General features: G+C 38.0%; 3 protein-coding genes and 2 pseudogenes across 4 annotated transcripts in view; 4 read left to right on the forward strand and 1 right to left on the reverse strand.

Moving 5' to 3' along the window:
- Nucleotides 1–5,604: 5,604 nt before the first annotated feature.
- On the forward strand, nucleotides 5,605–14,103 carry LOC112554573 (thrombospondin-4-like). Its single transcript, XM_025222409.1, has 18 exons — nucleotides 5,605–5,769; nucleotides 6,166–6,388; nucleotides 6,684–6,824; nucleotides 6,979–7,056; nucleotides 7,377–7,532; nucleotides 7,773–7,877; nucleotides 8,274–8,381; nucleotides 8,474–8,639; nucleotides 8,834–8,952; nucleotides 9,246–9,298; nucleotides 9,625–9,710; nucleotides 10,233–10,328; nucleotides 10,771–10,949; nucleotides 11,361–11,409; nucleotides 11,592–11,863; nucleotides 12,047–12,144; nucleotides 12,956–13,095; nucleotides 13,358–14,103. The coding sequence occupies exons 1-18, from the start codon at nucleotides 5,744–5,746 to the stop codon at nucleotides 13,417–13,419; spliced, it is 2,157 nt and encodes a 718-aa protein (XP_025078194.1). The 5' UTR covers nucleotides 5,605–5,743; the 3' UTR covers nucleotides 13,420–14,103.
- Nucleotides 14,104–17,164: 3,061 nt separating this feature from the next.
- LOC112553656 lies at nucleotides 17,165–29,349 on the forward strand (annotated as a pseudogene).
- A 1,248-nt stretch (nucleotides 29,350–30,597) lies between these two features.
- LOC112554364 (putative N-acetylated-alpha-linked acidic dipeptidase) lies at nucleotides 30,598–41,857 on the forward strand. Its single transcript, XM_025222120.1, is given in 24 exon segments — nucleotides 30,598–30,602; nucleotides 30,898–31,009; nucleotides 31,941–32,143; nucleotides 32,578–32,640; nucleotides 32,950–33,106; nucleotides 33,196–33,329; nucleotides 33,476–33,524; nucleotides 33,697–33,822; nucleotides 34,169–34,353; nucleotides 34,573–34,580; nucleotides 34,677–34,761; nucleotides 35,084–35,173; nucleotides 35,320–35,345; nucleotides 35,348–35,404; nucleotides 35,819–35,938; nucleotides 36,136–36,218; nucleotides 36,345–36,476; nucleotides 36,799–36,884; nucleotides 37,208–37,301; nucleotides 37,900–38,030; nucleotides 38,467–38,582; nucleotides 38,875–38,962; nucleotides 39,549–39,641; nucleotides 39,873–41,857. Coding segments are annotated over 24 exon segments (2,427 nt in total). The 3' UTR covers nucleotides 40,057–41,857.
- A 4,806-nt stretch (nucleotides 41,858–46,663) lies between these two features.
- Nucleotides 46,664–69,321, reverse strand: LOC112553657 (annotated as a pseudogene).
- Nucleotides 62,313–72,089, forward strand: part of LOC112553655 (glutamate carboxypeptidase 2-like) — a 32,479-nt gene continuing 22,702 nt past the window's right edge. Inside the window, exon 1 of one of the 2 annotated variants that reach the window (XM_025221014.1) lies at nucleotides 62,313–64,002. The gene's annotated coding sequence lies outside the window, so the exon portion shown is untranslated. Of the gene's footprint in view, nucleotides 64,003–70,142; nucleotides 71,335–72,089 lie in introns of those variants that run through there. The other variant, XM_025221013.1, reaches the window with a different exon arrangement.

Consider the following 72,089-nt stretch of genomic DNA (forward strand, 5'->3'; position numbering starts at 1 on the left):
GTGCTAAATACTGTTCATGCATTATTAACTCTGAGAATTGGTATCTGTACCCAGTGGAATTGCTTTCAGCATATACATTGTTGTAGCGACGTGTCTACAATGAACGGAGATTTACAAATTACATTATTGGGAACAAAGTGACTATTGGACTTCATTTTCTTCTTCGTTTTAGTATATCAGGGCTTCTTGAATTGATTGTTGTGTGCTGTTCGCGTAATAGAATCTCACATTGGCTGTTTCTCTTTGGTTTAAATCCAGGAGAGAGTTGAAGAAATAAAAGAAAATGAATATACCAGGCATAAATATAATGCCAATCAGAATAATATACATATTAAAGGTCTAGACAATATGAGCTAAAATTTATAACTAATCAATTATTAAGGTGAGACAGGAAGGATTGATTAATTATATGCTCATAATCACTAAATGGTCTACGAAATGTATAAACATATATTCTCTGTTTTAACTCGGCAATTAGTTTTGAGAGTCATTTTCATGCTCTTAAAGTTTCGTCTATAGATAAGAGATGACCAGATTATAAATTGAGCAAGCTTTCTCAACTTATATCGTATAAATCAATCCTGTTTTCACTTATAACTTATTCTTTGATTTGAGATCCGTATTAAATTAATAATTATCTTTTCTACAATCAATCAATTTCGAGCTACTGTGCAAATCTCCGCTCTACCTCTCTGATATATTTCTTCTCCTGTTTGTTCTGCTCTATTGGCTTTAATTCCATTCTACGTTTCCTTCGTAAATATGATAATTGTTTTATGTTTTTTATAACTGTAATAGCACTTAATATGGCGCTTTCAGGTAAATAATCGCGTGGGAGGAATTATCGAATTAGGGATTCGCAACAGGGTATCGTAAAGCATTGAAGTGAACTTCTTGCTTAAAGAAACAAACAAAAAGTCTGCGTCCCTACAGACTGAAGGGGTGGCTGTAGTTAGGTTACACAGAACTAATGCGTGGGGATAAACCCGAATTCACACTCTCACACGCACACACACCGACGCACACACGCCGAATATAAGCAAGCCATCAGCATCTGCTTGACAACAGCAAGAAACAGAAACTTGGACTGTTCCCCCTCCTTTAGACACCTGCCATCTTCTGGAACGGTTCGTCAGTCTCAGCAAAGGTCAGGGTGAAGTTTTCACACAAGTGCCCTTGGATGAAACAAGTTGCCACGCGCGCCGTTTCTCATCTTGGAAGTCGTATAATTCTCGTGGTGAATTCGTGGAAAAGTCGCCCCTTAGCCGCGCCGTCAGACAGAGATCAGACTGGCGGCCTGCCATGTCTCGGCTCTTCTTCAATCTGGTCTGATATGCATCTTTGTAGCGTGTATCCTAACACTGTGGACAAAAGATGTTTAAGATGGGGTTGTGATAGAAGATTAACGACTTTGAATATTATTGTCAGAATTTTGCAAGAAATTTTGTTTTCAGTAACAGCTCACTGAAAATTAGTGTCTCTATAGCTATTTCTTCTTTGTTTCTTGGTCATGAAACTGGTCCTGTCATTTCTTTCCATAGTTGTGGGAACTTGCCGAAGGCAGAGCGTGTGATTTTAATGTTTTCACAAGTGCCTCGAAGCTTTTTTTACTGCAGAAACTGAACTTTGCCATAGTTTTATTTCTTTTCGGATGTCTTCTAGTTATGATTGTTTGTCTCCTTTTACTAAAGTCACACAAGTGTTTTGCAGGACTAAAGCTTTAAAGCGATCATGTACATTAGTTCTTCGAGTTTTGAAGTTACATGTAACTCCAATCATAATGGTAATTGCCTGAATATTTCTCTTTGGATATAAACTCCTTGCCATTAGCAGATAGACTGTTTCTATGAATTTTACTATATTTTTATAATGGTGTTCACGTTTAGCCTGTAATCTACTTATGTGACTATCCACCCGATAAGCTGTCCTGTGTTCCGGTCTTGGTAATGAGCTATTTGGACTCCAGTTGTTATGCAACCATATGCAGGCATATGTTAAAGTTTGCGGGTATGACAACAAGGGTTTGGTCAGTCAGTAAGAAGGTACAGGCTCGAAGTGAATTCCAGCCTTTACTGTGATTCCACTTGAGACTATAGTGCAACAGTGCACAAAGTGTTTAGTGGATAAGATTTTGCAAAAACATGGAATAAATTATGGATTGTCCACAGAGGAGATGCGAGATGTCACCGCCGCATTTTCTCGAAGGGAGGTTTTCCTGACAGGGGAGATGATCACTCCCAGGGACCTTCGTCGCCGATTCATCATGGTTCGAGCCCAGAACCGGGACAGCGGGGCGATGTTTGAATTGTCGGTGGATTTTCGCCAACCGCAAGGTACTTACAGGTTACATGAACTGCGGAAAAGTTTTGGCTTATACAGAGAAGAATGGCAAGCTGGAAAATAAATAAACAATTTAGCTCTTGTAGAATTAAAATCATTGTGTAGATGGCTGCTGAAATATGCGATTTAATAATTTTAATGAGCTTGGCCGTAAATATTATTTGTAGAAACGCTTGTTCACAAGAGGAGAGTATCCAAGATAGGCTGGAGAAATTCAACACTTGAGAACTTTAACAATAAAAATTGAGACAGCAGAGGCAAAATAAGTCTCAAATTATTTAGAGAAGTACTTGACATAGATATAGCGCTTGGAAAATATAAAAATGAAGTTCAAGTTAATAAATTTAATCATTCTGAAAAAATATTTTAGATAGTGAATAAACGCTATATTTTAATGAGTGATGAAGACATTTTTATCGCTCCTGTAATTTATTTTCATCTTTTAAAGCCTTATGCTAGGTGATACAGTGATTTTTTTTAATTTTTGTAAAGTGAAACTCAAAACACTACTAAAGCTTATTGGCGGTCTTGATCAACGTGCAGTATAATATTCTTTTATTTTTCTCTTCCTTATCAAGTCATCCTAAGATTATTTCCCCGGACAAACGAGATTACCAGCTCGCATTTCCCACCATGGCGCTTCACCAGGACGAGCGGAAGCAGTTCCTCCTGCACTTCTACGACCTCGACTCCCTGTCCAACAGCGTTCGCCTCTTTGTGGACTGTGTCAATGTGGGTGTGGACAAGACAGAGATTCCCATCCGAGAGATCCTCTCCGGAAATGTAACAGCGGTTAGTGTCTGTGATATCAAAATATCACATCAGTACAGTTCAACTCGTCTGGGTCTACTTTCTAGTGGACGTGGATGGAACAGGTCGCGGTGAAGATTTTAAGTGACGGGGGTTGAGATGTATCTCATTGTAATATTTCATCTTTTTTCATCTTGCACAGAACATAAAAAAATTTAATTGACCGAAGAAAGAATATAAAAATGACTAATATTTTATATTACAAAGTTATATCCATTTTATTGAACATTATAGGAATTGTAGCCTGAGTGGTCCTCTTCCTGGGATTTATTTATTTATTCTAACCATTTCCTCATGCTACTATATTTGAAAACAAGTTTATTGTAATCCGGATGTTATTCTTCAGCGGCAGACACCTTCCTTCAAGTTCTACACTCAAACCACCTTGGCAGACATGCTGATGGCTCAGGGCTGCAGTCGAGAATCCTACGAGGAACAAACCACAACACCTGCCCCGAAACTTGAACTTCCGGCTTGGACATCAGAGCGCTTCCGCCCGGATAGAACCGAACCTGAGAGGATTCCTACGATCGGGGAACCCAGGCGCGTGGATCCGGAGGATGTGCCTAACGTCATCGACTCAGGTAGATAGCGCCATGACCTGCTCTGGCCAGGTGGTCAATGGCGCATGCGTAACAGGCAGCTAAAATGCTTTTAAAATATACTTTACATTACTAGCGTTAGCATACACTTAGTACGACATGGTCCTTGGTTATTTCTATATGAACACCTAATCTGAATGATAAATGATGCTGACAGAAAGATTTGACCTCGTTTCTTTATATTCTGACCTTACGACCTGCAACACAAGACTACCAAACACTTAGGGTCAGAAAACGTGAATATATTGTATTTAAAGCTTTCATTAAAATTAATTCTTTGAGAACCAGTTATAAAGATTATAGTAGATTGGGACGAAGTCAGCCACACAACAAATAATTACTCATTTACAATGACGGAAGGATTTCTAAGAAAACACTTTCCAACAAAGTGTCATTTATGGATCTTATTCAAGGCAGGGATCCCTACATGAGAATGGCAGCGGCTCTCAGAGACCTTACAGCGACGATAAGACAGTTACGAGAAGACCTTCAAAGACAGGTGATTTGATTGTTTCTTTTTTATTCATTTTTCATCCCTACTCTCCAGTTTACCTATTTATTTTATTCTTTCTTGCAGGTGAATTTATATTTATATATATGTCTATATTGTTCCTTCGTTTCCTCTTCCTACTTTGTATTTCCTTATTTTCCTTATATTGTTTCTGTTCTGTTATTTTCTTTCCTCTATTCATTCTTAGTTTTAGCGTATTATCATATTTATTTTATTTCATTAGGGCGGTCTGGTGGCGCAACAGTGAGCGCCTGTCACAAATGCAGTGAGGGTTGGGTGACCTAGGTTCAGCTCTCGTCTTCCGAACTCTGTTCTTTCTCTGCATTTGGCATTTGTTTACAGGGCTGGCTGCCTTGCCGTGATAAGGCCTTGGTTGTTATAAAACACATTCCCTGCCCCATCTTTTTTTCATTTATTCTTTCTTCCGTGTGACCGTGACTTGCACTGCAAACAAATGCTAACAATGTCACGTGCTCATTTTTTCCCCAAACTGCTTTCCAACATAATTCTAAGGGCGGTTCTGCTTACTTTTCTCACTTAAAATCTTGACTTTCTTCATCACCACCCATTTCCTATAAATGTTGCAAATGTGTTTTCGGCGTTAACAAGATGAAGCTCTTGGAGACATCTTAAGATTCTTTACAAACAGGAAAGGGTGAGGCGAGAAATATTTACATTATTTACTTGTAAGCTGCGTCGCCCATCCTCACACTTCACTCTTTCTCTCTTCAGTCGGATGAAAGCCGCCAGCTGAGACAGACTCTGGCCACGTGTGCCATGTGCAGAGGTGACGGTGGGTACGACCACTTCCTGTGTTGACGAGTGGAGTTCATTTACGATAGGCGTGCTCTCCCTTGGAAAACGCACGCACACACTCGCACACACACATTCTCTTTCATAGCTGCACACACTCACATCGCCGTATGTGCATGCTACGTATACACTAGCGTACACATACGCGCACGCATGTGTAGACAGATTATGCACTCATGCGCGCTCACCCACTCATTACTACACCATTCTCTCTTTCTCTGTAACATACGTACATACGCACATACCTACCCTTTTTTTTTCTCTCTCTCTCCATTTATCTCAAACGCGTACTCGCTCTCACACACGCACGCACACATACATACTCAGAAAAATTTTTTCGGAGCTTGAGATGTGGAGGGTAGAATATAGAGTTCACACTATCCCATGTATACTTTCGTTTCCTACCGGAAACAATTACTGTGTTCATTAAAATATCAGTAGTGGGTCATCGGTATTATAATCATCTGAGAGTTTACAGAAAGTGTAACATTATTTTCACAGGATCAAACCCCAACCCGGCACCACCTCCTTTCCCCCCTCGAGGTCGCTGTTCGTCGAACCCCTGCTTCCCTGGGGTCCGTTGTGTGGATACTGAGGAAGGCTTCCGGTGTGGGGCTTGTCCCCGTGGTTACTATGGAGACGGGGTTAACTGTGAACGTTACACAACATGCCGAGATCAGCCATGTTATCCAGGTAGCAACAAAAGAAATGTTTTCATTGTAAATGTATTTGTTTTCGGTTGATGAAGGCTGGCTCTGTAGATTTTTATGGCTGTTGTTAATGTCCAGAGGTGCATCCATATCTTCGAGTTCGTTTGACTTCTCTCAATACCCACAGTCATGGCAAACCGTCTGCAGTTACAACTGTGGACCATAGGCATATGTTTCAGAGATGTGTTTCAGTTGACCTCCTGACCTCACTCCAGTTACAGGGTTAAGCAGCGCTTCTGACTCATAGCATCCCTCGTAACATTATAGCTCAAAGAGTTTGTGTGATCGACTTCATGGTAGGTCACCGCCTCGGCTTTCTTAGATCCCAGACTGTTTTATATTATTTTTTAAAATATAATCAGAGCTTGTGGTGTTTAAGGAGTGCAATGCCAGGACACAGAGAGAGGCTATCGTTGTGGGCCATGCCTCCTGGAATGACAGGGGACGGAAGTCGCCGTGGATGCACTCCCTTGGTACGGAAGTGCTCCGACAACCCATGCTTTCCCGGCGTACAATGCGTGGACTCGCCTGGGGGCGCCATATGCGGGGCATGTCCGACAGGCTACACAGGCAACGGCACCGTCTGCGTGGACATCGACGAGGTTGGTGATGTTACTGACCTCTCCCCTCTCTCTCGCGCAATTGTTTCTTTTGTTTTCCTGCTGTCACACACACAGATGTCTATCGATATAAATGTATATATATATATGCACACATTTATGTCAGAAAGTAGACTTTAGGTCTGTGTTTGGAATTTTGGTTAGTGTACCAAGAAGTTGTCCCTTGTTACAGCTTGATGGTTATTGTTACTAATAAAATGCAGAATCTGTGTATGTGGTCTGAGTGCTACCTCATAATGTTTACAAGGGTTTAATGAGTATGTTAACTTTATACTAGTGTCTGTACAGTCGCCCTTGCGACAGAATGGCCACGTGCCGGAACCTCAGTCCGGGCTTCACGTGCACCGCCTGTCCCCCTGGTTACACCAGCAACAACGTGCAGGGGGTGGGCATAGAGGAGGCCCAGCGTCAGAAACAGGTAAGAGCATGCACACACACATGGCTATAGATTTTTAAAAATGTTTATTTATCTACGTAGACAATCAAGTAGTAGTGAAAGAACATAATGATGATGTCAAAGACAACGTCGACGACGACGATGGTGATGATGATGTAGGATTTTTGCTGTGCAGGTGTGTGAAGACATTGATGAATGCAGGGATGGCAACAATGGCGGGTGCGTTCCGAATTCTCGGTGTATAAACATACCGGTGAGTAAATACTGCTGTACACACTCACAAGCACACACTCACAATCACACACACAAACGTATGAACAAGCATGCGTACACACACAGACACACCGACACGCCCACACAGATATGCTAGGTGCTTTTACATATGGCTTTTCTCCTTACCTCAGCTTTCAGCCTAAATCTCTGACCTCCTGTGAATTTCTAAAATTTTCCATTCAGCAATATTTTATGATTATTAGCAATTGTTGTAGCATTATTAGCATACTGTTAAGCCTAGAGAGAATTGTTCATTAAAAAGTATAGTTCACAGCACATCCCTTTAATTTTGCTGTTTAGGGTTCATACAGGTGCGGGGATTGTCTTCCTGGTTACCAAGGAGACCAGATTAGGGGATGTGTCCAGGACGGGACAGTTTGTCCTGACGGAGTCACTCACTGTGCCGACAACGCCAAGTGTGTCAGGATCAGTGGGTTCAGTGGCTACGGGTGTCAGGTGACCACAGGCACACTAACCATGACACAAACACACTAACCATGACACATCATTTATAGACAAATCGTATTATGAAGGAACACGCGACTGTCGAAGCTATTTCCACCAATAAGTTTTTTTTAATTAAATAGGATGAATAATTTCCTAATATGTTTTGTTTCCTTTATTGACATGTCTTAGCGGTGATTATGTCACCTGAACGGAAAAATAAAAATATGTTGTAAACAATCTGTTGTTCAGTGTAACGTCGGCTTTGCTGGGGATGGCAAGTACTGCTACAGGGACACGGACTTGGATGGAATCCCAGACACTGACCTCCCCTGCTCAGGCAGACGATGTCGAAAGGTAATTGAGCAAGAAAAGTCACTTTGGAGCAAGTGAGACATCTCTGTCACCTCTTGCTACCTGTGGATTCACTCGTGTCCTTCGGAATTCTATTTAGTTAAAGGATTAGTGGGTTTCAAGACAGTCGTCGAGATAGTTCATCAGAACCTTCTAAACGTCTTGGCTGCTGGGAGAGCTGGTAACATTAAATAATTAGGCATATGATGAAATCACGAAATGATCTCTTCCTGTGCAATATGATTTTTGAAGACCTATTTCTCAAACAGTGGAAGAGATTTGTAGAAATAGTTTACTCTGAGCTTTACCCAGTCATAAACAAAAGATAGCACCATACTAGTAGTTTAAACTATAACAGTTGAATGCGTAATGTAAGATGATTTACTACACCGTTTCCAGGACAACTGCTTGCTGGTGCCTAACAGCGGGCAGGAAGATGCCGATGGTGACCAAATTGGCGATGCCTGTGATGATGACATGGACAACGACGGAATTATCAATAACCCGGTGAGCATTTTCCCTAAACATAATTGTGCCGACCGTTAGAAAATGCGTTGTATGAATAGAAAAGAATGTATCTCCTTCAATGGCTTGTTCAGGACAACTGTCCGCTGGTAGCCAATCCAGACCAGTCAGACACGGAGGGGGAGCCCGACAAACGGGGCGACGCCTGCGACAACTGCCCCACCGTCCCCAACCCTGATCAAGTGGACACGGACGGCGATGCCATGGGAGACATCTGTGATCCGGACATCGACAACGATGGTAAGACCTGGCAGCTGGAGGTAAAGTGGTCCTGACATTCGATGCTGATATGCTGCTGAAGGTCAGAAAGAGGCCTGCTAGTGAAAACGATTAATAATTGGGAAACACAACACTTGCGAACATGCATGAGGTCGGTGCGTCCGTTGATGAGTATGCTCGTGCATGCCTGACTGTTGTGTTGTTTGTGTTTTGAGGAATTCTCAACGAGCAGGACAACTGCGTGAGAGTGGTCAACCCTGATCAGCGCGATTCTGATGGCGACTCGGTGGGTGATGCGTGCGACAACTGCCCAACAGTCCCAAACCCTAATCAGGTAAAAGAAAATTCAAAAAGAAGACTAATAAATATTGACAAGTTAGAAAAGCAAACAGTTAATCTCGAATGATAATGGATGCTAACAAAGGTCTGCGGAGGAAGCAGAAAAAGGAAGGAAGAAAGGATGAGATCTGTCAGTTTTCACCAGACTCCTCCAAGTCCAAAGGGTTTTAGTCTGCTGTTCATTTTTTAAAAACGAAGAATAATAAATAATGTCTCATTTTATCAAATTCATTGTAGAAAATAAAACTAGACTAGATCCTGAAAGCTTGTTTCTGTTGTGCATTGCAGTCCGATATCGACAGCGATCTTGTCGGCGACGCCTGTGACACCAATGAAGACAGGTTGGAATCTTGAAATTCTAAAACAACAAAAACAATATAGCGAAAGTTTACAGAGAAGAATTCATAGTAACAGAAAAATGAGTCCTCAGAAAGACAATCCAATTAGCCAATGAAATATCAAAAATGGAATTATACGGTTAGCTGCTATTTCTTTGCATGAATCCACCAAGTACAAAATTTGAAGCAAAAAAAAAACAAAAAAACAAAAACAAAAACAAAAAAACCAAAACAACCAAACAAACAAATAAATAACAGTTTAAGTCCCAGGAAAGATTACTTTTGGTTGTAAAAGTCGTATTTTAATGGAGTGGTATTCGTACTTCTAGAGACAAAGATGGAATTCAAGACAACATGGACAACTGTGTATACATAGCAAATTCCGACCAGCTGGACACTGACCGTGATGGTCAAGGTAAAACTCATTTTTGTATAGCAGGTCAACATCAGAACTCAAAATTTCTCTGTTTGTTTGTGACAAAATTAGTTTAGGGCCGTTACTGAGTGTACGGTGTCCTCGACTGACAATACAATTTACTTATTTTGATTTACTCTAAAAGCGTTTCGTAATCTCTGTGATAATGATAAAAAGAAGGATGTAGACGACGATGATTATTAGGGCGATGAAAGTAAGGAAGAAGCAATGCTGCTCATTTTCTGATTAGTGACCTGTTATGATAGCAATCTTCATTATTTCAGTGACTGGATACATTGTTGAGTAGCTCTACACATTGCAATGAATGTTTTGATTGTGACGGTACGTGTAGCAGTCAAAGTTTTATAAAACAAATCATCTCCATGGGATAGAACGACATGGTCTCAGGCTGACAGACACAGACTGACTGTACGGGGAACCTGATGCCGGTGTCTGGAGATTACACACATCCCAGTCCCTCCGTGTGAAACTGCACTTATTGGCAACTTTGTTTTTAACCAGGTGATGTGTGCGATGATGATGACGACAACGACACAATTAAAGATCCCGACGACAACTGCCCTCTGATTCCTAACACAGACCAGAAGGACTCTGATGGTATGTACTTGTGAAATACTGGTCCTGAGGACAGTTTGTCATACATTTTTACATACTCTTTTTTACTTCTACTTCTACTCTTTCTGTTTGTCTTTCTGTCTGTCATTTAAGCTCACAGTCTTTGCTACCAATGCTGCAATTATCTTTATGAGCCTAAGTTATGAAGTAATGAATGAGAAAATTGTTTCCTAGGGCACAATCAAGAACTCGATGAAAAGCATCTTGATTTCGTAGCACATGCAATCCCTAGACCCCGCGAAAAACTGTTAAGTGGTCTTTGACTGCAATATCTTCCTCTCCTTTCTGTATGCTATGGCTATCACAAATAAATGTTTACTATCTCTAGGAAGAGGGCTAGGAGGTTCAATGAAATATAAATTATCAAACAAATTATGGACTTAACAACCTGATATACGAATTTGACCACTGAGAGGACTTGCAGGCGACGGCCGAGGTGACGTGTGCCAGAAGGACTTCGACGGCGATGGCGACGAGGACGATACCGATGTCTGTCCAGATAACGGCGAGATCTTCGCAACCGACTTCAGAGCGTTCCAGACCGTCGTACTCGATCCAGAAGGTGATTCGCAGATTGACCCCAACTGGATCGTCCTGAACCAGGTCAGCAATGTTGAAGAACTGAACGTAGAAAAAGTTTGCCGTTGCATGCTGAGTTTATTTATTTTTGGCAAAATGCTGCTTTCTAGCCATTTCTCACTTTGTGTTGTTTTTATCTTTGACACGAGTAGTTTTGTCTTAACGCGAAAGAAATACGATATATGACCAACATGTTCTCTAAAGAAGGTTTCCATTTATGAGAATTTTCTTCTTTATTGTCTATTTTCGTGACATTTATTTTATCGGCTTCTCTATTCTCTAAGACTGTCTTAATTTGAAGTTAATTTTAATTTTTATCCGCAAAATGATTGCTTAATGTTGCTGATTCTCAATATTCGTAGTTACTTGTGATAGTGTTGAGCACACTGACATTATCCTGCTCATGACAGCTGTATTTTTCGTTTCTTGATACAGGGTGCAGAAATTGTGCAGACGATGAACAGTGATCCAGGCATCGCGATAAGTAAGTTCAGTAAATGTGTTCCCCGTTATAATCCTTTCCTATTGTTGCCGTATGTTTTTATTCTCTCTTAACATTTTCGATGTGATATGCAATGCATATAGTATAGCCTGGAATCTTCATCAAAGACGATTCGGACATCCTGATCGGTATACCTGAGAAAAGGTATGTATGTCTTCCTGCAGGTTACAACTACTTCGGGGGCGTGGATTTCAGTGGCACCTTCTTCGTGAACACTGAGGTAGACGATGACTACGCCGGCTTCATCTTCAGTTATCAGAACTCGTCATCCTTCTACGCCGTCATGTGGAAGAAATCCACCCAGACATACTGGCACCCCAACCCTTTCAGAGCAGTCGCTGAGCCGGGTATTCAGCTGAAACTGGTGAAATCCAACACAGGGCCTGGCGAAATTTTGAGAAACGCGCTTTGGCATACTGGAAGCACTACAAACCAGGTGAGAGATTACCCCCCCGACGACCACGATAATTACCACCACCACCACACACACTACACACCACCAAACTTTGAATGAAATCTACCATGGTAACAGTGTTTCATATACTGGAAGTAAAAGGGATAAGAACACTAGCCAAAGTAAAGCTAATTACTAGCTTTATCACCTGTGGATAATTTTCAGGTGAAGCTGCTGTGGGTAGACCCGCGCAATGTGGGCTGGAAGGAAAAGACAGCTTACAGATGGGAGCTATACCACCGTCCTCAAGTTGGATTTATCAGGTGGGAAATTTGTCAGATTTTGTTTCCGAATTCCTCTTTCAGCGCTTGCTCATGCAAGAAAAGAAACGAAGGAACATACTACCAGCCGTTAAAAACAATCTATTTGTTCAGTAACTTTTTGTCATTTTTTCTAAGCTCCTAACTAGAGAAACAGGTTTACGTTTAGGCAGTAAAAATATTTGTTTGGTTAATATTTATTCGAAATTGAACTATTTCCAGACAAGTAAAGGAAAGATAACTTTAACATTATAGGAATAATGTGTATTATTATTATCTCCCTTGAATCGTTTGTCCCATGAAATATCTAGGTCTGCCCCTGCCAAAGCAACCTCAGCAATTGAAATTCAATAAATATGGGAGATTTGTTTTGAATTAACAAATTTCTATTAAATGAATCAAAACAATAATTTAAATATTAAGGAACAGTAAAGGAATGTCCATTACGGAATACGAGTACATGACGGTACAGACACACTGGCTGCTCATGGCTCATCTGCAAGAACTGCGGTCACTCTGAGGACAGCCATGGTCCAGACAGGCTGGAGGTGTATACTTAAGTGTTAAGAAATTGTGGTGAAACTACCAAAATAGTGGACTAATTTTTAAGTTGACATTTTTGTGGCCCGGTGTTATAAATATCTCAATGACCATTGGCAGAAGAAAGGTTGGGCTTACAGGCTCTTCTCTCAGATTGTATTTTATTCAAGATTTTACCAAGACAGTCATAGCAAGCATTCAAACAAAAGACACACGGCTACCGAGGTTTACAACCTGTCCAGAAGATTGATTGATTGATTGGTTGATTGATCAGGGTTCTGCTCTATGAGGACACTGACCTGGTAGCCGATTCGGGAAACATTTACAACTCTGATTTAAAGGGAGGTCGCCTTGGTGTGTTCAGCTTCTCCAAGGAGATGGTCATCTGGTCCGATCTGGTCTACCGATGTAATGGTGGGTAATATTTATGTCACATACTCTGCTCTTGGGATGACAATATCCCAAGCGCTCTCTCATCAGCTCTAACACACTCGTCTCTACAGACACAAATAAGCCGCTAGCTGCTAGAACAGGTTGAGACTATAATGTCAACAATCCTACAATTTATTTGATCAGTTTTAATATTTTCTTTCTTTGGTTTCCTCCCACCATACTCTTTATTTGTGTAAGTAAAGAATGCTGTCTATGTTATAGTGAATAATCGAATCTGTTGCAGATTTCATTCCTCAAAGTGTTCTGGACGAAGTGCGTGATAATGACTACACCTACGACGAGTAGTTCCCATGCTGCGCACCAGTTTGTTTGTTTGGGGGGAGGGGGGGGTTAGTTATTTTTTTATATTTTTATTCTCAAGATGGCGGCCCTTCCGCCTTATAAGCACAATGTTTTAACATTTCCTCTAGTTTCACTGCGTGACTTCTCGACGCTGAACTGTGTGAAGGACAGAAGACCAGAAAAAAAGAATGTTTAGAAGTATGCCTGACAAATGTTGTTTCTTTGTTTTACTCTCTCGTAATCCTTTATTTGTTAATTTTAATTAATCACTCCTCTCGTTCACTCAGTTTAAGTTGTCCGTTGTGTCTTTTTTCTTTCGATCTTTCCTCTTTCTTTCTATTTGTTTTTATTTTGAAAGTATTTTGAAAGTAAATCAGAAGCTTGCCCTTGAAGGGGAAACTGACCATTTTCTTCATTATCTTAACAATCTTGATGTTAGCTCTCTGCCAGCTGGGACTAAGCAATGCTGGTGTTCATTTTTTGGGGGGAATGTCTCTGACAGAAAGGGACATCTTCCTCAAATAAATGTTTCGCTTAAGAAGGCGTCGTTGTTTGCACACACACACACACTTTTTTCGTGCATAGCTTTATATTTTCCTATAAGCAATCTTTTTTACCTGTTGTGCCTGGGCATGTAAATGTGTTTGTTCTCCTGGACCAAAGCAAAATAAACAGCTTTTTTCTCTACATTTTGTTCACGTGTGAATGGTTCAGGCTTTTCGTCACTCACATTTGCAGACGAGCACACTGTTCACCTAAAAGAAAAGCTCTAATTATCCTATTGTGGAGGACTTTATTCTGTGTTTGGTAGAGAATTTCTGTATCAGAAATGCAAGATTCTGCCCACCACTGATCATCAGTTTAAAAAAAGGGCGATGATCATCTTGAATAAAATGTACGGCGAATAAATTCTCGGAGGAGGAGAAGCAAACGACGTAACACCCGATTGCTTGACATTTCCACGCTTTAAAGGGAAGTAATCGTTGGAAGAATAAGTCCTAAGGGTTCCCGTGTTCTCTCCCTTATGTATTCTTTCATTTACGCACAGGGTTGAAAATTGTACTATGACACTATAGCATCCATCCTATGCGATGGCCTCGGCATAGTCTACAGGTATCGATTTGACGACGCTGGCTATGGCCCCGCCTTCATTGTGTAATATGAAAGGTTACGCCCCCGTCCGTTTATTTAAGAACAGACTTAAGCAACCAAGCAACACTTCTGTCTATATTTTTTACTTTCCTGGTGTTTTATATATTTGTTCAATTTATTTTTTTCTTCTTTTTTATTTATTATTTTTTTTTTTTGGCTGCGCAATGTGCATTCTTCTGAATTACAAATAGACATCACCATCATCATCATCCTCTCCCCCCTTCATCGACTTTTGTACAACTGTTCTGCACAAAGACATGCATCGCTGCATACAGGACCTTGACCCTGGCAGTGTCACGAAGACTGAGTCCTGTCCTCAATCTAGTGTAGGCTGCGCGATCATTGGGTCACGGGGCATGTAGGAGACGTGACTGTGCTGCAAAAGAATTGCGAAAGAGCGCAGCCACTCTCAGGTAGTTTCTAGTGCGTGTCATGGTTTTGTTACCTGCAAGTGGGAGCACCTCAACTGTCTATGCTTCACTGCACCTGCGGGCAGTGACATGTCTTTTTTTGGTGTCTGCTTTATTAATGCGGTGAGGGCGTTGAACATTGCCCACGAAAGTGGTAATGTTGGATGGTGCAACTTGACATGGGTTATAGGGCTAATGGTCGTGGCTGTAGACTGTAGACTTGTTGCAGGAGTGGTTGCTGACAACATAAAAGGACGCGACACTAATACTAGGATGGGGTGGGTCACAGGTCTGTCAGGGACTGTGACGAATATACAAACCTAAGCATTCTATAGTGTTTTATATTAATACCAGTAATTTTTAACTTAATTCTTTTTTTAAGAATTCTCGCTCTCTCCTTTGATGTGATGCCTTATATTTGTTAGAAAAGTCTGGTAATTTATTCTTCCCCTGAACATAGTGTTAACAAGATGTAAAACAAAGAATACTTTGTTCATTCTGCCACCTGCGTTACTATAAAAATGTCATCGTATTTTTCTTCCCACTCATAATGTCACTGCCTCTCTCCTCTCTCTATATATATATATCTTCCTTCTTTCCTCAAAATCACCTCTGTGTGTGTGCGCGAGCGAACGCGTCTCTTCTTATCACCTGTCTTTACTCGACAATCAGGTCTCGAGTGCAGCTACCCGCAATTCGTGTTCACATTACTTTGCAAGGTGAAGCTTGCGCAAACACTGATTGTAGAATCAGTAGGTCAAGTAGAACAGGAACTTCGAAAAATATGTGTGAACGAATAACAGTATCAGCTATCACTTTAATGCACCATAGCTAGCCAGGTGGTGTTCCTTGTAATTAAAGTGCGCGCTACCTGAGCATGGAGGTGGAGTGTTGATTCAGGGTGTAGCATGCATATTATCACTTAAGGGATAAATAAAAATATTTATTTCCTTCGCGTAAAATTTTTATGACAGTCTTCGACAGTGAGTGTGCGTGTGTGTGTGCGCTGATGTGTACGTACGTGCGTGTGTGCGTGCGTGTGAGAGGGAGGAATAGATGTTAAAGGCAGGAAGTGTTGAGAACATCAAAGAGACTAAAATGTTTGGAACTTTAAATTTAGTCTCTGTTTATTCTCTGTAGGTGTAATCTTCCACATCAGTATATAGTATCTCTGGTCTGACGCCCTTTCCAGAATCAAAGTTCTTCTTCCAGCCATAGCTTGACATATATATATATGCACTTTCCACCAATCCTTGGCTTATTACCAATCCTTTGTTGGTAGGTGGGAATGGGTGGGTAGAACGCTCAACAGTGGGGTGTCTCATGTTTTCACGAGCACGAGCTACAACCCTGAACATTTCAGACATAAATACATCAGACATGCTACGGAGCAAGTTTTTTTTTCGTAGCAAATGCTCGTGATTGTGAATTATATGATTCAATTCAGCTGTGTCTACGGTCTGGAACAATGCAATTTGCCGTTGTTAAGTATATTCGACTGGAAATAATTACTCCGTGTATTACCTCTCTGTTCTTTTCAGAGATTATTCAGGCATGTAAATACATATTAAATGATATAAATGACTGTTAGATATTCACCACAGGCGTGCAAGATGCACTTCATCCGCTACAAAAAGGGTGAACCAGTTGCTTAGCAACGTATATCACAGCTGGGATGGATTTAGGAGAATGCAGTTAAAGCGATCAAAGAAAGACTTCAAGACGAGAATTCTCCGTCCTGCATACCGTAAGGCGTGCGCCCGCCATGACCACGTGGTCGCTGATGTTTGATACCAACTATCACATCCTTCATGGGCGCACACCTTACGGTACACAGGACGGCGACTATCGGCTTGATTGGCCTGTAAATAGACTACAGGTTTGACCTGAATTTCATCATAAATTAGTCCTGGATCGATTATAGTGGGTCGACAACTTACCCTCGCGTCTTGCAAGTAAAGCCTCGGACTGCATAAATCTATTTTTACGATCATGTACTCTATATTTGCCTTTAATGCCTGGATTTTTGCTAGAAGATTATCATTATAATAAAATAAGTGTTTCAGATCATGTACTTCTATAGCAAAACACGATTATTTCACAAATACGTTCCTTTAAAGTTTTATCAGTTTGCGCGAGGGTTGGTCTTTAACATCAATGGACTGTGACACGGACCCAGTGTGCAGCGAGGAGTGAGAGCCGCTCGTTGTGTCATCAGTCGAGGAGTTATTTCCGTCCTACTCTACCCCTCGGTGGACTCCGGTATGTAGTCCAAGTCTTTATTGCAACCTCTTAGACACTGCCTCAAGCGGATATTGTAACATTAGAGTTTCAGAAGCCATAGTCCTCTCGTTTACAGTTCTGTTTCGCGAGTCAAAGACTGTCTTCTGATTTTGGTTGAAGTACCTGTGAAACATGTGCTTGGTTTGAATTCTCTAAAAGGTAAATACAACAGTGAATGATGCTTTGAATAAGTTTTAATTTTTGCTTTACTCAGCTAACAGTAGACTGTGCAAGTGCTTCGCTTGTATTGAAGAGCACTGAACAGAGTAGCTTTGTAGCTAGATCATGGGTCTGATGCATGAAGTCAAGTTTAAGAACTAAAAAAGTGCAAAATATGTCTTAGAAATTTATGAGGCCAGTTCTTGCCTATTCAGGTGTGAGTATGCGTGTATCTAAGTGGGGATGTAAGGCAGGTGAAATATATAGTTTAGAGTAGCATTTCTGATAAAATTATTATTATTATTATTATTATTATTATTATTATTATTATTATTATTATTATTATTATTATTATTATTATTATTATTATTATTATTATTGCTTTTTCTTCAGATTTCCCATTTAAATGAACAACATTAAATGTCTTCTTTTTCTTCCTTTATATCTCTCTATCCCTGATGCTTCTTTTGTATTTAATTAAACTATGAGCTGGAAGACAATAGGAGCATTTAAAGATGTGGAGATGATTTAAAGGAATGAGAACGATTCGAACTAGCGTGTTTACTTATTCAAACATCGACTCAAGACTTGTTAGCTGTTGGACTTCTAGTTCTAGTCGATTTGTTTCATCTCGCTGATCTTGTATGAAGCGAACCAGGAGAGAGTAGGAAACTAAAATCAGATCTTTTACTCAAAAAGCTATTGACATCTTGAACAACAGCTTGTTCATAAACCCACACAAAAATCTGACAATTCAAAGGAAAATTCGCTTCCCCTCTCGACCAAGGAGTCTGATAGTTTTGCATCTTTCAAGAAAAATCTTAAGACTCACTTGTTTAAACTTTTTTGAAGTTTTCATTTGACCTGCAGTTTGGTGGCTGCTGGGATCACCGCGCATTGAGCGCATCTTTGTGATGTGGATACTAGCGCGTTATAAAACTACATCATCATCATCATCATCATCATAAGATGTAACGTGTGCAAATGTTTTCTGTTTTTGTTTTGTTTTTCACCTGTATAAAAACTTACCTCAAGCTGAGTTACTAACAGACAGGTCAATTTGCAATTCTCTCAAACTAATCCATTGCGATATTCCGTTTAGGGAGCTTTGAAATGTTTATGTGGTGTTGACAAGGTTTTGATTACTGAACAGCACGTTACCTGAGTCTTGTTTGTCGTGCTCCATTTACCTCCCTGAGAAGCAATAAAAACAAAAGAGTTTTACCTGTACATTGTCCGAGCTGTTTACCTGCTTACCGGTGACTCCCTCTATCCAGTTTAGTATTTCTAATGAAAGTTTAAAGATAATTTGGATTCAAAATGGTTGGTGACGAAGTCCCGAAACAGATATTATTAACGTGGAAGAATTTAAATTTAAATTCGTTTTAAACGTAAAAAAATCAGCAAACTTTTAGTTGTCATAGAGATGGAATCACACAACGCTGAGAAAAATAACAAGTGTTTGAAGTTTAGTCTTCAAACATGGTTTCACAAGACGGATTATTAGGGCTGTACAATTTCTGTTCGCTGAAGACTTGACAGGGTTAATGACTAGAGGGTCCTTAATTTAAGTATTTATCTGTGTTTACGTATTTCCTGCTTGTTTAAACTTCATAAAGGGTAAAGGAGTTCAATGTATCAGTTAACATTTAAACAGAGAATAGAACTTATTTGCACAGATATACATCACTTCTACCTAGCCTCATTAATGTAGAACATTGTCTTCATAGGACCTCACACACAGACCTACATCACTACCCTCTCAAGGAAATTACTAAACCGCAAAGTAATTCAAGAAGTGAACCTGTCCTGTTACCGACACTCCAGCATAGCTAGGTGACAGTATCATAATAGCATAAAATACAGTTAAACATAAATACATCACTCATGACCTCACCAGCTCACCCTCGCGCTTTTCATCGGCTAAACTCTCTAACATCGCGTTTGACAGCGTGTTTGCGTAGATAGGATTAGAACCTACAGCAACTTGAGCAAGGGCCTGGATTAAGTTCAGTCAAGCGTGTTGAGTGGGTGCACTGACTTTTAAGAAACAACCTCCGCCTTACAATCTTGTTTACCACTGCACAAGTGGGACATGCCATACTTAATGTTCATGAGGTGGAGCAATGCTCGGAGGATTGGTGAGCCACTCCTGTTCGACATGCAAGAACATAGTGACGGCCTGGGATAAACATGTACGGAGACAGGGACAGATATAGACAGATACTGGTGGAGACACAGCAATATATAGCATATTAGATAAATACTATACAATAAAATCTTTAAACAAGCAATGGAAATCACTGAAACAGTAGTCCAAATTTGTTTCTTGGAAATATCTCAAACAACAATCTATCAGGAAGGTGATCACTACCTGTCGACTACCTGTATACGAGGCTTGATCTCATGGGAATGAAAACAAAAAACAACCTCGAACGCATCTTTACATTTCTTTGAAATTTGTTATATTAACTATTCTAAATATCACGTATTTCTTCAAATTTAAAGCTTTTTGTAGGAGTAATCTTCAGTAGCTCGTCAATGATTAAATAATTGTATCTATAAAAGATCTTTCCGTCACTTAAATTTACTTAAACATACTTTGTTTCAGCTGCACAAAAATTAAATAAAGGGTATATGTTGCGTAAGGAAGGAGACTGCATCACACATACATCTTTTTCCAACAATGACAGAGTTACGGTTACTACAGAGGGGTTTCCCCCAACGAGATTTTTAGTGTTGCTGCTGTTACAGCCATGTGTTTTATGCAATTTCGCCAGGCCTGCTTCAGTCAAATCCACGATGGGTACGGATTTGTTTGAGAGGAGGGGAATTAGTCCGAGGTATTACATCATCTTTGCCATTGTCGTTGGGGTGTTCTTCGCGGCTGGGGTTTTGATCGGGTGGTTTTCCCACACCCAGCCCACCACCCAGTCCACCAGTGGACAAACGGAAGCAGACGACAGGTCGGTTTCTTCTCATTTTGATTTTGTAACTCTTATGGAAATCCCTTGGTCTTTAAAGGTCTAGTGGGGTTCATTGTCCCCTAATGATTGGGTAAACGAGGCAACAACGCGGATATCAGGACAGTGAGTAGACTTACTCAGAGCTGAGGCCATGAGTTAGTTTTACGCATCTGCGGGCGCAGAGGATGCCGCAAGTTTAACCTGTATCTGAGGATATTTGTAGGCCTGTCTCACGAGAACACAAGGGTTAATTGACCCAGATTTTTAGAAATAATATCTTGCACTCGGCTTAATCTAGTTTCAAGAAATAATATTGGACCCCACAAGACCTTTCAGTCCACTGTTGTGACAAACACTAAACTAAAAGGATTCCGACAAAGGCCGTCATGGCTGTAGTCGATAAAGGATATATGTGGTGAAGTTTAACTCTATTGTAATTTGTGTACTTAACAGACAGTATATAATAATGGATGAACTGTTGGACTCACAATCGATCTATACGGGATTACTCTCCATTGCAGCTCATACTTCATAGACTTCATTCTCAATAATGTCAACAAAGACAACATCCGGAACTACCTGAGGTAACAGCTGTGTCTGTTAATCTACATATATATATATGTGTGTGCATATATACCTTCAGACCTGAGCTTGTTTGTTCGCACGTCTCTCTCTCTCTCTGTGCGCGCATGATTAAAGACAGATGTGGCCAGGTGGACGGTGTTTGAATGTGGTGACGATCCCACATGTCTCTCACATACATTTCAAACCTTTATTTAGTTCTCCTAATTGATTCTTACCGTTAATATTTTCATTTGATGTTCGTTAACAACTAAGCACGTTATCTATCTTCCTTTTATCATACTCCCGACTGTAATAAACTCTGTCAGGTGGCTGTAATTACTTTCTGCTTTTGATTTATCACGCGTAACATTTTTTTTCCAAAATTATTTCAGGGAATATTCTAAAGAACCCCGACTGGAGGGTACAGAGAAAGATGCAGAACTTGCCAGACTCATGCAGAGTCAGTGGCAGGCTAACGGCTTGGATGACGTTCACCTCGCCACCTACAACGTGCTCCTCTCCTTCCCCAACAAGACCAACCCCAACGTGGTAAGTTCAAAGGGCAGTCGTTCACTCAAACTTGTTTTGACTGACGATAACAGTCGCTGAGCGCTGCTCACTCCATGTCGTGTTGCTTCAGATCCAGATTAAGGACACTACCTCAGGAAAGGTGATGTTTGAGACACACAAGTACGAGGTGGTACTTACTCCAGCAGAGAACAACTCCGATGTGGTGCCCCCCTACAATGCATACTCACCCGCTGCTGACGTCACCGTGAGTACATCCGTCTGGCAACCAAGAAAAACTTTTGTTTTGATGTCACTTCGCGTTTTGTATTAGTTTTCAAAACGTCCACTTTAGACATTTTTATTATTTTAATGAATTCGTTCACCCTCACATTCTTCACAATAAATGTCGATTTGTTGATTGTTGTGAATGCTGTGAATGTCTGTGTTCTCAGGGTGATCTCATTTATGTCAACTACGGGAGGATCGAGGATTTCCAGTTGTTAGGAAATATGTCCGTCAACTTTACTGGGGCCATCGTCATTGCTCGCTATGGCAAAATCTTTCGCGGGGATAAAGTGAGTTTTTGTCTGTTGTAGCAGCTGTTGGTAATACAACTTGCACAGGAAATGTGATTCCATTAAAAGAAAGGAGAGCTGTGTCTAGCAGGATTTGTAACCTAGCAGACGATACAACGAAAAAAAATGAAAAGTGTTTTCAATCAAGAGCCAACAGATTATATTCGATGTCGACTCAAGCTGCCGGCGTTGTGAACAGATGTCCCATGTAGACAAATAACATCGTGGCGGCTGTTACCAATTGATTTATACACAAACATTAACCATTCTGTCACTAACAGGTGAAAAATGCTCAACGTTTCAACGCATCTGGAGTGATTTTGTACTCCGATCCCATCGACTACAATGTCGGTGAAAGCAAGCCCTACCCTGACTCGTGGTGGTTGCCACCCACTGGTATACAGCGGGGGACAGTTGGTTCTGATGGCGACCAGGAGACGCCGCTTTATCCCTCCACCTGTGAGTGTACCTACACGCATGTCCTGGAGTACGTGCATGAGAGCAGGTGTATGGTCGTGCATACGCACACAGATGTCATTGTGAGGCCCTGCTGTATGAATTTCCATTAAAAAAATGTTTATAAATGTTTGAAGCTGGTCTTCCCTGTCAAAAAACACTGTCACGTAACATACCTATAAGTCTATATGAACAAATGATCTACCACAAGAACAATAAATAAATGTATTTAAATGTAATCTGACACTAATTATGTTGAAAAAAATTCCTTGTGCGTGCCTTTTTTTTATAAGTGCAAAGGTCACATAGGGAGTTTTTAACTTACATACTAAAATGATCATCAAAATGACTTCTCCAGCTTGATGGGTCGAGAGAGAAGTTTTGAAATTACGTACTTAATTAAGTCAGCATTCTCTAGGTTTAAGACCTACCCCATAAACAAAAATAAATCTGTCTTCTTTCTTTTTGTTTGGCAGATTACGCCAATCGGGTTAAAGCTACGTCACTACCCACAATACCTTGCCAGCCAATAGGATACATCGATGCTATTGAGCTGCTCAGGTGAGCTGATGTGGATGGGTGGTTCTTAGTTATGGGTAGTACGTTTGAACTTTAAACCTACTCTTTATAGTTTTGTCCTAACCTGGTGCATGTAGATAGGAGACGGATTAGAGTTAACGCACATTAAAATGCAAGTGCCTGTTCTTGAAAAGGGTTCTAATAAAAAGCTAAATAAAATGTTAGCGCTGATTGTACATAATGTTCATTTTATTGTCTGTTTATTAGAGGTGTCAGAAATTTTAAGTGTATTTATATATATTATGACATATTACATTAGAAATATAAATGCCGTTTTTTGTAACTTTTCTAAAAAAAATTTAAATGTCATTTGTTGGTCAGAAATATTGCTGGACCACTGGCTCCAGAAGCATGGCGTGGCGGTTGAATATCACATATAACATTGGTCCAGGGTATAAAAATAACTCAACTCAGTAAGTTGCTAATAAATTCATATAATTTGCTTTAAAATTTGATAGTGTACAGTATTGTCTTCTGGCTGGATTAGGTGGTTAAAATCCATAAATAATTAGAGCTAATCAAGGGTTTGGACTGATAGTTTTTGTAAATAGGTTTACAGAACAAAGATGTAAAATCAATGATACGTGATGGCATTATTGTTTGTTTTCAATGTGTGTGGTTGTTCTTTAGCGTGCTTAGGTATAGACCTGTCTCTCAGGTACTTAGCTATGAAGGAACACCTTTCTCTCTATTCATTTCTACTGGATTCTTTTCAGCAAAGTGAGGCTAAATGTGAACAACTACAATGAAGTTAGACCTGTCTACAACGTTATTGGCTTGATAAGGGGCAGCGAAGAACCTGGTAAGATGTGACAGCTTGTCAATGCAATTACTTTTGTTTTACAAATTCTGAGTGAATGATCATCTTGTGTCCTGTAGACACAATGCTTCAAAGTGCACCTATATCGTAAAGACCAAATGTTATGTAGCCGGTGTCCTTAGTGATTGTAAGGTGTACCTTGTCTGTTTGTTGGCACTTGGCTTGAAAATAAAATTAACTCAATCACCAAGATTTTGAGAAAAATATCATTCTTCCAAATTTTATCACACTTACCAGAACAAATTATTGCAGTCAAGGAGACAAGAAAGAGTGAGTTTTTAGGTCGTTGGGGTTTTTGTTGTTTTTGCATCATTTTCTAACAACCTTTTAGTCAAAATATTGTATTCCCCGTTCATCAAAAGCTTATGGTTGCACAGTGATGAAGAGTTACAAATGCTTTTCTTGTTTCAGATCGTTATGTTCTCCTTGGTAACCACCACGATGCCTGGGTGTTCGGCGCCATGGACCCTCTGTCTGGATCTGCATCCCTCACAGAACTAACTCGTGTTTATGGCGCCTCTCCTTAAGCAGGTATCCTAATTAAAGTATTGTTTAATTAAATGTTAATTAAATGAAAGTTACTTTCAACTTTCAGTGCCAATACCGTGCACAAGGTGGTTATCTCTCCAACTGCTTGGTCACACCTTTGGTGGCAGTCAACAAAGAATAGCATTATACCTTTCAACTTTATGATATAATCGTGCTTTATACTTCTGTTTCTGTTTCGTTTTCTCGCAGGTCACCGACCTCGCCGAACTATAGTTTTCTGCAGCTGGGATGCTGAGGAGCAAGGGCTGCTAGGATCTGTAGAGTGGGTGGAGGTAGGTTTCTTTTTTCTCAAGCACAATTTATCTCGTAATTGTGTATCTTTATCAGTGCACACGAATGAGTACTGGAGTCGCAAATAGTAAACGAAAAATGTTCTTTCTTTATCAGTAAAAGCAAGGAAGTCATGAAGTCAATTTTAAGATTGTATTTGTAAGGGGATGATTACAACGCAAAGATCACACCACCTAATACTTCACAGAAGCCGTAAAATATCAAACTGAATTATGTTTATTGTTGACAGAAGATTTATGACCCACTCTTTGCATGTTTTAATTTTTAACAGGAACACATGAAAGTGTTGCTGCAGCGAGGTGTTGCCTACCTAAACGTAGACATTACTGCCATAGCCTAACTATACCCTGGGTATTGGCAGCAGCCCGCTTCTTCAGGATGTTGCTTACGAATCAGCAAAACTTGTAAGTAGTAGCTTATACACACAAAAAGCATAAAGTAATGGCATTGCTAATGTTCATAAATATTACAAGAAGTGTTCTCTGTAAAATTACTTTAACGTGGGTTTTAGGCTTAGTAAAAACTTTGTAATAACATTTTGGTACTTCAACACGTTTGTCACAGAGAAATACTTTTGTAAAATATCAACGATCACAACAATATTTAATGTTGAAGGTCCAGAAATATAATTCTTCATAAACAACAATGCACAAGCACGTATAGTTAACAGCTGCTGGTCACCAGCTATCATCCTTTCTATATAGCAATCAATGATCTACAGGTGTTTGTTGCAGGAGGTTACTCGAGACCCTATATTCACAATATACAAGACTTGATTGTGTTGCAGGTTTCCAGTCAGGAATCTCCATACTAACACTGTATAACATGGTGACTGTGTGTTGTAGGTTCCCAGCCAGGATCCTGCCTACACAACATTCTATGACATGTGGCTGAGCAGACCGCGGTCCATCAAAACTGTCACGGAGCCAGAGTATGTTGTGATGATGGCTGAGAGGGATGTAAGAAATCAAATTATTGTAATGATGGCAGAGAGTGGTTCAAGAAAATAGTAATTCTTGTTTAATGGTTTCCACTTCTTTGTGGTGTTCTGAGCCTGACTAACATTGCTGACTTATACTGAAGTACTCATACGAATTTTCTTCCCCTTCACCAGCCTCTACTATTCTCTGGGGTCTGGCAGCGACCAGGGGGCATTTTATCAACGGGCAGGTGTTTCCTGCATAGACATGTGGATGACATATGATGAGGTACGGGTCTTCCTTTATATCTAATTGCATTTTTATGGGACTTTTTATTCATGCTCTTGAGACTGTAGACACCTTATAAACAATTCACGGGTGCTTACTTTATTTTGCAGGCTCGCATCCCAATACCGTACTACCCTCTTTACCATTCGAGTTATGAAACATTTTATGCTTTTGAGAATTTTGTGGATCCCGGATTTCTCGCCTCAGCTGCCATCACGAAGTTTTGGGGGATTCTGGCAAGGTATTTTTTTTTACCTTAAAATAAACGTAATTTTCAAAACCATTAATTAAAAATTTTACAATGTAATATTTCAACATTTTATCGACATCCGCATTTAAGAATTGTGCAGTTTCAGGACACACAAAAATTCACCATCCATGTAAATGGGCCTTGTTGAGTAATCCTGTATCCCAAAGGCAGGACAGATTTCAAGAGCGGTTCAATAGCCAATGCTGCCAAAATATTTGTTACTTATTGCTCACACACAATCAAGAGACTAAACATGTTGCTAGATATTGATACTTCTTACACATAATAACATGTTTTATAATGTGCAGTGTGACCTGTACATGAGGCACTTTTCAGAAGCACATTGAAGAAGATAAGAATTAGAGACCCTAAACATTCTTTTGAGAAATCTGTCTTTTTAACAGCAAGATGGCAAATTCCAAACTGTTACCCTACAAAGTCGAGAGGTACTCCGCAGCAGTTTCCAACTTCTACTCCTCTCTCGACAAATCTTCGTGGCAAGAACATGGAGTTAACGTAGGTGAGCATCGAATAACTGAAAACTAATGATATTAAGTGTCAAAGATATTTGTCAGATTTATATTTCTCAGCTTTAGAAATTTTCTACTTGACAAAGACGAACATCAAATTCACAGAAACGTTTCAACAATACGAGTTCATAAGATTAGTAAGCTTTAAAGATGATGTCACAAACAATATTTTAATTTCCAGTGGTATTTTTTCAAAGGCTTCATTTACATTTCTTCCAGCTGCTATGGATTCTGCTGTACACAATTTCACCAAGGCTACCAAAGCTTTTCAGCAAAAGCTAGATACTGATGCATCACTTTTAAGCAGGTAAAAGAAATATTTCATACTTCCTTGAACAATTATCATCGATACTGAATTTATTCGCTCAAATCAGTTATGATGACCTATGAATAACATCTATAAAAAAGCTTTTTAAAATATAAACCGAAGTTTAAAATATTTGAAGTGAGTCTTCACAAAACCTATTATTTTAGCTTTTGGGTACATTTTTCAGATTTGTAAATTCACTTATGTTGAAGAAGTTTTTCATGCAAAACAATAAAATTGGTTCTTATGATTTTTAAGATAGTAGGGGAAACAACAAGTTGGACACAATTCTTTTTCTTAAAGTGTTTTGACTGGTTTGATCAATTATTCTTAAGGTGTTTGACCGCGACAAAATTTTTTAAAAATATCACAGGTCATATAGCAATTACGCATTTTTACCTCTAATTATATTTATAATTATTGCATATTACACTTTTTCAGCTCACTGAGGCTACGCATGGTTAATGACAGACTCATGCAGCTGGAGAGAGCTTTCTTGGACCCTGAGGGTTTGCCTGGCCAACCTGCACAAAAGTGAGTAAACCTCTGAACAAGTGACTAAAGGAATTTGTTTATTTCCCACACTCACTTAATAAGCCGTCCTCTTTAACTTTCACCACTTCCTTTATTAGCAAAACTGTAAAATTTGCCATCTTTCGGTCTTTTAACAAACTGAATTCCCAATTTAAGTTTTGTCCATCGAATTGTTCTGATATAATTATTGTGAAAAGAAAGTATAATTTCGGAATATATACCGGGAGATTTTTCGTATAATATTTCTATTTTTTGCATGCTTTCATAAACCTTTGCCACGTTTTCCAGACACGTGATGTTTGCTCCGAGCCAGTTTGATGCCTATGTAGACAACAGTTTTCCCGGCATTGTGGATACAGTACTCCAGATACAACTAGGCAATGACAAGTGGGATCAGCTGAAGCAGCAAGTGTACATCGCCACCTACACCATTCAGTCAGCTGCCTTCAGCCTCGAAGACATCGGCTGTAACTTTGTTATGCTATATGGACCTTTTAAAGGTCTAGTCGGGTGCAATACCCGTCTTTGTTCTTAAGAAACACGCCTACAGACTTTGCCGGACACAGGAGATCAAACCTGTTTGCTCATAGGTATATAAAATTTAACTTAAAATTAACAGTTTTGCTGGTACATTTTATGGAATGTCTAGTGGATTTTGATTGATTTTTATTGTATGAAACAAATTGCGCCCTAACGTTTTTGAGAAACCACACCACATTAAGTCCCTTGGGAGCTCAGCTTGCTTACAGTATTAATACAATAGCTGATACTGCTCTCGATATGTCACGAACCAAAGTTCAGAAGAAGAAAAAGTCAAAAGTTTAAAATAATACACTTAGAAATAATAATAGAACTGATAGATCACGCTTCGCTGTTACTTGAATTTTTACGCGAAATTTGAATGGCTAATTTTTGATCCGCCATTTATTGTTAATATAAATATACATTTTCTTGTTTAAAATATTGAAATATTTAACTCATTCATATCCGTATTGCTTCAAGATTATACAGACACAGTCAAATATATAATCTTCATGATTTTCAAATTTGATGTAATAGTTTTTTTTTAATTTGTGTAATAATATCGTCTGCCATTGGCAGACACTTCTTTCCGGATTTTAAACAAAACACGTGTGTATGATAAATTGAGACTGTTTCTGTTTCTCATTAGACTGATTGCTGCCTACAAACTGCTAAGTGGTTTATTATCACTTTATATTACATATTGCGTGGTGATTTGTTATTATTTTATACGCCTCCTTGTCATCATAATTGCCTATACCATCGTCATCATGTTTCATCCTTCTATCTTCTTTCTATCGTCATGCATGTGTGGTGTCCAATATCTCCTTTATCCATTCCCCACCATCTTCATCATCAATTATACTCTCTTCATCCCTGTATCGGTATATTCTTTGTCCCATCTTTATTTCTTCTCAATTTCTCCGTCTTCTTCGACTTCGCACCTTTTGTTAATGTGTTTAAATAACTACTGTAAACACTAACAATTATTGCATTTTATTATGCGAAGTTTTAAATTGCACTTTTTTAATGATATTAAAAATTCCTGTGTCAGGTGATTTATATTTTAATATGAATTAGTCCATTTGGGGGTCACTCTTGCCTTTCAGACACCTTCACACTATATAGAGATCAAAGGAGTTAATTTGGTTTTGCCATTTTGCCAAATGGTTGCTGCTGATATGGTGCTTTTCTTGCTTTTGAATATTGAAAGTGTGTAATGTAAGAGTTCTTGTTTCAATAAACGCTACTCCATGGACTGATAAAAAGTGTGTGGCTGAAAATATTGCCAGGCAGATGAATGGATTCTACCACAGTTTGTTTTCACTACCAGGAACATCCAGAAATAATTGCATCGTCAGCCAGGGTATCATCAGCCTGATCTAATATTAACAAATATTTGGGACAGATAAATAAGAAATGCATTTCCTTTTCCTCTATAATTAATCTGAAAAGATAAAATAAGAATTTATTTTTCCTAGACGGCAATTAGGTGAGCACAACAACAATATCACAATATATTTATATCCGCTGCACCAAACAGCCTCAGATATAATCAGGCTTACATATGATCTACATTCATTCGCACACAACAATGAATGACAGCCTCAATCAGTTTATTCTCAATCTAATGTAATAAACATAATAAATGCGTATCGAGCGACGAGAACAGATTTTTGGAACAAAGAGCTGCATAGTGTATCATCTGCTGCCATCATTGTCCAGTGAGTGAAATAATAACAGATAAGTCACTATATGACACTTTGTTGGATCTGGATGTCGGTTCAAAACAAGCAAACGAAACCCAAAAAAAAAAAAACCAAACCAGAAAACATTTTAAAGCTCTGTTAGTTTTAAGTAAATCCAACAGCAGGGGTGGGCAATTAATTTTCCCAAGGGGCCGCATGAGAAATTGGGATGGTTTTAGAGGGCCGGACTAATATAGTTAACTCAGTTTTACCTAATACTGTATGTATAGTATATACTGGCGGGCGGGTCAGCGGGCGGGTCCGTCAGAGAGAGGAGGCGGGCCGGATCCGGCCCGCGGGCCGCCCCTTGCGCAGGTCTGTTCCAACAGCAATCCTGCACTCGCCGGCTCAATAGAGGTTGCCTCTTGCCATGACAGGCTCACATTGTTGGTACACTAGGTGACTGCCAAGTGTCGCTAGTGGGTGCAGCTTGCAAGTCGTGCTTCAGTCTTGAAAGAGAGGCTTTCTGTGCATGTCTGGGTGGAGGGTCGTGGAGCAGGGTGGGCTAAAACAGGTGTCGAAAGGGGAACGCACTCTATGTGACTTTATGCCTATTCGTGTATGTGGAGTATGAGCAATAAATGCGTCTATTTGACTCATGAGATATACAAACTTATACAATACTTAAAGAAGTATTGCAGTTCTTATGAAAGTTTGCACAAAGGCTGACCTCGCTTCTTATGTCACGTCACATTTGTCGGCTCACCGACTGGACAGCTCCTCATCAGCCCGTGTTGAAAATTCTTGCATTGGCTGCAGTTTCGAGGAATGTCGTAAATACGAATTTAGGTCAATCACGCATGTTTTAATTAGAAAAAAAAAAAAAAAATTGCAATTCTTTAACAAGCTAATAACAGATACGTATTGATGTAGTCTGCTAGAAACTTTTTTTTTGGTCTCTAGTTTTTAAAAGTTGGTTCTTTAGTATAAATAAAGTTTTCTATTGTATTAATGCAAAGTTACTGTAGGGGGAATAAAGAATGTTATCTCTATACTGAAATAGGGTTTCTCGCTCAATACAGGTTGTTTTCAGCTTAAATCAATTTGCTCCCTGTATGGTCTTTAAAGTGAAAGAAGTGTCGCACTAACCAAGATTCAACGAACGGAAGCCGGTAGTTGTGTCAGCTCTCTCTCTCTCGCGACAGTCTTCCATCTCAAGTGTCCGTCTTTGTCAACACTGGTATGTAGTTCATTTGTTTATTTTAAGCGCTTTGATCATTACCTTTAAGTACATGTTGTGCTCTTATACTTATGGAAGGCATAGTTCTCTCGTTATCATTCTGACAGTCAACGATTTGTTTGTAGACTCTGAGTGACGAAGTACGATGAAAACTGTTTAGTTTGTCTTAATTCCCTTGAGAAGGACAGTAAGTATTTTGAATCGTGTATAGCATGGCAGTAGATAAGGAAGTATACGAGCCCGTTAAACCGACAGAGCAAAGTAGTTTTGTACACAGCTAAAGTAGTGTATGTATACAGTTCTACAGCAGGGATGGGGAACATTTCCTCATGAGCTGGGCAGTGGTCTTCTGTAAGAACAGCCAATGATGTCGAGTGGGTTCAACGGCTTCTTGCGAAAATAAGGACCTTGACCTGACCCTGTTTCTGCTGTACAGTGTGACCGACCTGCGAATGCAACGCTCGTTGAATTTCAAACAAGTTGCACGAAGTGCAGCAACGGATTTTATGAGGCATGACATGCATGAGCACAGACGATGACTTGTATCTTTGTCTTTGACATTTAAGATAACGGCCATTTGTAGATATACATTTCGTCACGTGTAAAGTTTTTTCCGCTTACTTGTCAACTAAGAATCTTGTCTCATTTATCTGTTATGATTCTTACAATATGTAAAGATTTTTCTATCTGGAATATTTCTTAATATCTATAATAATTATTACTCTCTGTAATCTCACTATCTGTAGTGGCTCTTGCTTTCTGCAAGTGACTCTCATTGTAATATATATCTGTATCTGTAATGGTTCTTCACATTGCTTAGAATTTACAGAACAGAATTTCAGCAGCAGATTGAAGGAAGAACATTTATTTATTCTACATTTCTGGTAGAAATTTTTTTTTTCAGTGGGATGTTTAAACATTACTGTTGCAGCCATATGCGACGTGGTCACACGTCCTCAATCTCACTGACAATGGAAGAGGATTGTTTGTAAAGAGGAAAATAAGTTATAGGCATCTCATCATCTTCGTCATTGTCGTTGGAATCTTCTTTGCCGCTGGGGTGTTGATTGGGTGGTTTTCCCACACCTACCCTTCCAACGATAACAGCAGTGAACAAACGGTAGCAGACGAAAGGTTTGGTTTTTGTCTGTTCTTATCAGCACTCTATTATCGTTGCCAATCTAATGCTAATTAATGCTAATATCTAGCCGGGAGCATTTTTTTCGAATGGTTAGGTGAAACAGTGCAGATATTATTTCCCTAGATGTGGGGAATATTTCCCATTCTGTTTGTCTGGATATGTGTCTAAAATTATCGGCATGCACACAGAGAGTTTTATAACACTGACGTCAGGATTGTACATAGACACATTATGTTAGGGAGGTTTTAGGATTTAGATACAAGTCGTAAAGTTTGCTTTCCATGCCTCATGTGTTCAGTATAAATTTGTACAGAGGCATAAGGGTGTTGTACTTTGTATACTTAAGACACTACTTATGATTTGTGCGCTACTGGATTCAATATAACCGATTAAATTCTAATTATTTATTTGATTAATTTCGTTGCAGTTCATACTTCGCAGATTACATTTTAAATAACGTGAACAAAGACAACCTCCGGAACTACCTGAGGTAACAGCTGCACGCCTGAGTGCGTGCGTGTGTTTGTATGTGTGTGCAATTTTGTGTGGTTGAATAAAGATTAGGCATATAGCCATTGAACAAATGTAGCTTTGACAGAGCTTAACACAGGTAAGATTATAAACTTTATTGGCGCCATAGTTGATTATATTTCCTTTTGGTTAATTCAGTATGCTTACCCTTCATGGCGCGTGGTAAGTAATCCAAGGCTGCCGACTGTAATAAACTATGTCAGGTGGCTATACTTACTTTCTGCTTTTGACTCGTAACGCGTAACATTTCCAGAAAATATCGTTTCAGAGAATATTCTAAAGAACCCCGACTGGAAGGTACAGAGAAAGATGCCGAGCTTGCCAGACTCATGCAGAGTCAGTGGCAGGCTAACGGCTTGGATGATGTTCACCTCGCCACGTACAACGTGCTCCTCTCCTTCCCCAACAAGACCAACCCCAACGTGGTAAGTTCAAAGGGCAGTATTTCACTCAAATCTGATCTTTTTCACGATAACAGTCGCTGAGTGTCGCTCACTCCATCGTGTTGCTGCAGATTCAGGTCACAAACACGACCTCAGGAAAGGTGGTGTTTGAGACACACAAGTACGAGGTGGTACTCACCCAGCAGAGAACAACTCCGATGTGGTGCCCCCCTACAATGCATACTCACCCGCTGCTGACGTCACCGTGAGTATGTAGAGAGTGTCGCTCAGTGGGAGAGGGGCTTTAGCTCTACATTTAAGCCATTGTGCAGCATTTTGACTTAGGCACACGGAAAGCTGTCATACGCCGTTGTCATCTCCAGTTACAGTATCACTTCCAATTTATTTCAGACGAGAAAAAATTGTCATTATTAACCTTGTCTTAAAAATTCAATTGACTGTAAAATGTTACTTTAAGCCTTGCGTCTTCTTTATGACTTTTTAGCATATGTATGTATTTTAGAGTATACGACAGTGCGTATAGATGACTATGTGGGACTAAGGGGTAGGTAATGGTGTAAGTGTGGAACCTTTTTACACAAAAATTCACAACAGTTATGTTTCTATCCCAGGGAGATCTGGTTTATGTGAACTACGGAAGAGAAAAAGACTTTTCATATTTGACGAAAACATTGTCCGTCAACCTGACTGGAGCCATAGTTATTGCCCGCTATGGTAAAATCTATCGGGGGGATAAAGTGAGTGTATGGCATAAACTAATCTGCATCTCTGACAGAAAACACATCTTAGGCATCTACAATATTTATTTGATTCATATTATATATATATTATAAGTAGAGTTGTAACAAGATTTGTGAAGGTATAGGTCTGGAAGAGGTAGGCAGAGGCGTCGAAATATATATTAATGCACTGCGATGATTGGCTGGTCGGATGAGAACTGCATCCCTATAATGAAGTAATATTAGTTACAGAAAAATTCTCTTGAAATCATCTCAAGGTCTTTAAAACGTTTTTCTAACATGATTTAATTGTCGATGTGCTCCTTAGATAATTTTGAGCCGTGCTTCATTATGTTGCATGCAGGTAAAATTTGCCGAACGTTACAACGCCGCTGGAGTGATCTTGTACTCAGACCCCAGTGACTTCAACATTGACCTCAGCAAGCCCTACCCTGACTCGTGGTGGTTGCCACCCACTGGAATACAGCGTGGAGTGATCGCTGGCTGGTGCCAGTGGCGACCAGGAAACGCCCCTGTACCCTTCCACCTGTGAGTAAGGTTTTAATATAATCGCAGCCATCAGCTCTCTACACACAGATAATTGCAAAACAGTTTCCAGTTCTCAGCCCTTCACGGCTCGAGGCTCGGAAGAAAAGCGAAGAACGGATAGGTGGACATTTGTAACAAAATAAAGAAAAATAATAAAATACTTCTCAAAAACTGACAGACTTTACAAAACCTAGATAAAATGACCATACCTCACACCAGCACCAACAGTTACCTACAACTGAACATTTGCCATAATGATCCGGTATAAATTAAAAAAAATTTAATGTCTATGAAGCATTAAGAATTATTTTTGTCTTTTGTAGACTACGCCAATAGGGTTAACGCTACGTCACTGCCAAAAATACCCTGTCAGCCCATCGGGTACATTGACGCCATTGAACTTCTTAGGTAGGTGTGCACTTACTAAGACTTTATGGGAATAAAAAATAAAATGTAAATAATAAATAAAAATACCAAATACAGAAGTATATTTTTAAATATATGCATGAATATTAGATGACCAAGATAGACAAATTATTATAATATAACTTAGTGAAATGATGAACTGAGTATGAATAAGTGTGTAGTTTTTATTGGAAGATTGCCGGAGATGCTTAAATACTACTCTTGCAGTACACCGAGAGATTTGCTGAGTGAATAGTACTCATGAGCGAGCAAACAGTAGAAAAGGAATAGTCTATCGAGTTCTTTTTGTCGATTGTGTTGTCAGAAATCTGTCTGGGCCGCTGGCTCCTGATGAGTGGAGAGGAGGGCTGAACATCTCATATCGCATTGGCCGAGGATATGAAGACTCACATTTGTAAGATGCTGACTTTCATAATGTCAGGCGTTCAGTTTCTGTAATCTTTGTAATCTTTGTATGGTGTTATTCGTATGAGAATCTGATTACCTACCTCACTTATTGTGAGAAAAACATACCTGATTAATTGTCTGAATTTTTTGCAGCAAGGTGCGCCTAAAGGTAAACAACTACTTGAAGTTAAGCCAGTCTACAACGTCATAGGTATAATAAAAGGAAGCGAAGAACCAGGTAAGTCATGAAACTGTCAGAAATATTATAAGTGAAGACGTTTGTGGCGTAAATTACCAACAAGACAAATATCTTGCACAATGAACACATTGTTAAAAAATTGCATTTCACTGGCAAGCAAGACAATGTTTCTCAAGCATAATTAAAATAAGTCATGAAAATTTTAAGCTGTATGCCATTTCAAAAATAAGTTTTTGTAGAATTAAGTGCTACCGACAGAAAGAAGCAGATTCATGCCTTAATTTGTAATATCTGCAGAGCCTCTTATAATATTTGTGTAAGCATCTGGTCCAGAATAATGCCGAATGTTCTTTGTACGGTTTCCCTGTTTAGGATTTGCGACAATATGAATGTTGGATCGTAGATTGTGGTCAAGAAAAATCAAGAAAAAACTGTTTGACTTATTAATTTCAGATCGCTATGTACTCCTTGGCAACCATCACGATGCCTGGGCGTTTGGCGCTTTTGACCCTTTGTCTGGAGCAGCGTCTTTAACCGAGCTTACTCGTGTGTTTGGACAGCTTCTTAAACAGGGTACGCACCCGCTTGTCTGCTGCTGTCTTTGAGACTCAGATGGGAGCTGTTAATAAATGTAGAGAATGTTTCGCTGGGCAAATAGTCTTTAAACTTGAATAGGCAATGGTACGAATATGGTCACACAGGTTTTTGTACTTTGTTGAGTTTTTAGACGTCAATATAAACAACCTTTCTTACTTTCCCCCTTCTCATAGGTCACCGACCTCGCCGAACTGTAGTATTTTGCAGCTGGGATGCTGAGGAGCAGGGACTACTAGGATCCAACGAGTGGGTGGAGGTAGGTTGTACATGATAGGGTTTCCTACCCTTTAGTTTTCAGCATTGTTTACTCTTTTTGTGAAGATCGGCAGACACAAGTTGTAATATGTTCATGTGTTTGTGTGTGTGTGTGTGTTTTAAACAGGAACACCTGAAAGTGTTGCTGCAGCGAGGTGTAGCCTACCTGAACGTAGATTACTCAGCAGTTTCAAATTTCACCATGGCGGCAGGCACCAGCCCTCTTTTGCAGGATGCTCTTTATGAAGCAGCAAAGCTCGTGAGTAACTGCAAGGAGTTGAATTAGTGGGTCTGCGTTTAGAATAGACCACATAACATCGGACATTTTATTGTGAATACACTTGCATATCGTATTCTATAACGTATTCACGAGAGAATTTACTTCCTTTAAGTACTGCATCTGTTACTTTAGGTGAAGTACTGCATCTTTAATGACTGTCCCAAGTAAATGTAAGTTTTAATCGCTGAAAAGTTTAGTAATCTGAACACAGAACTGGCACAGTAATGATAAATGAAGATGTAGGTGACTAGGTATATATTATTCATTCACAACAGTGTGTGATGTATATTGTGTGTTGCAGGTTCCTAGTATAGATCCTGCATTCACAACAATATACGACATGTGGCTGCACAGACCGACATCCGGCGAAGTTGACAAAGAGCCATAGTGAGATTTGGTTCTGTTTAAGCCTTCTGTTTATTTTTCTTAAAGTTTAACAGTAAAATGCCGAGGAACATTATGATAAAGCTGTCTTAGCATAGACGATCCAATGATAAAAGATCAATGCCAGATTAAGTCAGGTTTCATTTAGGAAACTGGCAACATAGAAAAATAAAGTTCTAAATAAAGTCAGGCAAACTTACAAAGGAAAACATACACAGGAATACTATGAAAAAGGTAAAAAATAAATAAATAAATAAATAAAAACATCTGAGTTCTAGACTCTATAAGACATTAGTAAGCAAGTGGACATAATTTTTATGTGGCAGTGTTTATTACTCCCTCGGATCATCAAGTGACATGGCAGCGTTCTATCAGCGAGCAGGAGTCTCGAGTGTTGACATGTGGATAACTTATGACGAGGTGGGAGATGATCAGTTATTGGCTCAGTGTAGTTCATCTCATTTGCCATGACATTGGTGCAATTTCTACTAGTTGCACAAATTCCGTTCTTACAAAAATATGCACAGAAAGGGTAAACATCACATGTCAGGACTGTACATAAATACAATTTTATCAAGGTTGCAGCTAATGAGCTCAGAGCTAGGACCATTCTGTCAACATCTATTTATAAATATGACGTCACAGGGATTCCCTCTCTATCTGCATGGTGACGTTTATAACACGTCATATTTTATTTATAGCTTGAAAGATGGTCTTTGCCTAAATTTTGGTAAATAGAACCTTCCACTGAGCTTTACCTAGTTATTTGGAAAAGGATTTGCAGCCCACTAGACCTTTGATTAGCTCAGGATGCTGATCAATGCCCTGGTACTGTACCTTGCTAAGCCTGAAGCTAGACACCTGTTGATATGTTAAGGGAACTACTGCATATATTGTATCACATATATAAGTGAAACATCATCCCCTTTTTCTCAAGGTTGTTTGCCAGTTAATTAACACGTCTACTATTAAAGTTGTTTTTTGCGGAGTTAATCAATTCCTATCTTTGTTGTTGCAGGCTAACTTGCCAATAATTACGTACCCTCTCTACCACTCAAGTTACGAAACTTTCTTTGCTTATGACACGTTTATTGATCCTGGTTTTGTAGCGAATGCCGCCATGACAAAGGTTTGGGGTGTTATGACAAGGTTAATGTTTATTTATTTTAAATTCCATAAATATAAGAATTGTTTTCTAAAGCCTTCTTCAATGAAAGACACAGACAGCTGAAATAACAGAGAAAAGAAATAAATCAGACTAAAGAAAAAACCCCAAAATAACAATGAAAACAAAAAATGAAAGATAAGCTAAAAATGAATGTTACATTATATTTAAACATTGAAATTAAATTAATATTGTAACCTCTCTTTATCCTTCATCAGATACCTAGATGACATAGTTTCATTGTTTTCTTGTCACATTTTGTAGTTAAGTAGCTATTTATCAACTAGACACATAAGTAGAGCCACATTGTAAACAACGTTTACGAAAAGACAGAGTTGATCTTTCCCTTTCAGTCTGAACAGACTAACTCATAAGAACCAGGGGAGTATGCAAATGTAGACAATCTTCTCTGTTCCACAGCAACCTGGCAAATTGTAAACTATTGCCTTTCAAAGTCGAGAGGTATTCTACGGCGGTTTCCACCTTTTATACTTCTCTCAATAAGACCTCGTGGAAAGAACATGGTGTCAATATTGGTGAGTCTTAGAAAGTTCACTTCAACATTTAAAAATAATTTACACAATCCACCATGAAATAATTGGAACACTCTTTTTATGCTCAATGGTCCACACAATTATTTACTTTTCACGCAGTTTCATGAAAAATATTGACTTTAAATTATGCTTTCTCTTTTACCTTCTGGAATAGTTTATCCTTTTTTATTTAAAAAAAAAAACAACAGAAACCCAAGAAAAAAGAAACTATAAGGATAATACTGTGCAAGGTCAGTTCTGAAGGACACCACATGTTTTATTTTATTTCTTGTAGAGGCCATGGATTCAGCTATTATGAATTTCACCAAGGCTACCAAAGCATTTCAAGAACAAATCGATCAAAGTATATCAGCAAAGAGCAGGTAGATGAAATATTTTTGATTTTCTGTAAATGTTACAGGTAGTCGTTAGGCGTTTCTATACACGAGATCTGAATTATAAATGAAGGTTTCATGGTTCAGATGGACAGCTGACTTCTCTGAAGTCAAAGGAACTGAGAAAATCCTTTGTGAAAATCTGAAATCCACATCACTTTTCTTTAAAATATTTCAAAGTTCTCTTGGAGCTATTTATTCTTTTCAGCAAGAATCTTATATTCACAAAAAATTTCTGGCATGTTAGTCTAGTATTTAGGCTCTTAGGTTCTTGCTCTTTTGGATTTTCGAAGAAAAATCATGTTACAAATATGTGTAGTTGCAATCAATGATTATCAATGATTTGCTCTTTAATTAACCTAGAAGACAAATCTAGTCATTGATTTAATCTGTATTACTGACTCAGTTGACTGAGTTCATCGGTGAATTGACTATATTCCATGTTTAGCGTCATAAAATTGAAGTATTACTTATGTCGAAGCGCACTGAGCTTGCTGCCAGCACGGAAGTGCCCTATAGAAGTGCTATCACCATCACCATTCATCCACCCACCGTCGTTATTCTGTTATTTCAGCCCACTGCAGCTACGTATGGTCAACGACAGACTAATGCAGTTGGAAAGAGCTTTCTTGGACCCAGAAGGTCTGCCCGGGAGTCCTGATCAAAAGTGAGTAATAATCTACTTGGATTGTAAAATGTGAGATAATTTTTACTTTATTATTATCTTTTATCACTTTAATTGTTAACAAAAATTATTGAGCCCTTCTGTTGACACATTCTAATATACTTTCTGTAACGCTTGTCTCATGTGGTCAAAATGTAGTTGAACTCTTTTTGTTCTGAACTACATTATGTCTCTGATGCACATTTTTGACGTTCGTGTCACTGTCTGTTCCAGACACGTGATGTTTGCTCCTAGCCAGTTTGATAACTATGTAGACAACAGTTTTCCCGGCATTGTGGATACAATGGTTCAGATACAACAAGGGTATGACAAATGGGATGAACTAAAGCAGCAAGTTTACATCTCTACCTACACCATTCAGTCAGTTGCCTCTACCCTAGAAGACATTGGCCTGTGACCTTTGGACTGTAACCGTTAGTTGATCTGTGAACGGATTGAGTGCCGGCTACCCAAGTCTCTCTCAAAACACTCTCAGAGCCTTGGAACCATTCGTTAAGCAAATGCTTTTTATTGATTCTTTAAGCTATTTCGTCGTGTATTATATGTTAGTTTAGGTCAATGATATAATTACATAAACCTCCCGATTTATCTAAAACTAAAAAATATTACTTGAATTAAATGTCAAAAATTAGAGGGTGTTATAAAACATCAAACCATCCCCAAGAATGCTTTTACTACTCATTGTAATGTACCTGCTAAAAAACTTATAATACAGTACCTCCTCCCATTTCACCAGAAGAGATTTTGAAGGTTTTTCATTACCAAACTGGCATATTTACCCCAGCAAATATCAATCTTCATTAACTCTGGAGAGATGACCTACATTAAGCTAGCGAGTCTCATTGTTAAGTTTCAAACATCTTAAAGAGCTAATTTTGAGCATGAGTATCAAGAGTTTAGAATCAACATTTTAGTCCTTCTTCCTAATAGGGTTTACAATTTACAGGTCTTCACTTTAAAAGTATCAATGTTATTTTATTAGAGGCAGAAAACTTGTATATAGTAAGAAATAGTTAGATGCAGCAGTTATAAAAATAACGGATATCACTAATACTGATGGTATATTTGTGACTGTTGATGAAGTATATATTATGTATCTTGCCTTAATCAAAACAGACTTTTCAACTTTCATGGGTCTGATACAGTCCATGAAACAATATCAAAAGAAATGTAATTGTCTGCTAGTCTCTCAAAATGAAACTGTCTTATAGGGGATAAGGTATAATTAGAAAAGGGAACAAAGAAGTTTTTTTAAAATCCTTCAAGATAATAAAGTGGATCCATCGGCACTGAGAAAATGGGAGGCTGGATTTAATGAACATAACTAAGCTGATATATTTCTAAAGCCCTTCTTTACTATTATTGACACCCAGCGGAGATGGTTTCAATTAAGAATCTTACGCTGAATCCTACCCACAAAATCTTTTCTTTTTAAATGAAACCTCATTGCAACGTCTTTGTTGTTTTTTTTTTTAACAAGATAATGAAACAATTCAACACATATTCTGGCACTGTTCATTAAGTATGGACTTTTGGATACAACTATGAAATATGTTAAATAACCACAGAGGATAACTTTATCTTTTTTTTAACTCATGATATATTATGGAATAATATGTTCAATCTATGAATAATAATAGGACACAAATATCCATTAAGAGGCAGTGGCTCCAATTTACCCACGTCGTTTCTTAAATAACGGTATCATTTGTTTAAAAAAGGATATTTTTGAAGCAATTAAAGCGGCTTTGAGATCATTTGCCCGTACAGCAAATGTTAAAATCTGATTTGGATATGTTTAACCAGTCTTTTGTGGCACCTGCCTCTCTATATTGTAGCAGATGAAATTTGTTATTTATATTATCTTATGTGCATATTTCTTAAATTTTGAATTATTCCATTATGATTTTATATGTTGTACATGTATTGTGGAATATAATGCTTTAAAATAATGAAAAAACACCATATTTTTCAGTTCTGAAGGAATGATTTTAAGTAGTTTTCTTTGTTAGTGAAAGTTTTGTAATTTTCAACTTTTACCTGATGTTGATACTCTATATGCTGATGAATTGTTTTCAATGTTGCCTTTTAAAAATAAAGTTTCGTAAAAGTTACACATTTTAATGTACAAATAAGCTATTTAAGATTTATCTATGCTATTTGAATATCATAAACATTGAATAAATACTATAGAAGTATATTGGTTTTAACTGTTTCCATTCCCATCTTTTGTACGAAGTGTGTATCATGTTAAGTTTTCGTCAAATGGGAGACTGAGATTGGGGAAGTTAAGGTCTTGGAAACTAATTTAAGCTTGACTTTTGGTTCAGGAGAGATTAGTACATGCGCATGCGTGTTTCTGTTTGTGTTACTTTACTGTGTTTCTAATCTGCATGCCTGCTATTTTGGTGAACTATTCACACAATATGTGCCAAAATGAAACCAACATGCAAACACGCTTGTGGAATAGAAGTAATATTAAAAACAAGGTCCGATAAAGGAAGCTTGAAAACCTTTATTTTATAGAATAGTCTAATATGACATTTTGAGATGCTTTCACTAACCAGCGTACACCACTAACCAGCGTAATGGATTATCATGTGGTTCTATCCTCAAGGGACTGCTAGTTCACTGAACCTGATCTCCAGGTGTCATATGTTTCTAATTTGATACTTTAAAATCGCTTTGACATAGTTTTAAGTAATGCCTTACACTTTGCAAACAAAGAAGATATGCTTCAGAGAACAGATCTCTTCTGTCAATGCTTTCAAAATGTACGAAACCCAAGCAAACAACAATCAGTTGATGAACACTTGATAAAATTCAAGGGGTACAATTAATGAAGCAATAAATTTTTTTTAAAAAAACCTCAATAAAATTATTTGCAACTAATTCCTGTAATAAAAAAACTGAACTCGGTGGAAGGAGTTGCTGGTCTTAGTAGGCAAGTATTCATTTCGGTAATGAATTGGCATGTAATTATTTCGGATCTACACCTTTTTTTTCAGACTTTTCCAAACGAGTACCACCTTTCGAAAATTCGAATCGACAGAGTACCACCTCCCAGCCCTCCCCCCTACGAAGATATATATATTTACAGGTGTATATACTAGTCTAGTACTTAGTCATGATGCTCGCGTACCTCAGTCCAAAAACCAGGGCCTTGGCGTACAGATGAAGTCTTGCACAACTGCCCTGCGTACCGCAACGCGGGCGCCTAGCGGGACGATAACTGGAGCATGAAAAGTCCGTGTAACTTGTAAAGAACTTGATTTCTCGTCGTCAGTACAAAGAGACGGGATAAATTCCACGGGTAAAGGATCGGCTGTTAGTCTCGGCGAGCATAAATAAAGAATGTGGATAAACCGGAAGCTTTGTAGTATCATGCCCTAGTTACCTGGAAAAAAAATCGTCTTCCAACAGTTCAGTTATACAATTGTACTTAAGTACGTGCTTTAATTAAGTGAAGTATCTAAAACAGTAATTCCCAGCCTGTGGGTCGCAACGGGGCTTGCAATACTTGAGAGTTTTCAAACTTTAGTCATAATGATTGTATCATCAAAATTTTTGCAACAATAATGATTGTTTGCAGAACGGCATAAACTGAACCTCGGAAGTTAGTTGTGCACACGCGTTACTCATCGACCCATGTGTTGATGTCGATTGGTCGGATGCTGAGTGACACTTCGTTCATTTTTCTTAGTTTCAGTTCGAAAGGGGGAAAGAAAAATTATTTTGAAAATTTGACAACGTTAGAAGACTTGGTGCCCATGGAAAAGAAAATAAGCATTCATAAATGTTGTTTTACCATCTTCATGAAAAATGGCTTAGAGAATCCACAATGTGTTCTGTGTAATGCCGTTCTTATTAGTACTCGGTCAATGAAACCTTCCAAGTCCTCTCCACATGACTTAAGGCTGAAAAACCCGCGATCGGATTTTTTGAATACCTTTAATAAAGACAACCATTTATAACTGATATACGAGGTTTATAAGAGCTTTTTTAAACATTTACGTGGTGTGGCTTTTAAGAATTATAGGTTTTGTTTTCTTCTACTAAATCAAAATGAAAGATTGTAGCTGCATGAGACAGAGAGAAAACCGGGAGAGTTCGAAAATTTCTCTAAAAATTGTTTCTACATTATATGCAAACATATATAGTGCCAAAACACACATGTTGCATTAAAATAGACATTTTACTATTTTCTTGTAATTCGCCGTTGTTTGAGTACGAATCCATGTTGAACTGAGTAACGCACAACAACTGCAAAGATGGCGCTTGGTCAACTACAACTTGCCTACTTTCAAACAACGAAGTACCTGATTGGTTGAGGTTTCTTTTTTCTTCAGATGTTAAAAGGAACTAATCCATACTAGAGCAAATGCTGAATGTACCAGGAGTTTTTTCCCTTTTGCATTTTTTCTTTTAAGCACAGCGCGATGCGTTGTAGACTAATAAGACAGCTTCACACTAATCGGTAGCCACGTAGCTAGTTTCAAATATCAAAGACTCGATACCACATGAATTTTTCAGCAATAGATCACAACAGTAGTGCAAGCTACATGTGAAGTGGCATTGGAAATGTCCAAACAAAGCAAACTTAATTTATTTACACTCTTACAGAAACGCTTATAAAACCCTGCATATTGAAGTTGGAGATGTCATCTATAGATGCGACATATATATATATCAAATGACACTATTCGTAGACAATTTAGAGGATATATCTTGGGCGGTCGCCCCCCACCCCATTCCTTAGCGCCAGCTCTGATGCAGATGAAATTAAAGAAGAGTTTCGGTCTGTTTTTGTAGTGTACTAGAAACACCTACAAAAGGGGAAAATATTTTAGAGGAGATAAATATCCTTTTCTGAAGCAGGAGGTCTACAGTAGAAAACTAATTTGATGTTTGTACGGATGGAGTACCAGCTATGCTAGGGACAAAGTCTGGCTTTCTGACAAACTAAATGAACTGATCGACTTCAAATTTAAATGAAAGGAGACATTAAGCAATGTCAGGACAATCTTGGAGCATTCACATCGAAACAGCAGAACCGGCGTCGGAAAGTCAATCTGGGAAACATTACCATGTTCAAGAAACTGTGCAGTGTGGTTGAGGAATTTAATGTGGTTGAACTGGATAAGAATCTGAAATAGGTCACTGAGGACCTTGAATTACATAAATAGAAGTTTCATTAGCATTTCCATGACCTTGTAGATGATGAAACTGCATTGCTACTAAACCACCCCTTCCCTACTTCATTGAATGCTGCCAGCATTCCTGCGAGTACATTATGGATTCGTGGATATGTGGAGTGATTCTTCTGAACGTATTTTGCTTCGGGAAAATTGTTACTGACCTTCTTATGTGATATGTATCATTCATATCCAAATGTCCCCAGCTTAAATTGCAATTGCCTCTACTTATCTCTATGGGGTAGATTTTCTTCCCTTCAGCATATCAGAACAAAGGCTAGAAATAGACTCAATGCCGAGGATGATATGACGATGGCTTTGAGAAACTCTCAGCAACAAACGTATGCTGGTTACCAAGATGTAGAGTCAACCATCACATTAATCATGATAAATGATAATCATTGATCGTGAATAATCGGTGATGAACTTTAAAAGTGGACTAAGACTCATCTAACACTTATAAAAGTTACTTTATATTCTAGAGTTTCTAAATTTCAGTATTCTAAAACTGCATCTGTATGACTGATTTTCGGCAAATATATATATACAGTATATATGTTGTATAAAAACTGTGCCTGTCACAGGAGTCGCAGGTTACCTGGCTATTGTGAGAGAGGGCTGTGACTCAAAAAAAGTTACATAGGAATCCCTGGTCTGAAACTTCACTGTATGCATACACTCCTTTAGCCGTGGAGCACAAAGTGGGGCTCATAAAAATCCTAGTTTACTGTAATGAAAGAACTTTTATATCTCTCAGTGGACAATGATGGCAGAGGATGACACGAGATTCAGTTCTTTGTTCCAAAAGGTCTATGGCCTTGTTGCTCGATACACACTTATGACCATGCTCAGAAAACACATTCAGTCAACTTACTATTACCCAGATCTTTCTACTTTTCAAAACTGCATCAAACATTATTTTTATATGACCATAGATGGGTGTGTTGAGGTTTTGCCTTATTGTGTTGAAAGTTTATGACTGTCAGAGGCTATTAAATTTAGGGTCCTTGTATAAGCCATTCGTTAGCACCAATGTAATCCCTACCAAACCTGGATATAATACCTCACAGGCCTTACAAAGAGTGATGCTGTATTTTCAAAAGTGTTTATGTAATAATCTCTTTTTAGATCTGCTGCTTCAAAAAGAAAAGTAATCAAAGTAAAACATATAAAACTCACAATGATTATTTGTCCTATTATTTTATTTTTTTCTGTTATAAAAAATGGATGAATTTTTTTGAAGACAAAAGATAAGTGATAGAAAAATTATAGGCAACTACAAAAAACCACAATATCACAACTCAAATGAGAATCGGGCAAGAGATATCTTAAGCGAATATTGTTCGTCACTTGAAGATCAACATGTTTTCTATGATACACTTGCACACAAACACAACTGCAAATAGGCAGAGGGAACACACTGTTGCTGTCAGACACAAAAAGTGAATTCGGTGGCAGAAAGACACAAACAGCTTAACATGGGCAAGAAATGTCCACAATTGCAAACTGGCAAAAAATAACATACTGTAGGGCTTCTGCTTACGCAAAAAATTGCGTACAGTACGCATTAAAAGTTCGGAGGACCCCTTCAATTTTCGTCAATGGGGTCCCCTCCAAAGTTGGACGAAGAACAGAGACCCCTTAAAAATCTGAAGAAGGGGTCCCTGGGACCCCAAAGAATTTAGCCGTAGCAGAAGCCCTGATACTGGCATAAATAATAAACACTGCTCCAGCAGGATTTTGGTTTTTCATGGAAGGCACATCACCGGTTTTTTGAAAAATGACTCTGACTAATGACAAACTGGCTGACAACACAATTACTTCTGGATCATGAAGTGGTAGTCCAAACAAACTGTGGAAGATCCGTTCATCTGCCTGGTAATACTTCAGCCTCACAAATTTTACCAATCCATGGAGTAGTGTTTATTGAAAATAAAACTCTTACATTACACTTTTAATATTAGAAAGCAATAAAGGCACCATGTCAGCAGTAATTGTTTGGCAAAATGGCCCTTCAATTGACTCCTTTAATCTCTACACAGTGTAAAGGTGTCCTAAAGGCCAACGTCTCCTAACGATGAGGCAGCTGACTGTATGGTGTAGGTTGTGATGTATACTTGCTGCTTCAGTTGATCCCACTTGTCAAGCCCCTTTTCAATCTCGACCATAGTGTCAACAATACCAGGAAAACTGTTGTCTACGTAGGCATCAAACTGGCTAGGGGCAAACATGATATGTCTAGTAAACAAAAAAACAAAAAATAATAATTTAAGTGATAACCCTAACCCAAATTATGCAAAAGAGTACTGATGCAATAAACAAAACTAAGGATGATACATTTGAAGAGGAATACATTTTTTGTCCATATCCAATATTTTTGTAATTCTGTTTTGCGAATAAGAATGTTCATAGGTAAGAACTTTTTCTTCTCATTTTGGTAAAGCAGGATTGTAACTAATACAGTTTGCTTTATCATTCACAATGATATATCCTGAAATAGATTTAAAGAACTAGATGGAATGAAAAGTGAATCTTACAATAGTTTTTTCTTGATCAGAAATTGCAAAAAATGGGTACAGCATCAAGCTCTTTTTGCATGAAAAAACTGCTAGGTTACCAAAAACAACAAATGTGGGTTGTGGAATGTTCTTCGTTTAATGCCATATTTACTCACCACTAAAGTACCAAGCACAGACCGTGGATAATAATAATTTCTTGGCAGACAAAGTCACAAACCTTATTAGGACCATTGACAAGTAGCCTTATACAGATCATCTTTTGATAATTCCATTAACTACAGCCATATCTCATACTTTAATATGAAACTACAACACCCTGGAGCTGAATAAATCATAACAATGCAGTTTTACTATTTGCTTCACTTACTTCTGAGTAGGTCGGCCAGGCAAACCTTCAGGGTCCAAAAATGTCCTCTCCAACTGTATCAGGCGATCATTTATCATCCGAAGTTTAAGTGGGCTAAAATGTATCGTACCCATTAGAAAAAAAGTTAATAAACTGCAAGCTTAAGGTCAAACAAAGCATTATGCCACAATGCATAGCCTTGAATATTGTTAAAACCATTGAAAATATTTAAAGTATGAAAGCAATATATTCCTTGCTTTTGTTTTATATTTTTTTTTTAATGAAACCACATCTTATAAATGTGATCCTTCTACAGCTTATCTGAATAATTTAAAACAATATTTAAAACAATGCAGAAAAAAATTAAACTTACACTTTTATCTCTTACCTTTCTAAGGAGCAAAAGGTAAAAAACAGTCCACTGTACTAGCTGATGATAAGCTTTAAGTAAAATGAATACAAGAAAAAGACTAGTTCTTCTGCAAGACTTCATTACCTGTCAATAAGAAACTCGTCATTATCTAGTTTGTTTTGGAATGCCCTTGTAGCAGCTGTGAAGTTCTGAACAGCTGAATCCAGGGCTTCTACATAAAATAAGAAAACGTTCATGGCACATCCCTTAGAAGTATATAAAAAGAGTGTCCCAAACATTTTTTTGAACCTCTTGTTGTCTTTGGCAGACACACAAACATTCCTGCATACACATGCACACATATTAATGTTTATATGTACATACATTCAAGTGAACACACCCACACACTTAGACACCTCTATTATTTATATTTATTCTCATACAACATGTTTGAATAATACAGCTCAAAGGTTAGGTTATTACTCACCTGTATTTACACCTTTCTGCTCCCACTGTTGCTTGTAAGTGCTGATCATAGAGAGTAGAAGCTGGAAACTGCCTTAGAATATCTCTCTACTTTCATGGGTAGCAGCTTGGAGTTTGCCAGAATGCTGTCAAAGAGATATTTTCTCTACACTCAATAACCAGCTCTTGTGGTCAGAACGGGAGATAACAGGGACCTAGATTTCCCATGGAAATAATTTCCTAGGAGAAATCTTTAAAAAAAACTGCTGATTGGTCTGTTTGTAAAAGGGCAAAAAAATTTCAAAGGTGCCACATAAGCCCAAAACAAGTCTTAAAAAGTTTTTGAGTGCCAGGTAAAATAAAAGTCAAGTGTCAAACAACTGAAATAAACTGACTCTAACCAGTCCTACGTAAAAGGCATATAAAACATGATCTTCTCACATGATACATTTCTTAAGAAGCAAATAAACATAAATTTCAAGAAGTCTGGTCCCCTTTTACATGAAAAGTATCATGCCAGTATGTCTGTAATGAATACAATATTAATAAGTGAACAATAGTTGCAGATGATGTATATTATTGGGTGCTCCTTTCTGGGCCAACTCATGTATGTAAGGTGCTATCAAGCTTGCATTTTTATTATTAAATACTTGTAAACTGTGCTCATGTTTGCGCTATTTAGGCCCATTTTGGAAGATTGTTCTTCTCTGAACTAAATGTTAAAGACAAACTGTAAGCCTCATCAATCTGAAGAGGATGTGTGCAATGTTTGTAATTTAAAACATGCTGACAACAAGGGCAGTACATAAACCAGACGTTCCTAATATGATAATTTTTTGTGCATATCTTTTGGGCACCTAATTATGAAAAGGCATATGCTTTGCTCCAAAACTATTTTCTAACAAAATGGTACATTTACTGAATTGATTTTTTTTTTAGTTCAGGGAAGCAAAATACCTAATAATTTTCTTCTATCAAGGTGAATGAGCTGACAATTTCAATTATAGTTTAAAAAAATACAAATTTTATTTCATGTTATTTTCCTGAAGGCAGAATGATGTCTCTATGGATAGTTAAGCAGAAATAAAGAAGCATATAATGGTCACACATATATCAACATAAGCACAATGATAAGTGAAGCTGAATAGAGACCTTCACTCCCACCCACCCACCTACGCACACATCGTGCACCTCCTACCTTGCACCTCCCTACAAAGTAAGCAAATTTTTGTCATCATGATCAATATAGTTGCACAATCAAAAATGCCAATAGCTGATTAAGAGGTTACATACCTGGCCAGAACACCCAGCATCCTTGTTATGGCTGCTGTTGCCTTAAATCCAGGATCAATGAAGTTTTCAAAAGCATAAAATGTATCATAGCTGGAGTGGTACAGTGGGTAGCTCAGGATTGGTAAGTTAGCCTAAAACAGCAAATCAGTGCAGCCATTGAGAAAGCCATGTCATTACAACATAAATTTATGTTTTCTATATGCAATCTAATTGCTGTTTAAAAGATTTATTAAAATACAGTGTCAAAAGAAAAGCCCACATTGTTTTTTTTTTTTCAACATGAAGCCAGACCTAAAATTCCAACACCCCATTTCACTAACACATGAAAAGACAATTCCTGCAACTGTGCACACCTTCACAAACCAATCATAGTCTATTTGCTACTTTATTATACAATTTATGTATACAGAAGAAAGCAAGCTGAAAGCATGTACTTCATCATATGTCATCCAAATATCAAGAGATGAAACACCAGCTCGTTGATAAAAAGCTGCTTGATCACTGGATGACCCTGGTGAGTAGGTCAACCTGACAAAAGCAAAAAAACACCAAAGTTTGCTCCTGAAGTCTGCACCCTGTCTACAAATTTCCGGCTTAGCATCACATAGATCAATGCTCCTACTTTATCTGGAGTGTGTTTATATTTTCAAGCCTACAGAAATGGGTGACTTGGAAGTGGATGTCAAATAAGCATATTCGTTTACTACTATGTCACGGTTTTATCCTTACTGTGGCCAGATGAAAATGTGTGTTTGCTGTCTTGTATCTCACAAACAGGTGAAGTTATTTACTAAGATTAGGAGAGTTATAGATAATCAAACATGCAAGTCCCTGAATAACAATAATAAAAAGAACTTAAACATCTAGTGGGATGCAGATTTATTCTAATGATTGGGTAAAGTTTAGTGAAAGATACTATTTGCCCAAATCTAGGTCAATACTCTTCCTCCTTTTGTTCTTGAGATACATGCCTACAACTATCACCATGCACAGAAATGTGTCAATAACAAAGACATCAGGTTTATACAAAAAGGCCAAAGAATGGACAGAGGCACTAGTCATACCCTTGAAAACAGCAAAGAGTGTCAGAACTACAGAACAATAAGCCTAAGCAAACTCATGCGAAAAGTACTGTAAATCTTGAGAACAGAAGAGCAGCATTCACATTTTGGGAAATAGCATCTTGCCCCAAGCTTTACCCAAAAGTTAGAAAAAAAGGGACCCCTCTAGTCCTTTAATAGTAAAAATAAACTGATAAATCTGTCTATATGGATAAAGAAATGTGTGGCAATACACTTGCACAAAAACTTACAATGGTTCAGTGAGATTCTCCTTTTTCAGCACTGGTCTGTGCAGCCACAAGTCATACAAAGTTTGGAAAGCAGGATCATGACTAGGGACCTGAAAAAATATTGTTTGAAGGAAAGAAATAAACCAAAATAAAAACTATCTCCAAAAAAAAACATATTCAAGTAACTGCATGATGCACACATTAATATAGTTAGCATCCCATGTTATTGGTGATGGCTTGCACATTGTTTGAGGAGATGTCACAAGAGGTATTTGGTAGGATTTTGAATTACAGTGAAACAATAGCACTTGACCACAATCCATTCTGGACATTCTGGAAGGCCAGTTCACTGTTGATCAGTTTAAATAAAGAGCAAGTTTTTCCCGTAAGAAATAATGTGAATGTATTCAATTTGTTTCAAAACCCTACAAAAGATAAATATATTCTATTTTTCTAGGTATTGGTTTGTTTCAAACATGTTTCACTGAAAAATGCAATGTAATCATTATAGTACAATAAAATCAAAACTGAAGTCTATATCTATTAGTTTTGTCAATACTGTCGACTTAGCCATGCCACACTAAATAGCTAATACATATATGCATATGCCCCTCTTATACTTGGCAGTAAGTTATTTTCTTAATTCAAAGTTTATACTGTTTTCTTCTTTTATTCACTTATAGTACTAGAAAGTTTCTTGGGTGCCATTATGATGGTATGGTGTGTGTGTGTATACAAAAATAAACAAAACCAAAAAACAGAGATCATGAACATAGAACCATGACAATATTTTACTGTTTGAAAATGACATGCAAAGTCATGCTTTTGATGATCAAGTGACAAACAGGTGGCCAAGCACCAAAACAGAATTCTCTCAAGAGTATTAGTCAAGGACCTAAATATCTGAACATGAAGAAGTTAAAGTGCTGAGGTACCACTGTATTTTGCTAACAAGGAGCTGCTGCATCCTAAACTGCATCAATGTCTATAGTTGCTTCCCATGAAACCTATTTTCTGTCGAAGGGAACATTGGCAAAGAAAGAAGTAACAAACACCTGTTATTTGTAGTACTTAGCCAAGACGAAACTCAAATGATGTAAAGATATAGGAATAAAAATTACTTAGTAATTTACTTTTACAATTACTAATAAAAATTTAACTAATTATTATTTTTCATCAGCTTGAAGCACATGATGAAAATGAATTATGCAATAAGATAGTACTTTTATTTGCTGGGAAACTTTTACTCTGACTATGTAGGGACCATTTGGACATTGGGTATAACTTAAAACAAAGAAATACAAAGATTTAAGCTGTTTTATGCTTAAATTCTTGCTTTAAAGCATATTTTAGCAATAAATTTATGATTATATTACATTTTTTTCTTTATTTTTATTGGTTATAGAGGTGCCACGTTTTGATGACAGATAATCCAGAGCATGCCCTCATTATTGAATTAAGGACTTCAGCAAACTCACTGTATGCTAAGAAAGACACTCACTAACTTTGCTGCATCGTACAGAGCATCCTGCAGGAGTGGACTGGTGCCAACATTCACGGTAAAATTTGCTGCTGCAGAATAATCAAGGTTAAGATATGCCACACCTCGCTGATTTAAGACCTTCAGGTGTTCCTGAAAAATGCAAAGAAAATACTGCACTGTATGAGCCTGTTTCTAGGCAGTAGTCAGTTATGTTTCTGGTTTCAGCATTCCAGTTAGTCACATAAGCAAGCTGCATACAATCAATTTCAGCTTTATTCTCTAAGCTGTCAACACTACAACAAGGCAAGGCCAGAAATTGTTATATTTTATAACCCTCTTACACATCTTGAAAAACATTTTAAAAAAGACAAAGAGAGTTTGGAATAGCAGCTAGAAAAAGAAAATGTTCACAGTGGAACAACACACTTAGATTTATTATGTTCATAAAACAAAGTTGGCCATTTATCATAATTTATGAAATAAAACAGCACAATCTTGTCATTGTAATCTACAGACATAAGTGTCAGTTAAAAAAATTGAAGGTCTTCACTGGGAATATAAAAATATAATTCACTTTCACTGGAAAAATATAACCAATGTTTTGCATTTTTTCAGTTATACACCATATAATACATTATCTGTTTCCTCATACAGAAAGTAAAAAAAAAGACATACTTCTACCCATTCTATAGATCCCATTAAACCTGCTTCCTCAGCATCCCAGCTGCAGAAAACAAGAGTTCGTCTAGGTCGAAGACCTGCCAGCAAAAAGTCATGTCCAGGTAAGACCTGAGAGGCACATCCAGTATAAAAACATTATATGTATTCTAAAATTCAGCTCACTAATCAACAGTCTATGACTTCTCGTTCATTATTTTTCATGAAGAAACATTAGTTAATACAGTCAAATCTCCCTACTATGCCACCTACCGGGACCGAGCAAAAGTGGCATAGTAGCGAGAGTGGCATAGTACCGAGGGTTCGTAAAAACGGCTTTATTTGCTCAAGTTACCCGTCAGTCCAAAGCTCTCAAGAATCGTCGGCTTCACTAGCTGTCTCCTCTCATTCTCCCCCTCACCTCTTCATCCTCCACCCCTCCCAACCACATCCAACCACCTGCATCCTGTCGCTAGTTCACACCCTCCCGTCCTCCCTCTGTCACGTGACTGTCACCCGGCCAGCGACCACCCCCCATCGCCAGCCTCCACCCTCCCTGTGTGCGTGCTATGTTCCATCCACCTAACTGCGATGTCCCACACTACCATACAGTATAATAATCGAGCACTGTGCGGAATTTCACAACTTGTGTCTTAACAGTCACAAAAAAAGTGGCATAGTAGCGAGAGTCTGGGGTGGCATAGTACATTTTTTTTACATTGAATTTATAGTCGGGACCGAGCAAAAGTGGCATAATACCGAGAAAGGCATAGTAGCGGGGTGGCATAGTAGGGAGATTTGACTGTACATCAGATTTCACAATACCTTGTTGAAACAGCTGTCCAAACATGTGAGTTAACTCAGTCATAGACGCTGTTCCAGACAAGGGATCTACAGCACCAAACACCCATGCATCATGGTGGTTACCAAGAAGCACATAGCGATCTGCAGAGCATATATAAAGTGTTCATGTAGGCTGACAAAAAATACAATCGCTCAACTTATTAGCAAATTGATGTAATCTTGACTCAGTAAAATGTTCAAAACAGTAAAACCTTTTTAAAATCGACTAATTAATCAAAATATGTCTTGTTCAAAATGAAAACTTTACATAAGATCCTTATAAAAAAATTATTCTCCATTATTTTAATGTTTGCAATTAGTGGGAAACCTCAAACAGCTATACTGTTTGGAGAAAAGGAAATAATGTATGAATGATATGCTGAATATACAGAGAAGGTAAAAAACATTGTACAACTAGGGCACAGTAAACAGTTAAATAAACAGTGACTAGTCCTGTTTTGCAGTATTAAAAGTAAAAAGTGTAAAAGATGTGATTTTACCAGGCTCTTCACTGCCTTTTATATAGCCTATAACATTGTAAATTGGCTTCACTTCTAGGTAGTTGTTTACATTTAGCCGAACTTTTCTGAAACAAACCAAATTTTATGTACAAATCATAATCCATAAAATATGTAAAGTTTTTCACAGCAGCATGTTTAAGGCAAACATCTATCTGCCTAATCCTTATTTCTGTGAAAGTAAAGCTTAGTAAGGAACAGATGAGAACAGCAGTCATAGAAGAACAATAATATTTTTTATTCTTGGTCATAATATACATAAATCAATTCAAAAGTTTATTTACCACAAAAACATAACCTCTTTAACAATTAATTAGCTTTGTTAATATGACATTTTTCTTAATAAGGATCTTATAGTAATGTTGCACCTTACCAACCGATAGCAAAGTTCTTTTCAATAGTCATCTGTTTTAGAGATGGACAAATTGTTTCAATAATACAGAAAGTTTGTGATATAGCTAATAAGGGAATAAAAGGACAGCACAAGATAAACTAGACTAATTAGTGCTCTTTCTGCCTTGCAGCAACACTTACAACTCTGAAGACCCATTATATCCTGGACCAATGTGATAAGTGAAGTTGAGATGGCCTTGCCAGAGGGTGGGTGCTATTGGACCTGCCAGCCCTCTGACAAACAAACCCACACATCAAGTATGACCATGATGAATAAGATGCTAATACATATATTTTTGAAAGACTTAAGACTATGAGTCATTGATAAATGGTCAATACTAAAAGTCTTTTTTAAAAAATGGATCTAAATGTGATTTATTATTAAAGTTCACTCAAAGAACTTTTGACATTTTTTTCCCTTTATCAAGACCCATAGTTAAACATTCAGAATTATTCCTTCAATGCATTTTTTAAATCAACTGATCATAATGTACAACTTTTCCCAATTTTCAATGCAAGTCAAATGACTATCTATTCTTTTAACATGACTGAACAATTTTATCAAATAGGGAAAAGGAATAAATAGGTGTTTTACTCCAAGGCAGCAACTCAGGCTATATCAATGCGAAGCAGCCAGCCATATAAACAGATATCGCATGCAGAAAAAGAGCACCACGCCCTGGATACTAAAAAAGATAGTGGCTTTGACTTTTTATTCATTTCTTAAATTCACTGCAACTTCAGAGATTTAGTTTAATAACTATACATTTCAGAACCAATAAAAAAGAAACATTTTAAAATAAGGAAACAAACAAATGAAATATGACACCCAAAACTTAAATCACTTACTGAAGAAGCCTTTGAGCATCAATGTATCCCACTGGCTGACAAGGTATTTTTGGTAAATTCAACTGCGACTTAGGAACACGGTAGGCATAGTCTAAAAACATCAAAATAGTAAATTAGATATCCAGACATACTATTTTTTTAAAAAAAAAACCTTCAAGATATTTAAAAAAAAAAAGTGGAGCAATTATAGCAAACCTATAGAAGTTTGACTGCATTCTCTATCACTCTATCACTCTCTTTAACACATGTGAGACCCATTTACTTAGGTATATTGGAAATGATCAGAATTGCAATATGTTTGTTTAATCTGCTACTGATTAAACACACTGAATCAACATGACAGTTTTCCCTGGGATAACATGCTTTTTCTAGAAGTATTACATGTTGATCCTCTTACAGGTTAACAGTCTGCATGTACACATGCTGTCTTACTTTCATCACTATCTTACTGTGATGATGTTAATTTTTTGTCTACTCCAAACTCTATTAGAAGCTGTTAGTATGCTCACAGGTAGATGGGTAGAGGGGAGTCTGATAGTCACCATCCCCTGCAATTGAACCCCGCTGAATACCCGTGGGTGGCAGCCACCATGAATCAGGATATGGTTCCGTTATGTTGATATTGAAATCACTAGGGTCAGAGTACAATATTATTCCAGATGCACCAAAGCGCTCTGCATTTTCCACCTGTTTGCAAAACATTTTGACTTGAGAATTACTTGTGACTTTACAAAAAAAAAATAGGTTTAGCATTAAAACAGCATTTTTATTAAAGCCAGTTACAGCATAGAAGACTAAAATAAAATTTGTAGTGTCTAAATTTCACTGCAGAGTACATCGCATAGCTATGTCCAAGGAATATAGAAGTACATACTGGAAAATGTGCATCTAGAAAAAATATTAAAAAATTATCACTCTGCATACAAGCATGTAGATCCAATAATTTATGCATTTTGAGGGAGGAGGGAAGTGCATGCATGTAAGTGCGTGCCTGCTAACATAAATGTGTATATGAATGCACTGTGATATGCTCAAATGAAAATTATTCAAAGTAAAACTCTCACTTACCTTTTCACCTCTGTAGATTTTGCCATAGCGAGAAATTACTATTCTGCCAGTCAAACTGATTGACAGATTTGTGAGATACTCAAAGTCTTCTACAGTCCCATAGTTTACATACACCAGATCACCCTGTCCAAATAATCATCAAGCCTTACAATAACAGGTCAGCTGCATTTATTCATAACTAATTTTACAACTTCAATCAAAGACTCATATATACTAGCCCCTGATTAACTGCTAAGTTTTATAACTCACCAACAGAAAGATTAAAAAAAGAAATTAATGCACAGCAGTAAACAACGAAGACTGAAAAATGAAACAAGAAAAAGGGCAAAGAAAGTTTTACTGAAAAAAAGGCATTACGATGAAGATAAGTTGTAAATATTTCTGACTATTATTTGTCGGACTATTAAAAGAGGTTTGTTAATGAAGAAAAAGGAAGACAACAGGCATTGACATTGATAAACAAATCAAGGTGTCCAGTTGAAGAAAAATATGAATTTTCTACTTTTTACAAATAGGATGAGGGAGTCTATTAATTATGCATTATGTAAGAAGAAAGTAACTTTACTTGCATTTTTCATGAAGTATGGAAAGAGGCGAAAAAAAAAAAAAACTCTCTTAGAAGACTATAAAGTCCCCCTCTCTCTTATACACACACAACCAAACAGAATAATAAAGGCTTGTTTTATAATTGATTAATAAATTAATAAAATTGTTTACCATCACATCGCCTGCAGCAGAAAATGAATTATATGGAGGCACAACATGAGAGTCATTCTCTGCAGGAGTGAGTACCACCTCCAGTTTGTTTGCTTCAAACACCATTTCTTTAGAAGTACTGTTTATTATCTGGATCTGAAAGGGCAATGATTAAGCATGAAATACAAATAAATCTATTTTTCATATGATGTTTAAAAAATAAAAAATGAGATATTAAAACATAAAGAAAATATTTTTTAAAACTACCTCATAATTATGTGGTAAAATGGCAGCTAGGGTAAACAGTAGAAATTAAGAACCAGATAATAGTGTAAGAAGGTTTAGCCAAATTTGAATAAGTGGAAGACAATTTTTTCAGTGCTCTTAAGGCTTTTAAGTTCAATGGTATTTAATATAACAAATAAAAGAGTAACAAGCAAAATACACAGGACAAAAATCAAACAGATAAAGATTAGCTTATTAAGAAATAGAACAAAATAATAGATCAATGATCATTTATACCATCAATTTAAAGTTGTTTTTTGCAGACTTAAAGCAGATATTGCTAAATAGAAATCTACAATTTAAACTAAAAATAATTCAGTTTTGATATTTATGTCAGGAAAATGTTTATGATCATGGACATATTTGCAATATTAAGCCAGTGAGAAGTATAAAGTTACAATGATGAGCTCAGTGACATTATCTGTAGTGAGGGAGAGAGGCAATACCAAATGTATTTGTAATATTATCACAATACAATGGAGAAGCTTGACAAAAAAAGTCTTGAGACTTTATGGTCATTAAGAACTAAGGTGTTACAGGCCTCACTTATCCTTGACCTATACCTATTCTGTCAGAATAGTACCCTTCTACTCTCTTTTGCTGCCTTACCTTCCCCCAACCCTGATACAGTCAGGATCAGAATCAGCTCAGGGAAAGTATGGTGCATCAAACAAATGGTCAAGTGTGCATGCCTTCCAGTTTGGATGATGTCGCTCTACCAACTAGGCTAACTGTTTCTCCTTAATCGGTCTAGAATATATCTTCATGATCTTGCTAATGATTTGCAACTACCATAAATAACTGAAAATTTTTACCAGGTTTGGGGCACTTGTGTTTGGGAAAGATAGCAGTATATTATATGTGGCAAGGTGCACCTCCTCCAGGCCATTTGCTTTCCAGTCATCATGAATCCTTTGGGCAAGAACTGCATCTTGTTCTGTGCCTGCTAGTCGGGGCTCTTTAGAATATTCTCTAGAAACAACAAAAGATCCGAAAAATATACATTTATCAGCAGAATACCAAAAACCATGCTATGTTACACATATAAGAATAATAATCACAAATATGTAAGCATATCTGCACATAAACCCTCAGAGAAACTCATAAACGTACATCTGATGAGAGAACAATAAGACAACTGTAATATTAAAAAATAGCTATTCAGCCCTAAATTAATGATCTGTCAAGCAATTTTTATTTTTTGAAAATGTCCTTCTCATTAATATCACAAGAATTTTAAACTTTTAAGCTTGCTACACAAAGCACAAAGTTACTAAAAGTGAAACATCACTCATTATGGAGATATTTGTGAAGTTCAATAATCAGGACTGGCACAGCTGAATTACATTATTATATCCAACGAGAAAATGATTACCTCAACTTTTCACGAATTCTTTCAGCATTCACATTTAGCACAACAAATTCTATAAACTTGAAACTGAAAACAGAGATAAAATATCAATATAGTTTGATACAGTATTTATATGAATTCCATTTCTAGTCACCCCATGCATTGTGACAAATAAATTGTCCATAATAAATTCCAGATCTTGATTGTGCAACATAATTATAGAATCGTAAATACAATAAATCATGAGCTAGAGGTGGGTGGGGGGTGTACGCTTCCGGTCAGAGTTACCGTTACATTATCACAACACTACGATAGCAGGAAATTATTTATCAAAAGATATGAAGCAAAACAAGACTGTTACCCCAAAGTGCGTTAAACAAAATCTTACGGTAGAAAAATAAGTACAATTTTAAAACATATTTTGAACTTATTTTGTGTGGACAAATATTCGAAACCACAACGAACAAAGCACGCATCCCAACATGAAAACGTGATGGAACACCTATGATCTATCTGGTTCTCCTGTTTAAAAGGTTCCACGCATTCTTTTTGACATTGCTGACAATGGTTTACAACTAATACAACCACCACACTCACAATAATAACCAAAGCACTAAAGACAACGTCGATTAACATATGTGCTAGGTAACGGAATTCAGCGTCTACCACTAAAGGGAGGCTATACAACTGTGCAACTCCCTGCAGATTTTTTATTGATGTAAGAGACACTTGACCCTTGTGCACTCGCTGATACACACACGCACATAGGTACACGCCCGACGTATTGTTATTTTTTGTATTGTTATTTAGCAGTTTTGTTTTGTTCTGGACATGGTATTAAAATTCGAGGAAATTTAAATAACGTAGGTAGTGTCGATGATGAGCGATCAAGTCGATCAAGCGTCACTGTTTCGATTACAAACGGTTGGGTGCAGACCTAACTCTTTCACCTCCGCAATTCAAGAGCTCTCGCGTCGTCTGCTCCACCGCTACTTATTGACAGTTGGCTGTTATTTGCTGTAGGCCAGGGGGTTGGAATTTTGTTTGTTGGCCAAGGTAATTTAATTTAAAAATTAGCCTACTATACTTGGTCAAGCTGTAGTATTGCCACTGCGTGTCTGCTACACTTCTTGTATTATGCAACCGACGAGAAGCATTTGTATGTCCCCTAATGAGTGTTCCCTGTTTGTCCCTCAAAATTTAGGTTATAGTGATTCACAATGCAAAAAGCTATGTTATTATGAAAAAACCCTAGATTTATCAAATCTTGGGCCCCTCAACAAAAACATTTTAAAAAGCAGGTGGGTGCAAAATGACTTAGAGCCACTGTATCACAATAAGCTTCTGTACAATAGGCTAACTACAACTTGTTCGACGACTCTCATCCACTCTGACAGGAATTCGACAACAGACGCAGAGACAAAAGTGGTAGGTTTAGGTTTATTTTTATTTTTATTTTTTTTTTTTTTAGTTGGACGCACGGTCTTTGTTGAGTTATGGAGATGGTAGCGGGGGATGGGGGTGGTCCCATTTCTTTTTGAGAACTACCGACACCAGAATTTCTTTCTCCCGGGTAGTTTTAATAATAAAGTAAATCCCAAAATTATTCGAATATCACCACATACATGCACAAGCGCAAATAACATGTGCTGCGTTGTGTAAGAAAACTGCATTTGGTACAGATCAATCACGAATAAAAGTCTCTTTAATAATATACCTCTACTATAATATAATATAATTTTTTTAAAATATATATTGGAAACAGAGAACACATCCCATTTAAATTGCCCATTGGGACTAATACAGTTGGTTGTAATTGTTGTTATAATATAGTATACTATCTGCTTTCGATAGATCAAAGAATTTACCTGTTTTCCTCTTTAGGTTGGACAGACTTCCCGCTGGCTGTTTCATTACTAGGGTAAGAAAAGCAACACCAAGGTAGAAATCACAAATACGATCCGGCAAGATAGAAATCACAAATACGATCCAGAAGAATAAATTCCATTTTTCTTTCTTTAATTTTATGTTGGTGTGAGTACTTATCTTTTCTCGATGTGTCTCATATCTATGTGTCTGCATGGCTATGTTTCGATACTATAAAATGTTTACCTGTCTTGTTTAGGTGGCACGGCAACTGATCCCTCTTTCGTACGGTGGGAGAACCAGCCGATCAAGACGCCAACGCCAAAGCAGGTCCCACATAAAAGAGCGAAGATGATTAGAATCCTTTTCTTTCTCGTTCTCTTTACCAGACGATGATCGTCATTGCTGTTTATAGAATCCATCGAGTCAAACCTTGAGCGCAAGAAAGCATCAGGTGCATATGATACATTTCCGTGCCTTTTATCTATCTAGATAGATAAAAAGACAGAGATAATGACATAAAATGCCTGATAAAACAGAAATTCCGTTAAAAAAAATGCTAGTTAAAAGACTTTTGTCACAAGTGCCAATTGTATAACACAAATTAAATGGGTTAGTTGGTGGTATTTGCATCCAAAAGCGCACTTATATGGAGTGTAAAACACAAAATGAAATTTCTAGAGGTTTTTAGCTGAGTTTGAAAATGCTTTATTTGACATCCCTGGCACTATAGAACATTGGAATCCAATTTTATTAAATTAATGATTTCACCATTCATCAAGTTTTAACTCATGTTTCCGGTTCGGAGTGCGATCAGCTATGAGTCGATTTTTAAAGTCTGCACAATGCAAGCACTTTAAATTTTTTTTTTAGGAGGCTACATATATCCATTATGCATTACGTAAATCAATCTTTCGCCTTGGTTCAGCTGACATGCGAACATGTTGACATATTTCCTGCTGTCATCAATTGATGTTGGGAAATAACTAGGCATCACCTCAGTGGAATAATTCTTTTCCCCGAATGTAGGGAAGTATTTATCTGTCGAAGAGTGCTCTTATGTATGCTTAGATAAGTCAACATCTTGGTGGATCTCACAAAGCAGTTACCCAGTGTAGCGGATTCACCTATTACCTCCAGTAGACAGTCTTCTGAACTTCAGCCCAAAACCACGCTGTATTAGATATCCAGGCAGAAGTCAATGAATTAGCACTGTTCTGTCTCAGTAACTGCGGTGACCAGCCAGAACCACAGAACACCGTCTCATGTTGAAGACCAATCGCCGGGCTTGCGGTCAGCTGAAATATGTCTCCCACAGGGAAAACCTACAAAGTTAACTTGCAGCTGAAGCTCATTCAACCTCTTGAAAACACCTTAGTTGCTAAGCACCGTGGGTCCTATCAGCATACCATATGTCTGAACTACACATACTTGTCATAGCGTCCAGCATAGCAGGGCGAAATCAGGTAACTGTCAAGCAGATGATGAAGAGACCACGGAGATCGCGGCATATCTGCGTGTAAGCATAAATCTCGATAGGAGCCGCAGTAAAATGTATTTCTTATTATCACTTTGAGAACACTTAAACAGTTTAGCCTGTGTGAAGATGTTTGTCTTTCCTCTTGACGGGGAATACTTTTTACCGATGTACCATTTTTCATTTCCTCAAGTTTTATATCCTCTTTATGTATCGTGCTTATGATACTTCAGGATCCTATTCTTTCCTGTTTTCTCGTTTGTCTTTTCAAGTAACGGAGAGGCGCTGACCAGTGTCCCTTATAATAAAATCTTCTTTTTTTGCAATAAAGTCAAAGGATTTATAGACCGTGAAGCCTCTGTTACTGTTACCCCACTCTAATGTCTACCCAACAATATTGATACCCGTTTATAATATCCATATATCAAGATCGAAAATAGGCGGCGGAAGGATTAAGAGACTACAGGGGTCCGTCTTTGACACGATGAACCACTCAGAGAGTGTTGCCCAACAAGGCGATGACGCCACAGAAACTTTACCTTTTACACAGCATAACATAAAAAAAAAAGCTGCAACAGGACGGCTGAGAAAAACAGGATTTTATTACCGCGTGCTGTTAGGAACCAGCTAACACTAAAAAAAAATTAACGAGGTCAAGTCATGCATCGACTGACCCGAATAAGACTGGTAAATTTTTCAACTTGACGAGAAGACGGCAGACAGCTGTTTGGTGAACAGAGAATAAACATCATCCATTTTCATTTCTTCACCTCGTGACAAACCAACGGATATAAAGTTACGTTGTTATTTGTAAGGCGATGTGCTGTGGGCGAATGTGTTGTGTAGCATAAAACAGTGATACTCTTACAGTTGTAAAACAGTGACAATAATTCCTCACATGAATGGTTGTAAAATATAATTATTGAGGATCAAATGATTGATTTGTCAACAAGTGAATCCCTATGATGATGCACGTCCACTTGTCATGGGAACCTGATGGCTGATTATTATTTTGCAGGTGAAGCTTGTTCTTTTTCTTCTGTACTTCACTTGTGATGTTCGACGGCTTTTCTACTTCATATCTTCATCATCGGTTCAAAAAAAAAAAAAAAAAAAACAAAACTGTCCGAGCTCATGTCATAATTGAATCCTGTGACCAAACGTTCGCAAGGCATCTGAAAATCGGATGTTGACAGGCTATTCACTCTTTCGAAGTATACTGTCGCCCCATGCCTTCGACAAAGACTTGTATCTTGTGGCGCTGTAGCAAGGCGAGAGGAAGCTAAGTGACAGATGTGTTCTGAGGCTCAAACCCTTCGTCGGGAGACCTAGTTAACGTTGAACCATCAGCTTCATCATCGTCAAACCTTAATTAAAGGGAGAAGCAAGAGACGTGGTAAGTTGCGTTTATATGATATCTTCTGATGTCTTGGATCATGTCCGATCAAAATTTCGGACAATAAAACTATCATTTACTTACAATCGCGTATAAGACACAGGTCGGAAACGGTTGAGTAGGACGCCATGTTGTGTTGTCGAGTGACGTTATTGACCCGTCGAGCGGAGGTCACCAAACTGCTGCCGTTCTCAATTTGGAGATCGTGCAGATTGATGAAAATTGAGTGAACTAGATAATACTGGTGTTATAGAGGATAATGCTAAAACAGTAATATAGCTTTAATGTAGCTAAGCACGCATCGATAGAGTCGTAGAGGAATTTGTCGCGCGAAAATATTCCTCCGTCGGGCTTCTGCCACCGACCCATTGTTCCAAGCATGCGCGAACAGCCGGAAGTGGTTTTCAAGCTACGAAACTTTGACATCGACCTTGCGAAAGGAATGAGACCGAAACACTGTTGTAAACAAGAAATTGTGTGAGAGTAAACATTGACAAGGCAAAGTTAGAGTACACACAATAAGGTAGTGCTATTGCGAGATTTCTTAATTTGTCGGTAAGACTGCCTATGCTCATAAATGCAAATCTTCATGACAGTACGAATAATTATATTAATGCAGTGTGTGCAATTACCTTTGTCAGCATATGTGTTTGTTGTATAAAGCTAGCTGGTTTCAAAATACTGAAAATGATAAATATGTTCAAACCAACTGTACCATCCCATTAACTACTCTCCTTCAATCAAGGCTAATGGTAAAATTAAATAATAAATTTAACTTGTTCCTCTATGGATATTGCAACAGTTATACTTCTCTTGCTTTCTAATATGGTATTTTTATTATTTTGTGGAAATATTTCATCATTAGTTTTTAGAATAGTGTCTTTTTGCCATGGTGAGAAAGAACTGTAAGACATTTAGAGTGAACAAGAATGAATGACTGCAAACTGCATCATCAGTTATTCCAATTTTATATGCTTAACTAAAAATTAAATAACGAAGCTCATAATACTGATCAGATTGAGAGTTCAGCTTATATAAAAATCTGCTTACAAGTTTCTTAGCTGTTTTGGACTTAGAGAATCACAATTTCTTTGTATTTTAATTACATATACACCAGGCATGTCAAATTAAAGGTCCCCCAAGGGCTTCATAGGTCACATTTGTCTAGTCATGAGGGCTGCACTCATGTACAGTGCCCTTTGTGCGGGCCATGTTTAACATGCCTGTAGTACACAATATGCCTTCAGACACCAACACATTGTTTTATATTAAACGCAAACATGTTTAGCTGATTGTCAATCAGTTATCACCTATAATTATAACCAATATTTACAGTATGTTATAGCCATATAGAATATCAGTTACAAGGGTTAGGTGCTGGTATGATTCTCTTTAATTATCTTGTCTCCAAAGGGGAGAAAATGACATTAAAGCAACGTGCAGTTCTAACATTAACATTATAATAGAAAACATAAATGCTGATCAAGATTTTGTACGGAAACATCAACAGTTGTTTTAAGTCAATATGTAATAGTGCATGACAATTAGTATAATTATAAATGGGTCCTCCAACTGAGGTTTGTTGATTTCTCATTTCTTGAGAACTGCAGCTGGAACATACCCATGCAAAAGAAACGAGTTCACTTTGTTCTGGGTTTCTTTTGACTCATCACTGTGCTTCAGTGGCAAGGCAGCTTGCATTGGTAGTTGTGGAGGTATATTATGTGAATCTTGATAGTGTGCTCCAGTCTGGATCTTTGGATCAGCATCTAAAATATCAGAATAATTATTGATTATCAAAAGAGTGTATATATATATACACACACTTGATACATTGAATTAATAAAATAATTTAAAAAAGTAAGGAAAAAACAATTGCTGATGAGTGTTCTACTTCATAGACATACAAATCACATACTACCTACCTGCTGATTGATGAATTTTCTCAATCAGTTTTAATTTAGCAATACATTCTGTTTTTGGTGTTGTTAAAGGCATCTGCTGTCCAGATTTGACCATGTAGAAGAGGATACCCTGAAAGATGCTCTTAAAGCCTATACATTGGCGTCTATATTGATTTGATAAATATGAAGCTAATACGGCTTGACTTACTTCAACACCTCAAGTTGTCCTTTGTTTTCAAAAGTAGCCTTCCAATTAACATCTTGTCTATTACCAAATTCTTTCTCAATCCCTTTACAGTGCAGATGACATATAGCTATGTGCTTGTTGTAGGATCCCTTAAGAACATGTGGAGGATGTTACAGTGGGTGTCGGCTATATTGTTATTTATATATAATTACAGTTATAGAGCTTTCAGTCTGTATGTTTTATCAACACACAGACATGTACAGTACATGCTCAAGAACTTCTAATTAACTCAGCATATACGAACACGATCTACCATTCATTTAACGATTACCTTTTCCGACAGTAAGCATAGTTCTGGAGGCGAGAAGCAGCCGCCGCCTTCGCCATCACTTCCCTAACCTGAAAGTTTTTTTGTTTTTTTGTGTCTTTTATGTAACTTAAAGCGCAAATTTCAAAGCATCTACTTTGAGTGTAACCACTACTCTTTCTTGTTTCTATCTGTTACGACGTACAAGAGAATATCTTGATTTCTTTTTACACATAGTAACTGCCATAGTACATAACTCGGGGTCGATGTGAAGGTTTGTTATGTAGGAAACATGTATAGTCACTGTCGGGCCAACGATATTCGTGTGTGAAAAATAAAAGAATGCAATTACAAAACTAAACGAACCTCCTTCGTCGTCACACCTTGAGTCCGGTGGTTCTGGCAGCAGAAGTTGTACAGATCATTGAAACGAAGCCAATGCCCAGCCTGCTTTTTCAAGACAAATCTTTTCGTGCTTCTGGCAGATGGCAAGCTAGAAATCAATGTGGCGCTGGTCAATCGGCACCTTGCAGTGGCATAGGAAGATGCTCGGCTGCGGGGGTGGGGATGTGTTAAGGCACACTCCATCCATACTGACAGTGAACGACATTCGCACTCGCACATTACGAGAGAGAGAGAGGAGGTGGTGTTTTACACTGAGCCAGTAACTAAGGTTCACGGGAAGGCAACCAGCCCTGTAAACAGATGCCCTTGCAGAGAAAGAACAGCGTGCCCGAGGCGAGAGTTGAACCTAGGACAGTCAACCTTCACTGTATTGGTAACCGCACATACACGAGAAAAAAAAAAGAGGGGGGGGGGTTGCATGAGTGCAGTCATGCACACGCGCGCGTACACGATGGTAGCATCACAACATTTGCTTCTTTCCTTGTTAAACGACAACGAACCACTCGAAAAGAAATAAAGCTCATTGAAAATGACTTCCCGTGGTTATCAGTTATCTCAAGAAATTATATAAAATTTAGAATAAGATAAACGCTATAATCGTATCAATCATATTCAAGTTTTGTCAGTGAGTGTGTAAACATAAAACCTATATGTCTTCTTAGTCCAGTGGTCGGCTACGACACGCATTAGGTTCAGTATGTTTTCTTTCGCGAAAAAGTAAGTAGATATGGCAGCATTTACCAATCGGCCCCATCCTGTGTCTTCAACGCGTTCGTAAGTAAACGATTCATTAGCTAATCCCTACATATTTTTGGACATGATTTAGAACGTCGATCAGTATTATCACTTAAGCACACTTATTATGACCCTTTCTTTACCCCTGCCCCCCCTTTTTTTAAAATGAAAATTAATGTGTAACTGTTGGTTGATTTTTCTTGCTTTGAAAAATACGGTTAGTGCGGTCTTACATTTACGTCTTCCGCACTCATCCCCATATTTTCTGACCACTTTTAAAGCGTTTAAGGCATTCACAGCAATGCTCTCACCCCATGCGCAACAAGGGTTGCTTTCATCTTTTCTCTGTCCTCTTAGTCGTTTGCAGCACAAAGATAAAGATGCAAATGCAATAATCGAAAACTAGTAAATACATACAGTCATAACATTCGGACACGCATAGAGTACAGAGCAGCCTTGAAGAATATGAAAGATGTTAAGTTGATCTCCCCAAATTACTGGAGTGCTATGAGTTTACCAAAATCTCAAGGAATAGCCATCTTCCTTCTTCAAACCCATCCTCGAGATACAAGTCCACGAAGGATCAACCTAACCTTCTATCACCTTCCCCAATTTTTCTTAGGTTCCCATCCACCGTTCAATGGAAATTCACGTATAAGTGAATACACTCTCCTACTATCTCCACCTCAACTACAACATCAAATTCGCCAAAACCCAATCTACATATATCATGGCATCATATATCATGACTTACACAGCTTGGAAGAGCTTGCACTTTATGCGCAGTCAGACTTTTTTCAGGGACATTTGTAGTCACGATTTTGACCTCTTTTTGTGCAATAACCCCCAACCCGTCGTTTCCTGTTTTTTAGAACGACTTGGACAAACATTCTGCAGATCTTAGGATATCGGTCAACTTTCCAATTTGTCCTTATCATTTCCGACCTGGATCTCTCTGCTGTTCGAAGAATGTTCGCTGCCAGCCTAGAACCTCAAGAACACCAAGGCCTTTTACCAAGGAATACCTACACTAATATTAATGTCAGTAACTCTGCCCTCGAGATCTGAGGTCGTGCGTTCACTGTCCAAAACTTATAAACAGTTTTATTTGTACAATAAAGGCAAAATACTAATAGGGGTGCACCCTAGATGGGAGTGTAGCGAATCCTAGTTCACTGAGATATAACCATGCCCAAAAACAGGATATAGTATGCCGCACATTATAGTTTAACTGTCTAAGTGGTGAGTAATGGATGTGTGCACAGCCATCAATTATCTCACTCTTACGTTTTGTTTAGACGCATGCGTAGAAGCGTGACCGGAAACCTGCTAGTAAAAGCATCTGAAACCACATGTTTTGATTCTGTAGTGTTTGGAATAAGGCCGAATAAACACGCATGAAAGGAATGTTTTGCCTTGAGGGAAAGGATACTCACATTTCAGGAGAAAAATCGTGTCGACTAAGACCGCATTGTTTGTGCCCCGCGCTGTGTTGTGGCTGTGGTATGGTGGCAAGTATTCTTTTCCCTACTTGTCCTACAGGTGCGATAGTACTGACTTCCCATGATCCCTCAGCGCGTGATACAGGAGCTACTACGTCATTAGACAGGACGCCGGTGTGTCACACAGAGTGCCAAGGCGGTCTTCAGTTTGCATGCAAACCCACGAACTCATAGGCGTGTGCATGCCTACACACACAAACAAGCGTGGGCAGCTCTTTTGTCCTCCCCCTGCACCCTCTCTGGTGTTGTGGGGTGAGGGGTAGGGCAAGACTTTTAGGAGGGAAAAAATAGGACTGTTTGGTTGACAAGTGGATTAGGCTTTTTGCAAGGATCAGTGTAGACACCAGCTGCCCACACCATCACTCTCGACATATACTAATAGATTTCTGCCTTGCTTTGCACCTGCCAGTCTGTTAAGAAACTGCATGCAGCCAACACTTTTGAAATTCATATCACGACTCTGATAAAGACATTCCTGAGTGAGATTCATATCAATCTGAAAAGATTACTTTCATGTCACTCGTTAACCCATCCAGCACGAAATTGCGAGTAGGAACACGAATCTCACAAAACACGCCGCACATCAATGTTAGGTACATCATCATGTCAAAACACAGCAACAGCCAAGGCAACCATCTTTTGCTTCATACACACCTTTGTGATTCTCCCCACTTCCTCCCTCGATTTAATTGCATTCGGTGTTTAACTTGTGCAGCGTTTACACCGCTGATAACAGCTTGGGGAAACATATATAAAGAGGAGTCATTAGCTTCACTACAATGGTACTGCTGATAGCAGCGTGTAGAAGCATATAAAGAGGATGCATTAATTCTCATACACACCGCCATACTCGCCACCACATCATATCGCACTATAACACACACATATCATCCTCTGCCTCCTCTTCTCCTCCAACCATTATAGATAAAGAATTTATGCCTCGACGTCTTACAGTCTGTCTTATAAAGTTTCTAATATAGGTATGTAGAGGCAAATATACGTAATATGGTCTCAAAAAAAAACCACCAACAACAACAATCAAATAACAACAACAACAACAACAACAAAAACGCGTCTATAAACAAGAGGATGTTGATAACAAAAGTTCTGTTTAAAGTAATAAACAAACCAAAAAGAAAAAAAAAATGCGTGAAAAAGATTTAGAATGCACGAAGATGAAAGATGGGAAAAAAACCCTGAAAATCTACCCGGGGTGTGGGCGGGGCAAAGAAGAAGCATATAACATATTTTCTTCTAAATTATAGGCAAATTGCTGAAAATAAAACCATACGGCTATTGCAACAGATTGCGTGGAATTGTATGTCATACTTTTAGTATATTTCTTTACATATTAAAAACAGAGTTTTATATGAACAAAATCAAAAGCATTAAAACAAAAGAAAAAAAATGTGTCATTAAGTAAACAAAAAAGGGGAATGTATGTGTGTACATTCTCATGAATGGCTTGGCTTAAGTCGTTACGAAAAGGACAGATACGTAGTTTTAAAACAACTGACATGTCAACTCCCTTATCTTTATTCCCTCCTATAGTCATAAAGTACATTCTGAATGTGTGTCACCACAGACCTAAAGTAATACAATTAAGTTCGTAGTGTCACAGTTGTACTGTTTTTTCATCGAATGCCAAATGTGATTCTATCATTATTCAGTCTCTTGAAAACAGCCTGCTTCTTTCTCGTTTTTTTGGAAAAATTCGAAGGATCGGAAGCAGTGCAAAATAACAATTGTGTTAACACACGCTGGAGGAGGCATCGACACAGAACTGGGTCAAGCAGAGCATGGTTTCCTCTGGTATAGAAACCATGGCACTGGCAGTGTGCATCAATCGATACCTGAGGAACAGCCCCTGACGACCGGAGAACTCTGGAATCGTGTGCTATTCCCGTCGAGGTCTGCCATTTCATGAAACATTTCTGTTTGCGCTGGATGTAACCACAAGGCGTTGATGAGGCTGTGAGGATTTCACAGCAAGGTGTGTCACGCCTACATTGTGACTGAAACATGTCACGGTATAAAGCGAGCCTGATCGTGCAACCGTTCAGGAAACAAATTTAAGTCAGGTTTTTGTTGTCCTTGTTCTCATCGTTGAAGAAGCTCACAAAGGACAGACGAAGCCATTTTCTCGGCGGTGCAACTGTGTGCTTATGAGAGGTTATTGTGTAAAAACAGCATCTGTGTGGGTACCATCTGAATGCGAGGGAGTTGAGAAGACAACAGTTGCAGCCTTAGCGTTTCTGCCTCACCCTGGCACAGGACTGGCTCATCAATAAGGTACAGTTCTGAGTAAAATATTATCATATCAACATACATGTAGCTTTATATAAGACCTGTGAATACAAAGCGACTGGATCCATAGGGAAAAATATTAAAGCTATACAAATAAGTGCACATTGAGAATTTATTGAATATTAGTGTTGAGTATGTACATCTGAAAGCTTTTAAATACTAAAGTGATAACAAATGTTCTTTCTTCAGTGGCAGTTGATGTTTTTAATGCAATTGACGTTATGTGCATCATCACAACCTTTAAAAATAATTACAAATAATAAGTTAAGATAACTGTGAATGAATTACTGCAAGAAGATAATGAAGCTATGTAAGCTTCATCTGCAGAACTTAAAGGCAGATGATGGAGTCATTAATGAGGCTGGACTTATTTTTACAGTATTTAGCAGCAGGTATATAGCAGTTGGTGAGCTAGGCTGGTTTTCCAGTTTTTAATTAACTGATTTTTGACTAAGATTCTGTCACCAGTTTGTGTATCACTCAAACAATATTTTAGTATTTTAGGTCTAGCTTTGCTCTTATTTGTCCACACATTTATTGACACTAATCTTTTATTTTAATTTGGATCTTGTTGAGTTGGTTGTCCTTTATTTCTTTTAGACCACTGTATTTTATCTCCTCAGTCCTATAAGTTCAGAAGAATTCTGTACTTCAAGAATGTTATTGTGGCTAGTCTTATTTCCTTCATTTCTTTTAAGATAATGTCATTGCCTTTCTGCAATATAATACTAATACTAACA

This window comes from Pomacea canaliculata, linkage group LG13 (assembly GCF_003073045.1).
Source record: "Pomacea canaliculata isolate SZHN2017 linkage group LG13, ASM307304v1, whole genome shotgun sequence".
Taxonomy (NCBI): domain Eukaryota; kingdom Metazoa; phylum Mollusca; class Gastropoda; order Architaenioglossa; family Ampullariidae; genus Pomacea; species Pomacea canaliculata.

Coding starts and splice junctions, on each gene's coding strand:
- LOC112554573 (XM_025222409.1), top strand. CDS start 5,744: ATGCCGAGATCAGCCATGTTATCCAG. Junction 8,640..8,833: donor TCCGGACATCGACAACGATG/GTAAGACCTGGC, acceptor TTGTGTTTTGAG/GAATTCTCAACGAGCAGGAC. Junction 11,864..12,046: donor CTGGAAGCACTACAAACCAG/GTGAGAGATTAC, acceptor GATAATTTTCAG/GTGAAGCTGCTGTGGGTAGA.